Below are 72,089 nucleotides of genomic sequence, written 5' to 3'. Positions count from 1 at the left end.
CTGGTATCACTGGGTGAGAAAAAGTAGCTTCTTCTTCTGGAGGGAATGTGGAAGCTATTTCTTTGCCTCTCGCCGTGACCCAAACAGTGCCATTTTTAATGACCGCTACCTGTCCTTGGGCTCGGAGCTGTTTGACTAGAGCTTCGTTTCTAGCTAGCTCTCGTTCTTGTATTTTAAAAGTGAAATCGCCAATGCTCATGACAGGTTTCCTTGTTTCTTTAGGAGCAGCAATCCACATATCGATGTATTTGCTGTATAGTTCTTCATAACGTTTCTCGGGTTTTGAGATAACGTTTATTTGGTTGAAAGCCGGTTCAGTTCTCCTTTCCATATCGGACTGGGTAGGAGAAAGTGATCCTTCTTCGTAATGAACGTCAGGGATAGGATGAGTGAAGTCTACCAACGCTCGCATTGATTCAGACCTTTTAAAAGATCTATTTGTAGTGTTTACCGACCTTGTATCTGAAGATGTACTCGGGCGGCTACTCATAACTTCTCTAATTCTGGGGTATCTTGCCTCAGAATTAAATTTTATTTTGACATTTCCATCTTGAAATTCGGTAATTGATGTCTCCGTACTAACTCTTCTAACGGGAGCTGATACTCCTTGGAGTCTCCATATAGTGTTTCTGGAGATATCGTCCCATCGAAGCGTCTTCGGAATGGTCATCGAAGATTTTTCGATATTAACTTCCATTAGCATGGTGTAGCCTTTTGGAGAAACACCAAGAGCTTTTGGAGAAAGGTTGGTATGCATCAATTTGTAATAGATGCCATAAGAAACGGCAAATGGGAGAGATCCGTCCTTTAGCTCTTATCCTTTAGAATGAACATCTAGACATAGCACGTCCATAATATTCTTATCTTGAAGAGAGACGGTAAGACCTGGTTTGCAGTTGAAGTATACTGGTCCTTGTACCAGATTTTATTCGACAATCCCTAGCAAAGAGGGAGTAAAGTTGAGATGCATCTTATCTCGTAGGGCGAGATAAACTGGGACATCTAAGCCTTCTCTGAAGAGTGGTTTCAAGGCAACTTGGACACATCCAATATGGAGGTATTTGAACTTGTTTCTGACCTTGAAGAGGGTTTCTTCAGGGAGAAGGGTGATTTCGGTGAATTCATCCTTCATAGCAACGTTTTCCTCGGTGATGATGATAACATCTTGCTGGGAAAAATTGAAGGTATTTATCTTGTATACCTGGTTTGGATCTATCTTGGGAATAGACCAATTTTTGAGATGGTCTTCAACCTTTGCCAGATGGGCTTCGGCTGAATTATGCTCGGCTAAGATTTTTGAAAAATCATGTTCTGATTTTCGTTTGCTAGAGGAAGAGGAAGCTGTATCAACGATCGGTTGTGAGTGGGGGGAGATTTTCGAGGGGAGTTTGGAAAGCATAAGAAAGGGAAAGGGAGAGTCTGAAGATATTTAGGAGATGGAAATAAAATCTTACTAAGCTCATATTCTCTTATGTTGATAATAATCTATCTCTTAATTAAATCGAATTCTTCGATCAATCGATCTATATTCAATCATCTTCATATCTCCTAACTAGAAATTCTCAATCATGAAGGTTAACCACGCCTTTATCATGATTTCTGAGAATAGATAGCTAGAATATATCAAAAGATCGAACAAGAGAGATACCCGAATCAGATTTATTTATGAAGTCATTTGCCTCTATTTAATTTATAATACTTTTTAAGTGGCATAAATGATAATAATGTTGTTTTCACTACAACAAAATTGGCATGTAATGTCAATTCTCAACGGACATCATACATATTAGATGTCGGTTCTAGGTGTCATCGTACCGTACAATGTCATTCACAAAACAATGTCGGTTATGAAGTGACATCAAATTAAACAACACTGTAAGTGTTTGAATGATGTCATTGTAGCCTATGATGTCAGATGGTCTACAATGTCAATTTCAAAAAGACATTGATTGTCCATATAATGTCAGTTCATAATTGACATTATTGGTCCTTTGAAACGGACCTTTTGTTTGTTCTTCATCAATTGATGCTTATTTTATAATATTTGATATTTTTTTTATGTTGATGATATTTTGGCATATTGATGGTGTCTTAATTGTTGACTTTTTTTAAATAATTAATTGTTGATGTTTATTTCATTTGGTTTTGATAAGTTTATTCCTTGGATACTACTTTGATTAATTTATCCTTTTATGTATGTGATTTATAATCTTTTTTTTTTAATTGAGTATGTTCGGAGAACTTGCTTCAAAACGTTCAAATTGAATAAAGCTGAAATTGCAAAAACTCTCATGAACACCTCCGTTAAGTTTGACAATGATGAAAGTGGTAAATGTGTTGATGTTAAAGCTTATTGAGATATGCTTGGAACTTTATCCACATACGCAATTGTGTATCTATTTAGGAAAGTAAAATTTATTTTAGAATTTATGAGTTGATGTCTATTGATTTTCTTGTTTAATTTTTTTAGCAGGCATCTTGATAGGGAGAGTTTTATAAAAAGCATGCGCTAAATGTCTTTTTCTCCTTTATTCTGTGAATTGTTAAACTGCTTTAAAAAGGGTTTCATGTGAATATTTATTTTTATTTTTTATTTCTTTTTGATTGATTCTAAAGGGAGGTTATAAGAAAAATTAATGAATTTGTGAGACATTAATTTTTTAATGAATTTCAAGTATAAACTTTATGTTGATATGTTAGATTTTATGTTATTATAACATAATGTCTAGGCATTTTTCGTTAATAGGTTGTCCTCCTAAAAAAGGAGAGATTGTTGACTTTTTTTACCCGAATTAATTAATTTTAACTAATATTTTGATGATAACAAACTTAATATTGTTATTTAATAATATTGATATTTGTTGATCATTTAAAAATGGAAGGGGCAGAGGACTTGTTAACAAAAGAAAAGGTATTGATTACAATGCCACTTGACCGTTTGGTTTAATATTAAAATAATAAAAATGGATATATCATTTCTAGCCATTGGAGAGAAAGAAGAGAATTATATTTATATTTATATTATTATTATAATATTTATTTTTAATTAAATATGAACCTTTAATTTATATTTCTCATGAATCCAACGGTCCAAATTGATTAGGATTCCAAATCAAGTTTAAACAATTTTCTTTCTCTATTTAAACACTTCTTCAAAAGTACACAACAATTTTCTCCTATTTTCTCTCCAATTCCTTCCTAGTTAATCTCTCTTCGAAGGTTCAATTTTTTGTTTAATTTATTGAGGGAGATTTTTTTGAGAGATATTGTGCTTCAATTTTATTTTTCCTAGCCATTTGATGACTTTATTTTGTAAGATTTTTTCTTACAAATTTGTGAGCGAAAATTTGTAAATTCACTATTTTTAAAGAGTTTGGAAGTTCCTTCATCAAATTCCAAATCATTTGTAAGGTTGTGCTTGAGGCCATAAAAAGAGCGTTAAATGTATTTATTGTTTAATTGTGTTAAAATTATTTATTTGTAAAAAGTTTACTTATTTGTTTAAATTGGATCCACTGGGTTAAAAAGTTTATAAATTTTCATTAAACTCTATTCACCTCTTTAGGGTTGCCATAGCTCATGGCGCCTATCTTAAGCCATATATGGCTTTGTCTAACTTGCAGACATAAACGAGAGAATTTAAAAGCTTTGAAACCAGGTGGTCGTTGCATATAAACATCTTCGTCCAATTTGTCATTCAATATGACATTATGGAAGTCTAATTGCCAAACTACCCAGCCAAACGAGACAACCATTGTGAGAACTACACGTATTGTGGACATTTTTACAACAAAGCTAAATGTCTCGAAGAAATTAATCCCACGGCTTTGGTGAAACCGTTTGGGTAAGACCAGAGACTTATAATCCTATATTCTATTTGGATCACGTTTTATGCAGAACACCAATTTAATACTAACAACATGCAAACAAAGAGAGAGAGGCACCAAATACCATGTTTTGCTTAGCAAGAGAGTAGAGAACTCAATATCCATGACTTGTTTTCCACTTTGGCATATCTAAGGCGTGCTTGATCTGCGTGGGTTCCATTGTTACCCAATCAGTTGTTGTCTAGGAAATCGACGCCTTTGCCTTCAATACGATAACTTTTCAAAATAGTTAATTATTTCCCTATTTAACCTATTGTTTTTTTTGGAAGAAATAAAGAGTTATGATTAAATAAGCTAGATAAATTAAATCCTTATTCATAGATAAACGACGCAAAAAATCCAAACCCGGAAAGGAGAAGGGCCGGTGGTGGGCATTTGGAAAAGTCAGACCAATCGAGTGTCCTCATTAAAGCGACTCAAGAGAAGAAGAATGAAACGAAGTTAGAAGTCCGGAGGCAGAGAAAATAGTCGAGTCTATTAGGTTCAACGATCGAGGAAAGCAAAACAGAATTAGGATTTGGTTGAAAAGGAAGTAATGTTATGGATACCATTATTGATCACCATAGATGAAGAAGAATCTTTCAAAATCACTTCGCGCTAGTGCGGCCTTCATGCATTTCGAAATATGCGGGAGTTGTAACTACTTATTTCACCCTCATCATTGGGCCGACCCGACCAAGCCCGATCAGAAGAAGCAAAGGCCCGAGCTCGACCCAGGCCTAAGCCCTACGAGCCTCAAGCATTGTTTTGATCGGGCTTGGACCAGTTCAACCACTAAAATCTAGGCTCATGGCCCAATCATAGATCTAAATCAATGGGTCAAAGTTGGATAGGGTTTGGATTGGCCCTTGGATCGGACTCGAATTAGCCCATATAATAAATTATTTGTATTTATTCAAACCATGTTATTGAGTTTTAGAATTTGTGTTTTTTATTTTATGCTTTTGTACTCTTTTTTTTACTTTTGAAAAAATTATCAATAAATTTTGTTATGTCATATTTTTAAAATTTAATTTATTTTGATTTTTAAATAAATAAATTGTATTAGTATATTAATATAAAAAAAATTAGGGTAATTGTAGTGGGTAGCAAAAATAATTGATGTCTTTCAAAAAATATCATCATCTTTTCAAATTTTCAAAGATAGCAAAATATTTGAATTTTTATTTTTGGAATTTATTCCGATTTTACCCTTATGATATCTGAATACATCCAATGTATATTTGTATCTGATATATCCAATGTATATCTGTATCTGATATACATTCTATCTATATCTGATATACATTCGATATACCTCTGATATACTTCAGATATATATCTGATGTACTACTGATATACATTATCTGATGTACCTATGATATACATTGTATGTATTATATCTGTAATACGTACCTCAAATTTATGATATACTAAATATATTTGCAATTGATATACTAAATATAAGATATATTAGTTGTTTAAATTCTAGTTTATCATTGGAATTGGAATTTGTTGGTTGATATACTAATATCACCAATAATATTAATTACTATATCACTACTATTTATTCTATAATAATATTAATTAGATACTAAATATAAGGGATATAAACGGTTTAATTTTATAAAGTATATCAGATTTTTAACTTTTTTTTTTGACGTGCATGATCCACATAAACCTTTTATACAATAACTTTATATTTCGATTTCATTTTTGCACCATTGTTTTCATATGAAAAAATAGTGGATATAATAGTATTATATCAACACACTTGTATTATAGTTATATTAGTGGATATCATGGTTATATCAGAGGTAGATCAATGGTAAATTAGAAACATATTTATCATATATCAAATATATAGTAGTGTTATATTAGTGGTAAATCATATAATCATAAGTTATATTAGTAGATATCACAGTTCTATCAGTAGTATATCATTTGTATATGAATGGTAAATTAGAGACATATCAAGTATATCACAGATATATAAATGTTGTATCGTCGTGGTAAATCAATGGTTATGATACATATATCAATGGTAAACTGTGTTAGAAGTTAAGTAGATATCATAGTTATATAACAAGTAAATCAATTGTATATCATTATTATATCAATAGTATATCAGAGGTATATATCATTAGTCAGATATATTGTCAATATATTACAGATGTATATCAGATATATTATAGGGTAAAATTGTAATTTTAAAATTGGACCTCCGTTTTTTGTTGGAAAAAAAATGCTATATTTGAAAAAATTAAATGTAGTTGCTATTTTGCTTATTTGACTAAATATTTTTGCCATATTTGCAACTGCCCCAAAAAATTTATATATATATATATATACACGCACACATACATATACATATATACATATACATTTATACATATACATATATAGATACATATAGAGTTGTACATCGGGAGGTCGAGTCGGTTATTGGGCAAAAATCGACGCCAACCGACCGACCATATCACGTGTAACCGATTGACTAGAATGTCGGTTTGGTTGATCGGCTTTCGCCAAACCGACATTTTTTTATTTCCTTGAAGGGTGGGTGGGTGGAGATCGGAGCAGAAGGTGGAGATAGGAGTTGGGTCGTGCCGGAGATAGGGGTTGGGTCGCGCTGGAAAGTGAAGGGACTGAGGGAGAGAGTGTCGGCGATGAGGGTTAAGAACAGAAAAATGGCGTCAGGCCGTTGGCCATGGCGATGAGGATCGGGCTTTGGGCCATCCCATCTAAATACAACCCAATTTAAAAAACAAGAGAAATTGCTTTTCGTGGGTCAGATTAGAAACTATATTAAACAAAGGGATTAGTAAAATCATAGACTATTTAAAGACTATAATTACATAAAAGGATTGAATAGTATAAAATTTAAACTTTTGAAACAACCCTATTTAAGATGGTACCCATCACCCAATTTACTAATACATCCTTTTGTTGTTTTCTGTCCATTCCTTCGTCTTCGGCCGCCTCTACGTTCCTTCATCTCTGGTCGTCGAAATCATTTTGAGATAGACATGAAGACTTGAACTTGTAATATGGATGTCAATACCCAATGCTTTTGCCACTATGCCAAACATTAAGATGTGTTATTAAGGATCTTTTTAAAGTACGAAAACTTTATTTAAAAAAAAAAATATTAATGAAAATTAAAAAAAAAACTTTTTACTTTACGGATTTGAAATTCGTTTTTTTAAAAAAAGAATCTCCTATTTAAAATCAAATTTGTTTTAAAACAAATCTTATCCACTTTTTCGAAAACTTAAATAACAAATCTTTACTTACTTTTTAAAAAAATTATTTAAAACGTAAAGTAAAATCTTAAAAAAAAATCATACTGGAAAGAAGAAAACAAATCTTACTATTTTAAATAAAAATTTAAATTTTCAAAATCTTTTATTTTCTTTCCTTTAAAAAAAACTTTGTTTTTTTAATAAAAAAATTTTATTAAAAAAAAAACTCTCTTTCCAAAACAACGTTTGTTTAAAGCTAAGAGCTCCTTTTTTTCTATTTCCGAACTCACCTTATCATCTAGGCAGCTTTAAACAAAGGTTCCCAGAATGTTGCGGGTCAATGAGGTCTATATCCGAACGGGTTCGCCGAAATTAATTTGCACCACTACCGGAGTTGATCGTGGTCGAAGATCGCCGGTGTAGGTGAAGAAGAAGAGAAGATAATGGTAAAAAAAAAAAAAAAAAGAAGGAAGATTTGATTTTTTCTCCTCTCTGTCTGGGGTTTCTCTTGTTCCCTCTCCCTTCCCTCTACTTGCTTGCTCTCTCCTAAATACCCACTCAACCCACTTAAAGTAACCTTTGACGAGAAACATAACCAATTTGAAAAAATCAAATAAAAAAAAACCAACTCATTTAAAATTAAATACTTTTCCTTTTTAATATATATTTGTTTTAATAAATCAAATTCTTTTCTTTTTAATGCATATTTGTTTTAATAAATCAAACTCTTTTCTTTTTAATACATAATCTACTTTAATACTGAATTCAATTAAAACATTACATTAAAACTTTATGATAAAGTAAACTTAGGATAATTTAAACCAAAACAATTAAAATACCACTAATAAAGTAATAATAAAAAATAAAAATAAATAGATAAATAACAAAAATTCAGTCGGACCAAATACGGTATCTACAGCTTGCCCCCCTTTGTGTATCCTTGCATAATTAAAAGGGTAGACAAAGGCAAAAGACAAAGTATTGGGAAGGCGAGATTTTAAGAAGGCTAGAATGACGAACCTTGCTTGACAGGCTTGACCACGATCTTTGATCGGGTTTGATTTAACCAACAGAAAACTAAAAGGCAACGGACCTGGCTTGACACAAGCTTCGACCACGATCTATCGGGTTCGATTTAACCAACAGAAAACTAAAAGGCAACGAACCTGGCTTGACACAAGCTTCGACCACGATCTTTGATCGAGTTCGATTTAACCAACAGAAAACTAAAAGGCAATGGACCTGGCTTGACACAGGCTTCGACCGTGATCTATCGGGTTCGATTTAACCAACAGAAAACTAAAAGGCAACGGACCTGGCTTGACACAGACTTCGACCGCGATCTATCAGGTTCGATTTAACCAACATAAAACTAAACAAGCTTGCTTGAGCAAGAATGAACCGTCATGAAATTCTCTACCATAGGGCTTTGAGACTTCTTCAATTAAAATGCATGAAATGATGCATGAAATGTGAGTTTGACACATGATAATAAAAGGGAAATTTTTCTTGGATGCCAAAATAGAGTGAAATCACTTGCTTTCATAAAAACTTGGGATTGTTCAGATAGCCCGATCACCGCATTTCGCTTTCCTTCAAAAATTGTTTTAACTGGATCGAGAGTACCTAGAACAAATGAGGCGACAACTTTGCCCCTGATAACTTTGTAATGTCATATTTACCCCAATGTTCCAGAGAACAAATGTCCCTATTTTAAGCCTTCCTGTGCCCTTATGTTTGATTTCGAGTAGCACATAGCCTTGGAGACGTGAATATAAAAGCTACCATCTTTCGTATATAGAAAAAGACGAATGAAGACCAGACTTTATAAATGAGATTCAAACTATGACAAGGGACACACGTCTCAAACATGTGGTTCAAATTTATAGGCTATAATAGAAAATGAATACACAAAATGCCTTTCAAGTGAAATACTGAAATCAATGTGAAATTTTTGAGATACACGAGAAATTATGCATAATACTTTCGAACATGATCTGAATTGACTGGATTTAAAAACTCGCTGCCATCCATGTTAGCCAGAACTAGTGCTCCTCCAAAGAAAGCCTTTTCATCAAAAATAGTCCTTCATAATTCGGGGTCCATTTGTGACACAACCCGTCCCAGAACACCTACTGATTCAAGAACAGACCGCGCTGGCCATGAACCCCACTAGGTGCATAGTCTATAGCCGGAAAACTTTTAGACTTTTAAACCAACTTTTAACATCACTTGTATTCTTAAATTTCTTCTAGATACACTATTCATGATGTAACTACAAATGATATGCAATTTCTTAACGACTCTGGGTGGCAAAAGCTGGTCCATTCTCTCTTTGAAACTCAGATACAACCTGGGGGGAAAACAAAGGGTAAAGAGTGAGTTGTAAAGCTCAGTGAGTGGAAAATTAATACAAAAAAAATAATATTGTAAAACTTCTTTCATAAACAACTGAAGTTTCGAAGTTCTGCAAAACAAACCTTATAAAACCGTTTTAATAAATATTCTCATTAAATCTCATAAAACTTGAGAAACTAAAACTCATAAAGATTTTCTCATAATAAACGTGTAACAACACGCATTCTCTAAATAAATTTGTAAATCGTTCTCCTGAAACATTAAACAGAACTAGGAAAACACTTTCTAATATCATATAAAACATTTTCCTTCAACCAATAAATAGGTTCAGAAAACTCAACACCACACATGTATCCACATTCTATTCTGATCTATTAGCGTAGAGTAATCTCAATACGCATAGCAGAATAATTCTATTTCTGGTCTACTGGCATAGAGTAATCTCAATATACACAGCAGAATAATTCTCTCAACACGTGGAGTAAAATGGTCCCAAAGACCTTCTATGTCTGGGTATACTATAGAAACACATTCACATAGCATTCGGGTAATCACATGGATACAATAACATGGTGGTTTGAAAACTCCTTTCTCAATCTCATAAACTGTTCTAAAATTCTTCTTTTCTTCTTTCTAAGAACTTTCTTTCTTTCTCAAACCATTTCTGAAATATTTCTTTCTAGAGCATTTCATCAAATTCTAATATCATTTTCTGAAATCCCTTTCTAAATAACACTTCATAAACTTTAAACACTTCTTTAAACTCATAAAACATTTCTAAATTCTCATAAACATTTCTAAATTCTCGAACAAACACATTTTCTTTCATTCTTAAATCGTATATAATATATACTTTCTTGAAATTCTATCATAATACATTTCTAAAAACATTTCTAGAATAAACCACTCACAAATTTCAATAATAATATCCAAAACGTTTCATAAAGTAACCAGTCACAAATTCCATTATTAAACATCCAAAATGTTTAATAAATATAACCACTCACAAATTCTATTATTAAACATCCAAAACATTTAATAAAATATAACCACTCGCAAATCCTTTAAGGGAGTCGTACGCTGTTCCAATTTCCGCTTGACCTGAAATATCGATTTAATACCAAATTATTTCACTTAATTCCAATTTCAACATAACTTAATTCAAACTTTAATCACAATAACTTCAAAATAATCCAATTACCCAAATTCCCCCATTCTCTATTTTCATTAAAAACTCACTACTTTTTCTTCTTACAAGTGGGTCCCACCAAACCCATTAAATTTCTCTTTCTCCCCCTCAATTTCTAGCCCAATTTTCCAACATTTTCTTTTTCTTTTATTTAATTTAAAATCATTATCTCTCTCATCTACTATTCATCATCTTCTTCCTCTTCTTCTTCTTCTCTCTTCTCCAACCAAACCCACGGATTCTTCTTCTTTCTTCCTAAATTCTCAAATTTCCTTCCTTTCTTTTTATTTTCTGCAATTTCTTCTAGTCCACACATTTTCCATTAATTTGTACCCAAAGATCAAAGATTACCACTTAATTTCTCTCTATTTCTCTAACCTTCTTCTCCATCTTCAAACACTCTCATCTTTGTCCATTTTTGTTACCCATTTACAATCATTAATTTCTCAAAATAAACCTAAAGAAAACCCACAAAGCAGAATTTTATCCTCTTCAAACGATTAGGAGAGTTGCAAATACACAACTTCAAAGAGAAGAAGACCCACAAAGACGCTTCAACATCTAATTCCTTCCTTGTTTATTTCCCGAAACTTCCTTAATCACAAACTTAGAATACTTACCAAATTTGAAACCCAAGTCTTAGCTCTCAAGCACATGATTTTTCCTCCTCTCCCCAACCTTCAAAACCATGAGAAAGCAAACCATTTTTTTTCCTTCGTTTTGCTTTTCCTTCTTTCGTTCCCTTCCTTCTCTGTTTCCTTTTCTTTTTCTTTTTCGTTCTTTCTCTCTGTACTCCTTTCTTTTCTTCGTTCTTTCTTCTTTTCTTTTCTTTTCTTTTCTTTTTTTTTTAAAACACATGTCACACACATCCTAACTCACACCACACACACGTGTCACCTAAAAACCAACCCAACTTTCTTTTCTTTTCTTTTTTCTCTTTTTTTTGCCAAAAGACCAAAAGACCCCTAATTTTTTTTAACTCCAACCGGTCCTTACAAAATATTACCTCCTTTTTTAGAATTTCATCCTCAAAATTCAGCCACAACTACCAAGAAACTGAACACTTATGATCCCACTTTTTGAGACGATCTCTTATATTACTTGGTTTCTTCTCACAACTTAATTCATTGGAGTAATCTTATTCTGTAACACCTTTTTTTTCATCTAAAATTTATACCAGCTCTTCCTCAAAACTCATATTGATCCATTTTAACGGTTCTTAATTGCAACTCAAGAATTTCCAACTAGTCCGACGTTTACTCAAGCACACAAACACATGGAACACATCACAAATTCTGAAAAACTTTTCTAGCACAACATTTTATATTCCACCAATCCAACATGCTCAAGAATTTCTTATAGACCTATAAACCTTGAGTTGTGTTTTTCCCTTTTCTACCCAAACGCAATACATCCTTCCATGGTGACTATCGAGTAAAACTTTCTCACTATCATAACTCCGATATTTTCCTAACACTTAACAAAATACACCTTATCGATCCTTTGCCAATTACAGCTTTTTTTTTTTTTTACTAATCTTACTTTTCCCCTTCAAACTACACAAGTTCTTAATCTCATTAACTTTCTTTCTTCAAATTTACCCCAACATATCAAAGTGAACATTTACGGGTCTACCAATAACGTCCCTTCAATGCTTGATACCTCTCATGCATTTCTGATGCTTATCAACATAATTTTTTTTTTTTGTTGATCTTATACGAATCTCAACTTTCCGTAGTTATTTTAACCTTCTTCCGAGTAACTGCACCAGCTCAGGCTTTAACAACTTTTTTTTCTACACATTCCTTACAACAAATTGATATCCAATATTTCTCTCATTATACTGACCTCTACATAATATGTTTCAATATCTTGTATACTTTTGTGCTCTTTACTAAAACTTCACCATTTAACACTATATAATCTGCTCACTGACCACTTCTACTTCTTTCTTTATCTTAATTAACATTGCATACCCAAGTTGAGCTTCTACAATTCCATTTTTGAAAACAGACCTTATATGGAACTGGGTCAATAAAACTCTATAACCAATAACTTTTACTTCTGCATTCCTATGTTTTAACTTACTCAGCAAGGATAAACTAACTGCAGTAGGTAAAATTTTTGAACAATGTACTTCCTGCTTAGATAACCAATTACAACAATTGCTTTTTCTGGACGTATATATAACCCTTATTAATTAACTTTTGTAGCTCTATTCGCAATTCTCTTACCTTCGTGGAAGCCATAACAATAAAACTGACAAGACCCATTTACCTTTCTTTCTTGAACTCTAATCTAACAAACCGAAGTTCAACATAAATGGTGCCATCTTATATTGAAATGATAACTCTTATTATATACCAACTCCCTGAGAGACAAATAAGTTTCCTGACTACCTTTGAACCGCCAAACTTAAGCTCGTAACATATTCTCAGAGTTCGGATCACTTTCTCTGACTATCCATCTGTCAGAAGATGAAATGTTGTACTAAAATGTAATTCAATACCTAATACTTTGCTGCAGATTAGGTTCGAACTTAGAAGTAAATCTGGTGTCCTTGTTTGAAACAATAGGCATTGAAGTATCATTCAACTGAATATTCCATCGACATATATCTTAGCTAACTTATCAAGAGTATATGTGATCTTTATGGGCAACATCGAGAAATCATTGTCAACATATCAACCATCACTCAGGTATCATAAAGACCACCTTGAGTACGGAAAAGTCCAAGTAGGCAATCCATAATATTATGCTCACCTTTTCATTATACAACCAATAGTGTAGCTAACAGTTTTGCAACTTTCCGACATCCTGACTTCACTTGTTGACAAATCAAATATCTAGATACAGATTCTGCTATTTCCCTCTTCATACTTGGCCACCAGTAACGTTTTTCTAATGCTCAACACATCTTTGTATATTTCTAACAAAAACTCCACCATTTTTCATTGAATAGTTCGCTCATGAGTCACCTCTTACTTCTTCTATCTTATTCATTATCATATCGTCAAACTAAATCTCTATAATTCTATCAATCAATCTAGACCAAAACCAAAATTGAGCTAATAACATATTCCTAACATCGTCCATCACTTCTTTGGCATTTACTTTTAACCCTTAAACTTGCCTAATAAGGGGAAAAAAATATTTACTTTAGGTGAAGAAACTTTTGAGCAACCTCAACTTCATGCTTAACGCAACAATTACAACATTAGCTTTCTCGGTATGATGCTCAATAGAGCAATCTTAATCCCTTAATAACTTAAACCACCTTCCCATTCGCAAGTTCCAACTCTTTCTGATCAAGATAACCTTGTGACTCTTGTGATCTATTTAAGCGTGACACTTCTCGCCAAATAAGCAGTATCACCCAACTTTCAACACTAATATTACCACAGCTAACTATAGCTCACGAGTTGGATATACATTTATGTTTCCTCAACTGCCTCGACACATGAGTTATCATTTTCCCATTCTGCATTAGAACACCCCTTAAGAACTTTATGAGAAGCATCACTGTATATATCAATTTCACTTAGGTATGGGTAGTGATATCGTATATAGGCAAAAACTAATCTATTTTTTAACTCATGAAAACTCCACTAAAACTTTGTTCCATTCATATGTAAACTTTGAATTCTTTCTTGGTTAGATTGATTAAAGGAAATGCTATCTTTGAAAAATCCCTCAATAATCGATTATAAAATTTTGCTAGACCAATAAAGCCACAAACCTTTGTATCTGTAGTAAGTTGTTTCCATCTCACTACCGCCCCGATCTCCTGTGGTTCAACTTTTATACTTTTGATAGAAGTTACATGACCCCAAAAACATCACATAATCAAGCCATAATACGCCCTTGCTAAATTTGGCATACAACTTCCTTTCGCGTAACGCCCGTAACATAAATCTAAGAGGTTTTACATACTCGCTCGCTCTGGTTGCCATACAATGCTATTATTTCATAAACAAACAATTAAGACTGATCCCAGTATGGATGAAATATTATGTTCATAAGCGATCCATAAATACCGTTGGTGTGCTCATTTGACCCATCCAACATAACCAAAAACTCATAATGCCCATGACGTGTTCTAACACAGTTTCCAACGCACATGTTTCTCTTTCCTTAAGTTGATATCACTTTTTTTTTCTTTAGAGTACTGAGGCACCCTTAAGTTGTTTCCACAAATCATCCATAAAACACAATGAATATATGTTATGTATCTTTACATTATTCAACTGTATGCAATCGATACACAGCCTCACAGTACCATCTTTCTTTTTCTCAATGACACCTGTGTGTCCCACAACGTCAACTAATTCTTGCAATTTCATCCTCAGTTCTCTTAAATCTAAGATTGACAGTAAAATTGTTCTTACTCAATTTCTATTTCACCCCATGATCTTTTAGAACATATGATCTTACTAACTTCTTCTTTTCTCCTTATGCTCTGCCTTGCGGTAGTATCTTGAGTTTCAATTTCCTTAAACATATGCATTCTGCCACCTCAATGCATGACTTTCTATAATATAATGCATATCAAACATTCTTTAAATGAACTATAATCCATGCACTTCTCATCTAATGCAGGACCTTTATTCTCTGATACCAAACTAACACAACTGGTCCCAGAACACCTACTGGTTCAAGAACAGACCGCGCCGGCCATGGACCCCACTAGGTGCAGAGTCTATAGCCGGAAAACTTTTAGACTTTTAAACCAACTTTTAACATCACTTCTATTCTTAAATTTCTTCTAGATACACTATTCATGATGTAACTACAAATGATATGCAATTTCTTAACGACTCTGGGTGGCAAAAGCTGGTCCATTCTCTCTTCGAAACTGAGATACAACCTGGGAGGAAAACAAAGGGTAAAGAGTGAGCTGAAAAGCTCATACAAAAAAAAAATAATATTGTAAAACTTCTTTCATAAACAACTGAAGTTTCGAAGTTCTGCAAAACAAACCTTATACAACCGTTCTAATAAATATTCTCATTAAATCTCATAAAACTTGAGAAACTAAAACTCATAAAGACTTTCTCATAATAAACGTGTAACAGCACACATTCTCTAAATAAATTTGTAAATCGTTCTCCTGAAACATTAAATAGAACTAGGAAAACACTTTTTAATATCATATAAAACATTTTCCTTCAACCAATAAATAGGTTCAGAAAACTTAACACCACACATGTATCCACATTCTATTCTGGTCTACTAGCATAGAGTAATCTCAATATACACAGCAGAATAATTATATTTCTGGTCTACTGGCATAGAGTAATAATGTATCCCGGTCGCTATAGAGAATGTGGTGGCCATGGGACATATAGGTTTATTAACTGTGTGGTCACAATCGATATGTACCTTTGTATTCGTTGCACGAACTTGATTTTCTAGCTCTATCAATCCGGTATATCCTCACACGCCTAATCTATTTGTATATTGCCAAACAGTAAACCAATTAGTTAAATCATACTTATTTATTTTACATATATTTAAATTGATGTACCTGGAAGGAAAAACCGGAACATGCAGGTCTGCTAGTGGATGCTCACGACCCTGTACATGAGCCTGTAATTGACCAGCTTGGTCTGGTCTCATTTTTCTGCGAACTTAAGCAATCAACGAAAAGTATTATATATTGACAAAACAAATACTCAACAGAAAGCAATTTGATGCATAATTTATCCAACATATATTTAAATCGACATACTTGGAGGAATACTTATTTGCTATAGTACTCCTCATCAACATTGTCTATACTATTATCAGTTGACGTGTCCCCATCGTCTGATTCGTCATTTATAAAATCATCCACATTGCTCGCATCTATGCTTCTATTTGGACTGTTATCGACCCTCAACGACAATAGGATCAACATCATCTAGACGCAATGAACTATCTTGAGTGGATTTATCTATTTCAATCTTAGGTCCTACTTCTAACAACGAAATTTGATCATTTTCAATGTCTTTTTGTTCTGGAATATTCCATACACGTTTATTTAAAATATGTTGCACAACTTTCCAATTATTACCAATTTTGGGGTCATCCAAATAAAACACTTGTTGAGCTTGTCCAGTGAGAATTAACGAGTCATCGGCACACCAATACTTAGACGTATTAATCGACTTAAAACCTAAGTTAACTCTAATTCTATTCTTCTTAGAGTCCGTGTCAAACCATTTGCACTTAAAAAGTATGACACGTCTCCCCTTAGCATAATCTAACTCCCAAACATCACTCAAGACGCCATAAAAATTCATGTCATCCCCTTCTCCTCCACATACCATGACCCCACTATTTTGTTGTTGTTTGACGACTATCGGATTCTATATTATGAAAGCATAGTCTGTTTACAATACAACTACTATATGAACGTGCAGTTAGTGAGGGCCCTAACACAAGTGAATAAAGATCATCATCTAATTCGCCTTGTTCCCGTAATGTCAAAACCTGTAATAGATCATAACAAAATACTTAACGATTTCGTTTTGCCTTCATTTACATTCAAACCCTAAAAATCAAGATTACCTTTTTTTTAACCAATCAGGAAATTGTGTACAGTGTCGTTCATATAGGGCAGAAACATTGTCTCTTGGAATTCGAATTGAGCTCAAATATTGACTACAATTCCAAAAAAGGAGAAAACCAACATTAGTGTTATATGTACTAAGTGTGAAAATAAAGTGAACGTAGCATAAGCCGAACTTACTCGCGATACGACTCTATCTCTGCACAGTTGTTCAGTACATACCAGGTTCTCTCAATGACAGATAATGTTTTCGAAGTTGATGCCCCTAGAGGATGTGCACTTAGCCTGAACACGTCAAAATGTCCACAATTTTTATAAATGACAATGGTATCATCGTTCCGTTCATCTCTATTGAATCTCATTTCAATTCCACTCAGATATAATGAGCAGAAAGTCAACGATTCATTCATGACGAATGAGTTGACTATCGAACCTTTAGAACGAGCTCTGTTATTCTTTTGTGCATATTGTTTTAAGGTTCGGAGACTTCACTCGATAGGGTACATCCAACTGTAACTAACTGGTTCCACAATTTTTGTTTCGTATGGTAAGTGAACTGCAAGATGTACCATAACATCAAAAAATGCTGGTGGGAATATTCTCTCCAACTTACATAGTATGATTATCATGTCAGATTGCAATCGATCAAATCACTGATGCGTACTGTCTTTGCACATATATCACGAAAGAAGTTACATAGCTCAACGATAGTCGTACCCACAAACTTTGGTACGTATGCTCGAATGACAATCAGTAAGAGTTGTTGTAGCAAAACATGACAGTCGTGAGTTTTCAACCCACATAGTCTCTCATACTCTAGCTCACACATCTCGATATATTTGACACAAATCCATCTGGAAACTTAGCTGATTCAGAATTTGCAAAACTTCACCCTCTCAGAAGTATTCAATGTATACGTAGCATGTGGTTTTACAACTTTATCCCCTCTTTTTGTAAGTGTAAATCTTTTCGAATTTTTAAATCTTCTAAATCCAAACGTGCATTGATCGTGTCTTTTATTTTTCCGTCAATATTTAATAAAGTTCCTACTAGATTGTCACATATGTTCTTCTTGATATGCATCACATCCAACTTATGTCTTAACATAAGTTTCGACCAATAGGGAAGTTCGAAGAATATACTTTTTTTCGTCCAATTTAAATCTCGCTTTCTTTTACTCTTTTGTTTGGTTGGATTCTTACCAAAATATGGAAAATTCAGTATATTTACTTGTTGAAGAATCGCATCTCCACCCATTGACACGGTTGGGGGGGGGGGGGGAGGGAGGGAGGGGGCATCATTCTAACTTTCCATCATGCAGTCTACTCTCACGCCAACTATGATTTTGAGGAAGATAACTTCGATGTCCCATGAAACAAATTTTGTTTCTTATTCGAAAAGATGAATTGTCCTCTTTACAGATGGAACATACTTGGTATCCCTTCGTACTCCATCCGGACAAGTCACCATATGCTGGAAAGTCATTAATAGTCCATAAAACAGCTGCGTGTAGTTGAAAGTACTCACCACTTGCACAATCGTAAGTACGAATCCCAGTCTCCCATAACTCTTTCAACTTTTCAATTAATGACTATAAGTAAACGTCGATATCTTTTCCAGGTGGCTTTGACCCAGGAATAAGCAATGACATTAATAAATTACTTTCCTTCATGCACTTCCAAGGAGGCAGGTTGTATGGAATAAGTACCAGTCGCCACATGCTATACGAATCGTTCATATTCCCAAACGGATTAAACCCATTTGAAGCTAGTCCCAAACGAACATTTCGTGGGTCTGAAGCAAATCGAGGAAATGTGCTATCTAGATGCTTTCACCTCAAAGCGTCAGCGGGATGTCGTAAGACACTCTCTGTCTCAACCGTTTTTCTTTATGCCACCTTATTTCAGAAGCGAAATGTTTTGAAGAAAAGAACCATTTCAATCTTGGTATCAACGGAAAATTTCGTAACACTTTTTGGGGGACTTGTGAAACTTTCCCATCACTGTTTTTATAACGAGGTTCACCACATACTGGACAACTTTGACATTCAGAATATTCTTTCTTGAATAATATACCGTCATACTTGCAGGCATGTATGGACTGATATGAAAGTCATAAATCACGCAGTCTTCTTTTAGCCTCGTATGATGTACTAGGTATAGATGCAGCTATCGTGAATGCTTCGTTTAACAATTCAAGTAACATATCAAACGATTTATTACTCCAATTATTAATGACCTTGATATGCATAAGCTTAACTAAAAATTTCAATGATGAAAATTTTGTACAACTTGGGTACAATTGACTACGCGCTTCATTGAACAACTGCTCGAAATTGTTAGACGTGTCTCTTCCATGTTCATTTGGGGGCGTCCCAAAACAAATTTGTTCACCTACATTTTCTACTACCATGGGGCACTATAAATCATTTAGAAGTCCAGACATATCACCATCCTCATTGTTCATAACATTGTGTTCGCTACTTAATTCATTGTGCGAAGGAGTTTCACGTCTTGTTATAACAACTTGAAGGAATTGGTTCTTCTCCATGGTATATCCATTGAGTATATGAATGTGATATTCCATTTATAAACAAGTGTCTTTCTACTCCATCAATTGAAAGTCACTTTACATTCATACAATATCTACATGGATATCTTGTTTTTCCCATATTGTTGACGTGAAGTTTTGCCAATTCTATGAAATATTTTACTCCTTGAATATACTCGGGCGAGAATCTATCCCTAACCTTAAGCCAATCCTTATTCATTCTCAATGATAATACTATTTAAAAACCTTCCAATTCAGTATAAATGATCAATGTTGAATCCTAAAAGAATCAGACAAAAGATTCGGTTCAATTTGTCATCAACCTAAGGATATTTTGGAAATATAAATATCTAAAATTTGTTTTCAGAGTGAGACGAGGATGACAGGGGTGTGGTCATTATTGTCGATTATGAGTGTTGTAGTTAAAAGTAAGAGAGTTTGAAAGTATTATTGACGACTTAGATATATTCCTAAGATATAGCCACTAAAAAATAACTAAAATATACTTAGAGAGGTCGTCTAAAAAGCTAGACCAATATTGCTCACAACCAAAATAACGAATTCATAATTCATTATAAATCACAAAGAACACATATAAATAAAACAATCATGCACACAAACATCGACTAATTTAAGTACTTAGCTTCGACTAATTTAAGTATAAATAAAACAATCATACTTACAAAGCCAATAAATTAAATCAAACAAACAACATTTCAACATCTCACAACCAAAAAAAACTATGTCAAAATAAAACAATTAACAACTTTCATATTTTCTCAAATAACGCATTTCACAATTTCTCGCATAGCTCATATAAAACATCAACTACTATACAAAACATAACTCAAGCATGTGTTCAAGATTACAAAACATCAACTTCACAATTTCTCCAATAACTAATATAAAACATCACATTTTCTAAAATAACTTTCACAATTTCTCAAATAGCATTCACAATTTCCCAAATCGAATTCACAATTTCTCAAATAACTCAAGCTTGTGTTCAAGATTAAAAAAACAAAATAATATACATAAATATAACATTTTAAAAATAATCAAAATAACCTAAATAAATATAATATTATATAAAAAAACATAAATAAAGTAAACATAAAAAAAAATTTACCTTAAGCTACGGAGGCGGCGGCGGGCGAGCGCTCTAACCTTTTAATAGATTATGTTTAATATGTTTTTGAATTTTAGAAAGTCTTGATAGATTATTAGATTTCAAGTTTATGACTAATAAGTTTCTAATCTATTAAACATTTTTTAAAAGTTAGATTTATTATGTACAAAACTAAAAGGTTAGTAACCTACATTTTTGTATTAAACATTACATTTAAAATTTTTTCAAATAAGTCGAGGACCCGACACAAAATCTAGTCTCATAAAGTTACTTAGAAAAAGTAAAATCGTTATTAAACTAAGGTTTATCATGTAACTTCAAATTTTAAAATATTTTTATTATTTTAATATATGAGATTAGTAAAACGTCCCACTTATCAAATGTAGGACCGATTTTAAAAAATTAAAATCCTTAACCCAAAAGGTATTAGGGAGAGGGAGGACTATGGATTTTGATTAGACAACACCAAACTAAGATTAATGAAAAAAGCTTTGAATTCAATAAAATAAAAAACAAAGAAAACAAAAAGATATCAAATCTGACAAAAAGTATTCAATAAATTTTATATTTTGTATTAAAGATATTCAATACTTATTTAAATTATTAGTTCTAGCTGTATATAATAAGTTTTTATATTTTAAAAAGTATTTAATAAATTTTATATTTTATATTTTAATAAGTCCAAACTTTAATACAAGTAACACGTGCGATGCACGTGAAATTTATCATTTTATTAAGTATTAGCTAGTAATTTTGCTATTTAAATACAAATTTTCTTTAATCTCCACTCCTCTAAATTTCTTTAGTTGTCTCTCCCTTTTTATATTCTCACCCATCAAATATATAAAATGAAAGACTTAGGTTTTGTATAGGTTACAAAATAATTATCAAGAGCGAGCTTAGCTCAACACTTGTCTTTAGATCATGAGTTCAAATCTCCACCCCACTTATTGTACTAAAAAAAAAAATTTTAAAATGCATATTCTAATGTATATTACATTGATTTGATCTCATCTATAAATAGATTTTCTTATTTAATCAACTAAATTTTTAATAAATAAAGGGATATTTTAAAAAATAATAAAATTAATGATAAGTGCTAATTAAATGTTTCAATCTTGGTCAGAGTGGATGATGAATCTTCAAAATACATATAATCTAAATAGATTAAAAATATATATATATATTAGAGAGATCAATTTGGTGTTAAAATTGGAAAGATAGATCGTCGACTTGAATTAGTGACCCTAACGAGAGAGTAGAGCTTCTGAAGTCATATCTCCTTATCCCAATGCCAAATCGAACAGAAAATACTCCGACACAATCACGTGTTAATTTCATACATAACAATTATAATACAAACTACTGTCAGTGAAGGAGAAATTGACAATACACAGAAAACATCTTCAACAGAAAAGCATTATTAGAGAAAACCTGTAAATTTAAGACTGAAAAATGTGAGGAAATAAAGTTCTATCGGAAATCACACCGTTTTATGGGATCAGGAAATATCATTCCCCACCTGGTTAAAATTGTCTGAATCCCATGATGAGCAGACTTGTTCATAAAATCTATAACAAATCCTAAGTTCATTGATTAAAAAAAAAGCGTCCAATCTGCTCAAAGCCTCCATCTATGCTATGTATCATTGATACCCTAAATTTGAAATACAAATCTGATTATTTTTTCCTTCTTAATGATTCTCCAAACTTGATCTATATTTGCTTGAAATGGTGCCATAAATTCACATGTCAAGCAAAATTATACTTTTAGAATGTTAAAGAAAGCTTCTAAATAGTATAGAAACTGGTCTTGTTAAGACTTTCTTACCGATGTCTAGGATAAATAAAAGTAAATTGTATAACTAAAAGAAAACTAATCTCTGACTCTGAGTGAGGTAATGTTGGAAGTGAAATTCTAAAGGCAAACTCAAATCTTACCCGACTTGGCATATTTCCAATAACCCGATAGTCAGATCTATCCTAACCTAACAACTCAGTTTTCAACAAATATTCTTTCCCTGATATACAATTCGACGATAATTACCTCTCCATTCACCGCCAACAAATCTCCTTCTGAAAACAAATAGGAAGTAGAAAGAAGGAAATTCAACAATGATTAATTCATTTAGTTTCTTCCTGGAATAAAAAAAAATGCTCGAATTCGAAGAGATCAACGCACCTGAGAGCAAGAAGAATACCTCTTCATCCACCGCCAACAAATCTCCTTCTGAAAACCAATAGGAAATAGAAAGAAGGAAATTTAACAATGATTAATTCATTCAGTTTCTTCCTGGAATAAAAAAATGCTCGAATTTGAAGAGATCAACGCACCTGAGAGCAAGAAGAATACCTCTCTATTCACCGCCAACAAATCTCCTTCTGAAAACAAATAGGAAGTAGAAAGAAGGAAATTCAATAATGATTAATTCATTCAGTTTCTTCCTGGAATAAAAACATGCTCGAATTCGTAGAGATCAACGCACCTGAGAGCAAGAAGAATAATAGAAGCAGAAAGGAGAGATGCCGCTTTCGCCATGATAATCCTGCCTGTTTTCTGCTACGATCAGACCTGAAATTGAAGGGAGAGTGAAATATCTATAATAACGTAGGATCTGTTAATCATTGAAAGCAGAGGTTGGAGGAAGATTTATAGCATGACGTCGGCTACAAATTCAAGTAGAAATGCGGAGACGTTACGGTATGAAATCCAAATCTTCTCGGTAGGAAAAAAGATGGGAAAGATTAAATTGAAATTCAATCAGGGAATCGAAAGGGCGTTTCCCACTCAAAGGGCGCTCGCCGTGATTGCGACTCTTTGCACATGAGCTATTAATAACATTTTCTTTATTAATACATAAATGTTAAAAAAAAGGTTGAAGGACAAATTTACCCCTTAAATAACAATGAAATGGTTAAATTAGAAAGGGCAAAATGGGGAGATAAAGTTTCTCCTCTATTGCCCACTTTTATATATACTATAGATATAGATAAGTTTTTATATTTTAAAAAAGTCTGTAATAAATTTTGTATTTTATATTTAATAGGTCGAAGTTTAAAAGTGTCTGACAAATATGACAAATATATTAGAGGGTGTTGGACAGTGATTTTTGTTTTTTATTTTTGGTTTTTGATACTTCTGTTTTCTATTTTTATATTTAATTTTCTTTTAAAATAATATTTATAATATATGTTTGATAACTATTTTTTGTCATTTGTTTTTAAAAAAATATAAAACCAAAAATATTTAATAACCACTTTTTGTTTTTTATTTTTAAAAATTTAGAAAATTGAAAACATATATTAGAGAGAAGATTCTATGTGAAGTAGAGATGACAATGTTGTGGGACGGGAGAGACACTCTCTCATTCTCGTGCTCATGAAAATTTTTAGTCTACCGTCTCCACGTCATGCTTTGATTTGGGAATCAAGATCCTAGTTAAAGGATCCTTATTTGGGATGGGATTTTACGCTGGAAAAATTACAAGTTCTGTAATTATTTGACAACATGATTCAATTACCACTTGGGCAGACATGACGGAGAAAATTTTGACAAAATATCATACAGTAACAACAAATTGATAGTCTCTGATTCGGAATATATTTTGTAATAATTATAATGGAATTAATTGTTAGTTTCCATTTCCTTATGATAAATTTACACTCATAAATGTTATTTTGTAGAAATAATATATCAAGAAGAATCGGGACATCAAATTTATCAAGTAGAGGGAAAAGTCATAGTCCGAGCAAGTTGAAAAAGCCCACAACATAATTTGGAGCTAGAAGACCGAAGCAGGTAGCGTTAGACGCTACCAAAGATTTAAGGAGTTGTTGGGAAGATGTTTGAGCCATGGATTGCGCTTATTTAAGAGACAATGTTAAGCAATATGAAATTCAATTATCCATCCTTGGTAAAAATTCTTTCACCGTACATGAGGTCTTTGGTAAGTCTCTCAATCTTTTCCATCAGAGCCCAATAGTTATATGACACTTGTACCATCTGATAGATACAAATTTATTATATTTATGTATTATTATTTATTTAGTACAACAAATTAAATATGAATGACATATTCAAATTCTTGACTTCTTAGACAGTATGAATTACTGCATAGCTAAGTTAACATTGACATTATTAATTTCACACCTAAGAGCATTATCCTTCCCTAAGCCGTATTATTGTCCCCTCTTGGAGTAGTTATCATAGATCATTTCTATTATACCTTTTTAAATTACTAAATGCCTTTCCCTACCTAATATAGTTATCATACCATTTAACAACTTGGTCATAACACTATTTAAACGATAAAACTATTGGGATTCTATAACACTATTTAAACGATAAAACTATTGGGATTCTAATAGAAAGGTATTGATCGTCATTTTCTGGCATCCCACTGGATTTGATTCTTTTTATATTTTAAAGCTCCTATATCGATCGTCGCTTTAACTTTCGAGCATAAATGGAAATTCAAATTTACGATTATTAAATTCCTTTTTTCTTTGGAGTAAAAAATATAACACGAAAGATTTAAACTCACGACATTCTAATTAGATATAAATGCTTTAACTAGTTAGATTATGCTGTGGGGTGCTATTTTTAGAATTATAAATATCTTTATGGATTAAACAACATTATGGTCGATCAATACGGTGGCAAATGTTGTGCAGAAAGGACAGGGACTGCCCATTCAAGGGGAGCACGTAGTGGAGGCTGGTGAAAGGTTAAAAAAATCTGTATTATTATCTTTTGTGCCCAACTGTGTTACATGAGGACAAACAATCTCTGTTGGAAATTGTGCAACGTTGTCGTTCGGGCCAAATTCAGTCTCCTAAAAGCAAGCCACTAGTTTTAATATTCAATACCAAGTTAAAAGTATTTAATAATTTTTAAATTTTATATTTAATAAGTCTAAAATTTAAAAGAATCTAACCAAATTTATCTAATTGGTCTAAAAAATTTTCAATTTTATGTCTAATAGGTCCCTACTCTTATTGACCTATTAGAGATCAACATTCAATTGTTGATAATAATAGGACTTTGATATTTCAACTTTGTATCTGATAAATCCGTACATTTTGACAATGTGAAATTAAACAATAATTGATTAGACATAATCATTTCGTGTGTGATAAATGTTGATCAACTCTCAAGTTTCTTTTATAATGAGGAAGATGGCTACACATTCCCTAATGGAGAAACCAAATATTTTATCACCTCAATACTTAAGGACCCTGTCACTACAAGAAATCTATGTTTCAGCGACGAAAATAATGCGACGAAAACAATTAGTCCCAAAAAACGCGACGAAAAAAGCTTTTGTCGCTAAACTTAGTGACGAAACTAACTTTAGTCGCATATCTTGCGACGCACATATGCGACGCAAAAAAATTTCGTCGCATATTTATGCGACGCAAAGTAGTTTCGTCGCATACATATGCGACGCAAAATGCGCACAAATATGTGACGCAAAAAGATTTCGTCGCATATTTATGCGACGAAAGTCTACTTTCGTCGTCCAACACGAAATCCCTAATTTCTAATTTCTCATCATCGCGTCTCTTTGTTGTCTCCGTCCTCACCATCGCGTCCCTGCTTTACTCTCTCCACCGTCGGTTGCCGCCCTCCTCCGATTCAGCTTCACCGGTTGCCGCTGCCGCCTTCTTTATTTGGCGTAACGTTCTTCATCATCGACCGGAATCTCATCGGCTTACCCACTCTCACTTGCACCGCCGCTGTCTTCGCCGCCATTGGCGCCGCATAGTCCTCTCCGGCCATTGAAACAACTTCCTCTTCTCCTTCTCAGGTACAATTCCAAACTCCTTTCTTTCTCTGCCTCTCTGTTGCTGTGGCCTCGATATTTGGATGCGAAATTTGGGTGAGGAAGTATGAACCACACAGTGCCTTGTTAGGGTTTTGACATTTAGTTGAATTGAATTGTTCATGTGATTTGTCTTCATACCGTCCATAATTTTGGTAGAATGTGGAAGCGTTTGTGTTGCTCGTAATCTTATCATTGTGGCTCCATCTCAGCCGCGAAGAAGAAGACGAGACGACCCCATTTTAGAAAAAATAAAAAAAGAAAAAAGAAGGGTTAACTCGAGTGTGGAAGATAGAAAGGAAAACCTGAAACTAAATTATATAAAAAATAAAAAAATCCCACTCATTCAGCTCCCAAATATAGTAAAACTAAGAACATAAACTTCGTAAAAACCCACAAAAAAGAAAAAACTCAATGTCATAAAATAAGAACAAGAGATAAAAAGAAGCAGAAGCAGAAGCAGAATAAAAAACAGGGTTTTTTTGGTGTAATTATTTTGAGAAACTGTTGTTAAAAAAGAGAGGAAAAAGAAGAGTGAAAATGTGGGATATTATTATAATTTGGAAAAACAGAGTTGAGTTAGTACAGCACGTGCCCTGCTTTTCCATCTTGCTCTTCATACACCTAATTGAATTTCTTCTTTCTGTGATCTGTGTGTGTGGAAGCAGAAGTTGAAAAGTGTTCTGTGTGTGTAATTATTTTGAGTTAGAAATTTGCAAGTTGTTGTTGGTGTGTGTATGTGTATTTGGTGATTTATAACAAAGTTGAAAAGTGGGTGTGTTTAGATTTGAAGCAACAAATTAAAGGGCTTAGTTGGGAGTGGGACCTCATAGTCATAGGGCTACCCTTCTTTTACAACTTCAAAATTAAATTTTGTTAACAAAAATATTATTTTTATCTACGAAGGAGTACAAATTTTTGTTGTGATTTTTTGATTCAAATCTTTTTGCACTTGTTTAATTATGTTAATGATCATTGTATTCTATGATTTATTAGGAAAATTATGGATAAAACTTGGATAAGAAATCCGAATAGGTTAAGCAAAGAATATAAAGAAGGAATTCGTTTGTTCGTTGAATTGTCTAAGAATCATGTAGACGAGAGAGGGTTTACACGTTGTCCATGTAAGAGATGTCGAAATACTAAATGGAAACGACCGGATGATGTCGAAGGGGATTTGTACAAACATGGAATGTCTCCATTTTATAGTAGATGGATTTTTCATGGAGAAACAGTAGATTTGTCTACTTATATGATGCGTAATGAAAACACCACACAAAATGTAGATCGTGCAAATGAAATTGGTGAAATGTTGAATGATTTGACAAGTGAGGTATATCATGGTCAAGATAACTCAATTGAGATTGGATCAAGTGACAATAGGCAAAGTGGAAGTAATAAGTTTCAATCAATGTTTGAGGAAGTTAACCAAGAACTATACCGTGGATGTACATCATTTTCCTCATTAACATTCTTGGTTAAGTTAATGCATATTAAAGTACTTAATCATTGGAGCAATAAGTCATTTGATATGTTATTGCAACTACTCAAGGAAGCTCTTCCAAATGGTTCTAAAATTCCAGAATCTTCTTATGGTGCAAAAAAGATGTTGCGTGATTTAGGTTTAGGATATGAAAGTATACATGCTTGCAAGAATGACTGTATGCTATTTTAGAAAGAAAATGCACAAGTAGACAGATGTCCGCAATGCAATGAATATCGTTACAAAACAAAAAACAGTAAAGGAAAAAAATTCCACAAAAAATACTGAGACATTTCCCATTAAAGCCGAGATTGGAAAGATTATTTCAGTCAAAACATACGGCAAGAGACATGAGATGGCACAAGGAGAAGAGGAAGAACATAGAAGGAGTTCTAAGACATCCAGCAGATGCAGAGACATGGAAACATTTTGATAAACAATATGCATGGTTTGCAGAAGATCCAAGAAATGTAAGATTAGCATTGGCTACTGATGGATTCAATCCATATGGCATCATGGGTACGACTTACAGCACGTGGCCTGTAATGTTAATTCCATACAACTTGCCACCTTGGAAATGTATGAAAGAAGCATATATCTTCATGTCCTTACTCATACCAGGACCAAAGGCTCCAGGAAAGGATATAGATATTTACTTATAACCATTGATCGATGAATTGAAAGATTTGTGGAGTATCGGCTTTGAGACATATGATGCCTGCAGTGGTCAGAACTTTCGACTCCATGCAGCTTTGATATGGACAATCAATGACTTCCCGGCAAATGGCAATTTGTCGGGATGGAGTACGAAAGGATACAAAGCATGTCCAGTTTGTAACGAAGATATTACATCTGATCCATTGCATAGTAAAATATGTTATATGGGGCATCGTCGATTCTTGCATAAAGATCATCCTTGGCGTAAGAGTAAACAATACAATGGAGAAGCAGAATATAGACCTGCACCACGTTATTTTTCTGGATTTGATGTCCTTCACCAATTAGAATCTATAGATTTTCCACCACTTGGTAAAACTGTAAACCTCTTACAATGGAAAAGAAAGCGATCGCATGATAAAGTAAATTGGGTGAAGAAAAGTATATTTTTTGAGTTACCATATTGGTTTAATCTTAAGATTTGACACAAACTTGATGTTATGCATATCGAGAAAAATATTTGTGATAATGTAATGGGCACGCTGTTAAACATCGAAGGGAAAACGAAGGACACTGATAAAGCACGTAGAGATTTGATGAGGTTGAACATCCGTAAAGAGCTGCATCTTCAACAGGTCAGGAACAAATGGGTGAAGCCACATGCGAGCTACACTCTAACAGTAGATGAAAGAAAGAAATTTTGTAGCTTCTTGAAAACGGTAAAATTTCCCGATAGTTTTGCATCAAACATATCGAGATGTGTTAGTGGTAAAGATGGCCAGATATATGGACTAAAAAGTCACGACTCACATGTCTTGTTGCAAAGACTTTTACCAGTGGGGGTTCGACCCTTTTTGCCCAAAGATGTGAGGTCTGCAATTTCAGAATTGTCAGATTTCTTCAAAGATTTAAATAGCGAAAACTTTAAAAGTTGAGACTTTGAGTAAGCTACAAGAAGCAATCGTATTGATTTTATGTAAGTTCGAGAGAATATTCCCTCAATCCTTTTTTGATATCATGGTTCATCTAGCTGTCCACTTACCAGAAGAAGCTAAACTTGTTGGACCTGTCGGTTATAGCTGGATGTATCCAATAGAGAGGTACGATATGTTTAGCATTTTGCTATCTAGTTTTTAATATATTTATTTATATGGTCACAATAATTCTTATTCATAGGAGATTGATGACATTGAAACAATATGTAAGTAATAAAGCGCGACCTGAAAGATCGATAGCAGAAGCATTCATTGCGAATGAATCGTTAACATTTTGTTCGATGTACATGAATGGAATTGAAACAAAGTTCAATAGGCCAGTTCGGAATAATGATCTGCGAGATTTGAATAACTCTAATGGATGTTTGTCTGTGTTTTCACAAAATGCACGTCCAATTGGTGGTTCAAAAATGAAACAATTATCGCATACTGAGTTACAAAAGCTCATTGGTATGTCTTAAGTAATTGCGAAGCAGTTGATGAATACAGACGGTATGATCTTTTATACATTTACACAATTATTCTTACTTAAAAAATCTATTAATTGTTCAAATCATTGGGTAGAGAGCACGAAATGGAGCTTCAACATGGAAATAGTGGTAATCTCACCAGACTTCACGAGATCTTATTCCCATAATGGTTTAAAAGAAAAGTGAGTTCTCTGGATTACAGTTGAAACCTGATTTGATGAAATTATATTCACCAATTGTTTCTTTAAAAATCTTTCTTCAGATGCAATCTCAAGTTTGTTCAGCATCAAATGAAGTTGTGCATGAGTTGTATACACTAGCATGTGGCCCAGAACGTCGAGTAAACTCGTATCATGGATGTGTTTCTAATGGGGTTCGATTCAACACAATTGAGCGGGATAGTCGTTGTACAACTCAAAATAGTGGAGTGTGTATATTTGGTGGAGATGATAATGAGAGATCCGACTTCTACGGTATTATTACGGAAGTTATTGAATTGAAGTACATTAAAGAGAAACGAGTTCTTCTATTTATGTGTGATTGGTATGACACAAATCCTAAGAAGAATTATGTTCGTAAGGATAATAATTTTATAAGCATAGACACGCGTAACCTAGGGTATAAGGACGACCCATTTATACTTGTTTCTCAAGCACAACAAGTATTTTATGTCGATGATCTCCAGTTAGGTAATGGATGGAAAGTAGCTCAGAGAATTCAACATAGACATTTATGGGATGTGCCTGAAGTAGAAGAGATTGATTTATGCGAAGTCAATATCAATCAATGTGTAGTGGATGAAGTGAATCTCGAAACACAAACATTTCATAGAGCAGATGTAGACCCAAGTGTAATATCCGACAATAATGGTACGTTTGAGATAGTATTAGATTTTGATGAAGCTGAAAACGAAATTGAGGATGAGGATGAAGATGAATATGAAGATACAACATCGTCGGATGAAATCGATGACTTTGATATTGACGAGTACTCCGATATGGTATATTATATTTTTTTGTATGCTTATAATTTATGATTCATACTAATCCTAACAATTTGTTTTGTTTCTTGTTCAATCTTTGCAGTCATAATGTCATCGGACAGTGAAGGTGATGAAATCATTGTCGGACTCACGCGAGGTCGTGTTGAAACTCGTGGTGAGTTCTTAACAAGAGTTGTCGAGCGTGCTGGAAAAATCAAACTCTAATGGACAAAGGAACAAGAGAGACCTGTTGCAATTGGATCAACTTCATTCAATAGTGAAATTGGTTACCTGACCCGCAACATGATCGATGTAAAATACGCAAAAAAGAAAGACATACCGAGGAATGATTTTCACATGATCATTGAAACATTATTGGTAACTATTTTTTCTTATTTTATAATTGTTGTATTTCATTAATCAAATATGATGTTAACTAGTATTATTTGGTACGTTTGCAGAATGATTTTAATATTGATATATCTCAGCACCATGTTTATCAATATATCGTGTATGAGATTGGAACTCGATTTAAAGATTATCGAGCGAGGTTACATCAGTACTATATGAAATTTAAGGATCCAACACGTGCTCGCCAGAAACCCTATCGAGACATTAAACCCGAGGACTGGAATGTTTTATGCGATAGATGGGAATCTCCAGCATGGAAGGTAATTACAATATGATGTTGATTCAAAGTTACCATTTTTATAAATAAAATCTTGAAACTATATATTTATTTTTGTAGGAGAAGTCTGCAAAAAATAAATTAGCGCGTAGTAAATTGAGATTCAACCATCGAGGTGGACCGAAGCCATTTCAGTGTCATCGAGAAGATAAGGTGTGAACATATCATTTATTTGAATTATCCTGGTTCTATATTTCAAGTTCTTATTTTTCTTACTATGATTTAATAATCTCTTGGAATAGAAAAAAGAAGATGGGACATATTTAAGTCCCATTCAAGTATTCTACGAGACACATTATTCCGTGGAAAAAGATTGGATTAACCTGGAAGCCAAAGCTGCTTATGTAAGTATTTGTTTAATGTTTTAGTACATTGATATAGGATATATTTCAAAATTCCTTACGATACCATTGTTTTTTTTAGGAAGAAATGATTACATTACAAGCCTATCATGCTTCTTACGGACCACCACAAACGGACCAAGAAATTATGACGATGGTGCTTGGAAAAAGATCAAATTACATAATAGGAATGAGATATGGACCAAAACCTCCCAAAAGTCAAGCATCATCGCAATACTCAGAGGACTACGTCCAATCATTGGAGTCTCGCCTAGCAAGAACCGAGGAAGCATTAGCGACTCAGTAACAAGAGACTCAACAGCAACTTGAATCTCAACAGCAGGAGACACAACAACAATTAGAGAGAACATTGGCAGCTGAACGACAAGCGACTGAACAATGGCTAGAAAGGCAACGCCAAGAGTTTGAAATGAAACCTGAAGTATGTATGATGTTTTGAATTTATTTATGTTTGAAATCATGATAAAGAGGAGGGTGGGGGGGTGGCTGAGGAGGGAGTATGGTTTAAAGAGTGTTCTCCGTGTTCTATCTTATGATTTATGTATGTCTGAAGTATGTTATGATTAAGTAAGTGCATAAGTTCTTGAATAGTTCTTGATAGATTTTGTGATAGTTGCTTATGTCATTTGTTTTTTATTATTCTCGGGTTTGAATGAGGAAAACATATATATTTTTGTGGTTCAATTTTATGAAATTAGTTGGATTTTTGAGTTTTTGTTCTATATATGTTTATTTGACAAATGAGGTGTGTTTATAAAATTGGTTTAGTATGTTTGTTTAATTTTGTCTATTAGTGTAGGCTTTAATACTTGTACTACAATAATAGTTGATGCAATTCTTTGAACAGGATTGATGCAACGATATATGGTGGAAACATATTTTGTAACCTTGGCTCGATTGGAGGGAAAATGTTATTTCTAAATTTAGGTAGACATTTCGTTGTTTTAATTTTCAGAAATTTCATTCTATATGTACGTACTCTAATTGAATTGTTTTTATTTGCAGAAACTTGTATATGTTTTCAATGACATATATTGTTTAATGAAATTCATATTATTATCTAAGTAATTTAGCAAGTTGAATGTTTTAAATTTAGCGACGAATTTTGATGTCGATTAAACATTTGTGTTTACATTTGCATAATAAGGAGAATTAGAATGAAAGAAGAAGGAAAACTGGGGAAAATATGGTCAGAATGCGACGAAGGCATTTTCGTCGCAGAAGGGCAAATGTGACGCAAATGATTTTCGTCGCATATGCGACGAAAATGGCCTTCGTCGCATATGCGACGAAAATGGTATTCGTCGCAGATGCGACGAAACGTTGAGTTTCGTCGCCAATATGCGACGAACGCGCGTTTTCGTCGCTTTACCTCTTTAGCGACTCAGTTTTAGCGACGAAAATTGCGACGAAAATTTTTTCGTCGCTCATGTTCTTCAGCGACAAAAATTTCTTTTTGGCGACGAAAATTTTTCGTCGCTGAAACCCCTGATTGTTGTAGTGTGTGCCTCTTTAATTCATGTACATGTTGAATTTTAGATTTTATTGAGGTGGTTGGTAGTAGATAATGTATGTCTTTAACTAGTTGAATTATGTTTAAGTTATACTTTGTAGCGAATAGTTTGAAGTAGTTTTGTTATATATATTTTAGTACAAAATAATTTTTAAATAATAAATTACTTTGGTGTTTAATTAGTTTTTATAGTAAAATTTGTCTACTACAAATGTAGATAGGAATCTGGGTTGAAAATAATATGGAGCCAAAAAGTCAGTGTTAAAAAGGGAAATGAGTTACTGGGCGTAGAGAGGTAAGAAACCCAACAGCCTATTTCATCAAGTTTCTTTCCCTACCCATTGTCTTAAAATAAATATACAGAGAACAAGTATAAATCTGGTATCAATTTATCTTCCCTATCTTTTTATTGTTCTTATTGCCTGAGGTTTCGGTTGATTTATCTGAGCTTAGTTTTGATTTTATTTAATTTTATTATAATTGGAAGAAAAACTTGATATGTCATTATTTAACATGTATTGTCTAGAACTCATGATAAAGACGACGATGATGCTTGAGAAATCATGAAATAACCAAATATAATAATAATTGTTATGCAATGGAAACCGAAAGTCGAGGTACAGGTGAAGATCGGAAGGAAGCCACTGGGCTGCGATGGGCTCGGTCCCGACCCGGGGCTCGGTCCCGACCCGTGGCTCGGCCCCGACCCGTGGCACGGCCCACGGCCCTCCACCGGCCCTTCGTCTTCCTTCCACGTTTTCGCCCAGGCTCTCCAACGAAATTAGGGTTAGCTACCTATGGAATGTTCTGGAACAACCTGGCGACTATAAGTAGCGATCCAGCCTTAGAGGTAAAGGCATCTAAAACTAGCTACATTTCACATTATCCTCCTGCTAACTTAGGCATCGGAGCCCGTGTGACTAGTGTCGCACCGGTTTAGCTCATCTGGTTTTGCAAGTACTAGTCCCGGATCAACAAGTTTGGTAGGTGCGAGGAGGAGAACCGGAGGACCGAAATCCACGCATCAACAATTGGCGCCGTCTGTGGGGAAGACTTAAAGCATCCAGTTGAGCAACATGACACCAAAGAGGAGTCCACGACGCTCTGATGATGACTGCTCTGCCAAGAGGAAGCTGAACTTGGGCGACCCCCAGGTTGGAGGACCCGAGGATGGGACCAGCAAGCCAAACCAAGAGCGTCAGGAGGGTTGCCCGAGGTGCAGGCATTAATGACCCCTGAGCCATTCCAAAAGCAGTTCGCGGTCTTGGAAGACAAGGTAGAGGGCATGCTTCAACGCATGACCCAAGTCCTTCGACAATTCGAGCGACAGGAGTCCGACGAAGTGCCCCTTGTCAGAGACCCGAAAAAGGGGAAGGGCCCAGCGGAAAGCGATACCGAGGAGTCAACGAACAGTGTAGGGAGCAAGTTGCGGATAGGTGGAAATACCAGGCGACGAACCCGAATTTTCGACCATCGAAAGACGAAAAAGCAACATAAATCCCCGGCACCAAATGGAGGCAAGAGCGACCATGATGACAGAAACTCTGAACCGATAAGTCTCGACAAAGGCAAACCGGCAGATCGGCCAGAGTCCTCGGAGAAGCGACATAGCCACAAGGAGAAGGGATTCGACCTCGAAGAACTACTGGATCAAGCCAACTCACCATTCACGGAGGAAATCATGAGAGAAAAGGTCCCTCCAAAATTCAAGCTACCCACGGTGAAGCAATTCGACGGGACGACCGACCCAGTGGACCATCTAGATGCTTATCGGGAATGGATGGATATCTACGGAGTGTCGGAAGCAGTCAGGTGCCGGGTATTCTCGACTACTTTAAACGGGTCGGCCAGAATATGGTTTCGACAATTAAAACGAGGGTCGATCTCGACTTTCAAGAGCTTGGCCAGAGCATTCGTGACCCAGTTTGTAGGGGGCGGTATCGGAGCCGACCCGTGGCTTATCTCTTAACCATTAAGCAGAGGATGACAGAGAGTCTACGCGACTATGTAGCCCGGTTCAACGAGGAGAAGCTGCAAGTAGAAGGCCTTACAGACGCTGTATCTCTGCTGGCCTTCATATCTGGTGTCAGGGATGAACATTTGTCATTCTCGTTCGGAAAGAGAACACCGAACACCTTCTCGGAGGCGTTGAGCCGAGCCGAGAGGTACATGAGCGCTGGTGAGTTCTTTTACTCAAAAAGGGAACCTGACGGAAAGCGAACCGACCCAAAGAGGGAGAGGTCGGGAGATAAACCCCAGGGGTCGAGATGAGAGAAGAGGGATCGGAGTAGCCAGAAAGATGCACCCCGAAAATTTGAAAAGTATACCCCGACCACCGTTCCAATCGAGCAAGTGCTGATGAAGATCAAAGACCAAAGGTTGCTTAAATGGCCGGAGAGGATGAAGGCCCCGTCAGCTAAGCGGAGCAAAGGCAGGTATTGTCTTTTCCATAGGGATCACGACCATGCAACTCAAGATTGTCTTGATCTCAAAGAAGAGGTGGAAGGACTAATCCGAAGGGGCTACCTCAAGGAGTATGTAGAGGAACCTAAAGCGACCCAGAACGGCGAAAGCGACAAGTCTCCCGCAAGAGAGATTCGAACTATAATGGGGGGCCCCATAGAAAGAGAATCCGGGAGAAAAAGGAAAGCAGATGTGCGTGAAGCTAGGACGAGTCGCGAGCAAAATGAGGTCTACCACGCGTATACTACAAACCGGCCGGTGACAATTGAATTTTCGGAAGACGAAGCAACTCACCTCCTTCACCCTCATAACGATGCACTTGTTATCACGTTGAAGATAGCAAATGTTAAAGTACATCGAGTCTTGGTGGATGGGGGCAGCTCGGCGGATATCATCTCCTGGACAGCCTATAAAGCTATGGATCTAGGAGAAAAGGTGCTCAAGAGTAGTTCGGCACCACTGGTAGGATTTGGGGGAGAACGGGTCATCCCCGAAGGGAGGATAGAGTTGCCAGTAACATTCGGAAAGTGGGTCGAAGAGTGTCACCAAGATGGTGGACTTTCTGGTCGTTAACTACACATTCTCCTACAACGCAATACTGGGAAGACCGACGATGCATATGCTTAGAGCAATACCATCCACATATCACCAATCCATGATGTTCCCAACACCGGGTGGGGTAGGAGAAATTAAAGGAGAACAACGAGTGTCACGGGAATGCTACTATACCTCAATGAGGGACAACGACAGAACTTCTACTAAGGGGGGCTGTTGACCTTTTATTTCTTCCTTCAAATATGGTTGTTTTCTACTTTTAACAAGATTTCTAATTATAATTCCTTGTGTTCAATAAAGTACCCATTTATTTGATTCTCTGTCAACTGTATCTCTTAAATCCAAAACGAGATACCAAGAGACTTTTTGATAAAATACTTTGTCTCGTCTACAAGCGTACTCTCAAAGGATATCGACAATACAATTGAGAGTAGGGGGCAACAGGTACCGACTACGGCTACTCAAAGACGTAAGCTTGGTAAATCCAATCCTACACGGTGACGGTAAAACCAGCTATACAGAGCAGGCCGAGCAGGGCTCGGGGCCGACCACTGCTCGGGTCCGACCACTGTTGGCGTCGACCAAGTGCGAACAGGCACAGATCTACATTAGTCGGCGGTTTTACGAGATAGCCTATGTTTGTTAATAGGTCTTATTTTCGACTAAACACGGCTCGTGGACCGACCACTGCTCGGGTCCGACCATCATGTGCGACAAAGCATGAATCTACTTTAATCGACATGTTTGGAAAGAACAGTTAAACAATCTCAACACGGCCAAACTAGAAGCGGGTCAATTGGCCTAGCACGGTTAAAACATGAGATGGAGTAAAAATACAAAAAGCAACAGCGGGTGTAAAACCATTGGCTATGACCAACGAGTTAGAAACCTACGAAAAGAAAGCAACAAAACTCCATCAGGGTTAGAGCCGTAAGCCAGTAAGTGACTGGTAAGAGGGTTAATTGATGATTCCAAAGAAAAGAATACAAGCAACATAGTGACAAAGCACATAAAAGTCAACCGTAAGAACTACTCGCTCAAGCTACCCTATTACTCGTCGTCGTCGTCATCCATGTCGTCAGGAACGTCATGCTCGGCCCTAAAACGCTCCGGGAGGAAGGAAAAGTCAATGTTAGGGTGTTGAGTAGAAACCTGACGGAGAGACCAGGAAACACCGCACTCCATGGCAGAGTTTTGCAAGTCAACATACTCCTGAGTTTTCTTGAATTCCCTGGCCAAGAACTCAGAATTAGAGAGTCGAGCGTTGGCCTCGTCAAGTCTCCTCTGCAGGTTAGCTAGCTCGTCTCGAGATTTTCTCTTCTCTGCTTCCAACTCACGTTGGGTACCCTCCAGAAGGCTGGTGGCCTGGTTGAAGGAAGAAATGGCCTGTTCCAGCTCCTCCCGAGGGCATAGTGGCAGTGGAGGTGGTTCATTTCGTCAGCAATTCGACCGAGAATACCACCAGACGGTTGAAAGTCTGCCAAGGATAAGATTTAACGTTAGGGGAGAATGCTATGGCAAGTACTGGAGGTTACCAAACACTCACCTGGTGGAGATCGCTAAGGCAGGTGTTGATGCTGTGCTGAGGATTTGACAGACCAAAGTCTGACCCACTTGATGAGTCGCCGAGGCCTTGCCAGAGACTAAATGCTCTTTCCAGGTAAGCTGTCCCGTCAGCATCAGAATTATATGGGCCAGAGAAAGGGAAAATTGGGACTTGAGAGGAGCTTCCTGGGTGACCTCGAGGGGAAGACGGGGTAGCTGTCCCATGAAGTCGAGTAGAGCGCCTCGGGGCTGTCGGAGGCATGGAAGATCGAGCGTGTTGTGAAGGGAGTCCCTCCTCGGTCAAATCAGTTACCTCGATATCCGAAGCCCGACTGGAACTGGCCCCCAAACCCCGGGTATTCCGGCGACGCTGTCTTTCATACAAGGAAGCACTCCGTCTCGACATGTCTACAAACAAAGATAAAGGTAAAAAGCGACGTTCATGCAAAGTGAAGAGAGGATTTCGACAAGGACCTGGAGGGTTACGCGGAAGGGCCAAGCCAAAATCCACTAGTTTTTGCTCCGTAACCAAATCTGGGCCCCAACGCTCGATATCCAGTAGCTGGATAATGGTGTGATAGAAAGTGGTTGCCTCGGCGGTGAGCTCATAGTTGCGGGAAACTGCCAACAAAAAGGAATATCAGAATTGACGTTTGCGAAAGTCCCGGCGGAGTTCGGAAGCTACTTACCCAACTCCCTATACTCGGTCGGGACAGGAAAATACAACCCTCTCTCATCATGGGCCAACCAGTCACCGCCAACAAAGAACCATTCATTTTTCCAATGCTTCACTGAGAAGGGACCCATAACCAGAATTTGGTTCCGGGAACTAACATAAAAATGAAAGTTATCCTCGGGGCTGTGTTTGAGATAATAAAGCGACATAAAATCCGCGGCGGTTAGAGGCTGCTCGCCCCCGAGGTGCGACCACAAAATAAAGCAGCTAATCAAAGTAGACCACCCGTTCGGGACGATTTGGGAAGGAGCTATTTGATTAAAAGCTAAAAAGTTTTGAAGGAAAAGAGGCAATGGTAGGCGAACTCCAAATTGGAACATCGCAGCATAAAATACTACTTCACCGGGATAAGAACCGTCAATACTCTCTCCCGGGTTCGGAAGACGAAGGCTAACCGAATCCAGGATACGGTATTTCGAAGGCAAGCGGCGCAGGTCCTTCGCCGTAAGAGTGGAGTTATCCATCCAAAATGGACGATAAGACTGGGACTCTGACGAAGGATGCGATGATGACCCATCATCCGAGGAAGTCCACTCGAAATCAAGGCCGGCCATATAAAAAGAAAATACGACAAAGAACAGGGCAGAGAAATGAATACCTTGTTGGGAGGTTGGCAAGAATTGATGAGGATAGAGGGGTTTAAATAGCCCTCAACTCATAGCACAGTTCTCGGTCCAGAGGTCTTTACCCAGCGGGCCAAAGGGTGCTCGGCACAAGGCCCAACACTCTTGTGACTACTCGGCTCGGTACCCAACACCCTTGTGACTACTTGGCACGGTACCCAACACACTTGTGACATCTCGGCTCGGCGCCCAACACCTCGAGATCTCAAAGCATGGGTCTACTGTAGATGTGACAGTTGCATGACAGGCTGCATCGGGTCTTGCAAGGAAAAGGAAAATTGACATACACTTTCACTTTCTCGTGTCCCGTGAAGATAAGATCACTCACTGAGACAAGGGTGCCATGAGCCCCGCAATGATTCGACAATTCATTCGACTCGGGCCCATATGACAAGATAGATCACTACAAAAGCTGTACTCCCAATGAGATCGAAAGCATCACATTGAGAGCAGGGGGCAACTGTTATGCAATGGAAACCGAAAGTCGAGGTACAGGTGAAGATCGGAAGGAAGCCACTGGGCTGCGATGGGCTCGGTCCCGACCCGAGGCTCGGTCCCGACCCGTGGCACGGCCCACGGCCCTCCACCGGCCCTTCGTCTTCCTTCCACGTTTTCGCCCAGGCCCGCCAACGAAATTAGGGTTAGCTACCTATGGAATGTTCTGGAACAACCTGGCGACTATAAGTAGCGATCCAGCCTTAGAGGTAAGGGCATCTAAAACTAGCTACATTTCACATTATCCTCCTGCTAACTTAGGCATCGGAGCCCGTGTGACTAGTGTCGCACTGGTTTAGCTCATCTGGTTTTGCAGGTACTAGTCCCGGATCAACAAGTTTGGTAGGTGCGAGGAGGAGAACCGGAGGACCGAAATCCACGCATCAACAATAATAATAAAGAATATTGAAATTAGTAAAAGGTGGATAAGAAAATTGCTAAAAATCACTATGGAAAGAAGACTTCGATACCTGAAAAATGACTTGTATGTAGGGAGGAAGGTGTTTCCATCACGAAGTCACTCGCATTTACAAATCAATGCACGTATGCAGACCAACCTTTTTAGAACATGATGGTGTTTGTTTTCTGTCCGTAGATTGAGCCCTCTGTTATTGTTTTAAAAATATATTTAGATGATGATTCAATTATAATAAAACGTTTTTTTGAATACCCTAACCACTTTCCCTGTATGCTATAGAAACATGGACTCGTTGCATCAAAATATCGATGTTTTATATTATTTAGATTTTGTAAATTTTTGTTTTCAAATACACCATAATTAGAATTATTATAGGACAAAAAGTTTGTTTTTTATGGTTGCTATGTTAAAAATAATTGGATAATTTAGGTGAGTAGCTAAAATTGGACAGCTGTTTTAAAATAATGGCCAATAGTATCACATTTGCACAAATAGCTAAACTACTTTTTAGTCGATTTAAAATTTTGATTGCTTTCCAATTTTACCTCTAAATATATTTTTGTCCCTTCTAATTTGAAACCACCTAACATACGTTAGATTTGAATCAACCTCTCATCTTCCCGTATTTAAGGGATATAATTGATTTGATTTTATATCTTCACAATTTAAATTTTAGTCTCAAAGTAATAGCTCGTTCTTCCAAGCTTTCCCCTCTACAAAAATTTGATTGACAATATTGCTCAAGGTGGATGTTGTCTCATTCTTCCAAGCTCTTCACTACAACGATGGATTAAGTCTCATCCATTCAAGCTCTCCACTCGGCAATAGTGAATTATGTACTAATCGCATTTTTATATGATGGTAGTTGAGACCAAAACAAATTACTCAGACCATGACTTTTATGGTGTTTGAGATCAATGATGTGAAAGTATAGAAATCTATTTTAGTATCAGTAGCTTTCTACACACTAGGCCTCATCATGATTGCAAAAGCTCCATGATATCTACTACCCTTGAATTGTGCATGAAATAGGGTTAATCTAATTCAATTTTTTTTTTTTTACTTGTCTGTCTCTCCCTTCCATTATTGTTAGAGTTTGCAACTTAGTTCCCTGAAGTTATTTTCCTTCTCTTTTCCCCTAAAGTTGTTTGTTATAGGCCATAGTTGTGATCACAAATTATTTGCAAGGACCAAGTTAGTTGTGGAAGACATTGTAGGTATTTCCTTTGTAAAAGATACCAACATTTATCTAGAAATGGAATGCGACATTAGTGCAGACCATTGTAGATATTGATATTGACCCCCAAAATGCAGACCACGGTAGATACCGACATTGACCCCAGAAATAGAAGTGCGACACCAGTGCATACTATTATAGATACTGACATTTACCCAATAAATGGAAGTGTGACTCCAGTGCAGATCACAACTCCCCAGTAGTTATATGTGTATCTACTAATATATACAGTGTGCATATATTACTAAACTAATTACCGTTTGACAAGACGACTTGACGTGACAAGCTATGTTTGATTTGATTTGATTTGATTTCAAAGTTATATGGACTCATTAAATACATTTATCCCTCCCACCTAAAAATTTTAAATTATAGATTTTAGATTTTAACTTAGAGATTTATAAATTTTAAACTTTAGTCAAATTTTGAATAACTTTTTATTTATCCACTTTTAAAATATACTTTCAGTTTTTAAATTAGATTTAGTGGTTTAAATTTGATTATTTAGAGTTGATTCCTACAATTAGGGTGGGTTGTTTTTGCAAGTTGTTGTATCAGATAAACTCCGTAAAATTAACCACATATAGTTATAGTGGTATATTTATCTAAAATAATATTTAAAATTCTAAAAAAAATCATTTAGCTATTTATATAATATTCAATATGTTTGACCATTTTTTAAAACGTAATATTTATTTTGGTAATTCCTGCAATCACCCCCCAAAATTTAGAATGGAATCCTATATTTACCTTTTGTTTCTAGATTTATTCATATTTGTTGGTTTATTAGTTAGAATACGAACAATGTGCAAATATTTTTGAGAGGTTAGGTATAGATACCAATTGATGCAAATATTTAAACTAACCTATAATATTATTTGACATTAAAGGAAATCTAAATGCAAATATGGGTGTGGTAATTAGTGTTAGGGTTGACTTTTTACTGCAGAAATGTGTGTCAGTAGCCCTGTTAGACCACGATTTTGAAACCTTTCCCATCATTATTTGCAAAAAAAATACATATTCTTAAAGTAGGACAAGCATAGAACATTGTTGGATAAATTGAAATATATGATACTTTAGGAAGAAAATTAGAAAAACATGGTTAAAGTTCGAAGAAAATAAGAGGAATTAGCCCTACATTTTGCATGCATAAAATCATCCTAGAAGAAGGAACCACCAATTCTATCGAGAGCTAAAAGAGGCTCAACCCAAAATGAAAGAGGTGGTCAAGAAGAAAATAATAAAATGGTTAGACATCGGGGTGATCTATCCCATTACAGATAGCAGCTGGGTTAGCCCGGTTCAATGCATTCCCAAGAAGAATGGTATGACGGTGATTACTAACGATGATAACGAGTTGATCCCGATGAGAACGGTGACTGGTTGGAGAGTGTGCATGAACTACCGTCGCCTAAACAAGGTAACTCGAAAAGACCATTTTCCACTTCTCTTTATTGACCAAATGCTTGATCGTCTTACAAGGAAGGAGTGCTATTGCTTTCTTAACGAGTATTCTAGTTACAACCAGATTACAATAGCTTCGGAGGACCAAGAAAAGACCACTTTCACGTGTCCCTACGGGGCATTTGCATTCCGAAGGATGTCGTTCGGTTTTGTAACTCTCCCGCCACCTTCCAAAGATGTATGACCGCTATTTTTTTGACATGGTAGAGAGCACGGTAGAGATATTTATGGATGATTTTTCTGTGTTTGGTGAGTCGTTTGAAGTTTGTTTGGAAAATTTAGAGAATGTTTTAAAAATGTGTGAAGAGACTAAACTTGTGCTTAATTGGGAGAAGTGCAATTTTATGGTACGTGAAGATATGGTCTTAGGTCACAAAATTTCAGGAAAAGGAATTGAGGTCGATGGGGCTAAGATAGACTTGATTGCCAAATTACCCCCTCATACTACTGTAAAAGGTGTTAAAAGTTTCTTAGGACACATGGGTTTCTACCACCGTTTTATAAAGATTTCGCTAAAATTTCTAAACCTTTGTGTCAGTTGTTGGAAGTGGATCGACCCTTTGTTTTTTGTGAAAATTGTTTGCAAGCATTTGAGACACTTAAAGATACACTTAGCTCAGCACCCATCATAATTGAACCAGATTGGAACTTGCCATTTGAACTAATGTGTGATGCAAGTGATTTTGTTGTGAGTTCGATATTAGGTCAGCGAAAAGGTAAAGTTCTTCATCCTATTTATTATGCGAGTAAAACTTTGAATGTGAATAGGAAGGACTGAGCTATTAAACTTAATGATGCATCGTGGGCTTATAGAACTGCTTATAAAACTCGATTATGCATGTCCCCTTCTCGCATTGTTTTTGGTAGAGCATATCATCTTTTGCTAGAATTAGAGCATAGAGCATTTTAGGCTACGCGAAAACTAAATTTTGACTACTCTGTTGCAGGTGAAGCAAAGTTGCCACAATTACATGAGTTAGATGAGTTTCGTCAGTTTTCTTATGAGAACGCTAAGATGTATAAAGAACAAACCAAAAAGTGGCACGATAAGAAAATAATTGATAAAAATTTGGAACTCGGAGACTTATTATTATTGTTCAATTCTAGATTAAGGTTGTTTCCACGTAAACATAAGTCTAGATGGTCGGGCCCCTTTGTAGTTGAACGTGTGTATCCACATGAAGCTGTGGATTTAAAGGATTCGAAAGGTAATATTTTTAAGGTAAATGGGCATCGAGTTAAAAATACTTTGATTAGTATATTGATAGAGGCAAAACCTCTGTACTACAGAAAGATCCATGAAAGAAAATAGTGAGAACAGTCCATCAGTCGGTGTTAAAGGCGTTTTTATGTAAAATATTTTGTCTTCTTTTTACGAAATTTTTACATTTTATTTAAGGCTTTTTTGTGTAGATTCCAAATCTAATTTTTGTTTTTGTATTTGAATTTTGTAGGATTAAGATCCGACCCTTGTCAAGATTGCGGCAGGCACAATTGAAGAGAAAAATAGGGATTTTCGAAATTTAATTAGGTTTTTCGTGGGCTTGATTTGGGTTATGTTTAAATGAGCTTTGGACTATTTTTAAATCATAAGAGGCCTTATAATGAAACCCTAAGGTGTTTTTAAAATGTTTTAAAACATAAAACAAAAGCCCTAAGTCCAGTACACCCCTCATATGCCCGGAAAAAAGGTATTTCTCGATTCTAATGATCCATGGGTGGTGGAAAGTTTAAAAAAGTTTGAGAGATTACCCCCTAATCTAGTAAAACATAAGTAATGCAAATTATGAAAAAATGACTTTAGAACCTCATGTTGCTAGGGTTAATGAAGGAGGCCATAGTGAAAAGAAATTAGAAAAATTTAGCAAGGTCTACCTGAGGAAAAATCAATTCGTGAGTGATAAAGGTGTTGAATTAGATGAAGAATTGCTAGGCTTAATGAGAGAGTTGATGTTGAAAATAAGAAGAAACAAATAACGGATAAAGAGAATGAGGGCATTTGTGCTAGGATAGCGGAACTAAACGAAAAATGGCAAAGTTTTATGGAAAACTCGAGGAGAATGAGTGAGGAAATTCAATTTGAATTAAACAGTATGAGTAAACACCGTATGTTGAATTCCTCTCAAGAAACCCCGTTTCCGAATCTTTAGAATTATCTATCCCTCCCCCTTTTTCCGCTACTGTTGCTATGAATGTTGAAGGTCAAGAACAGGTTAGTGGAGAGTCTGAACATGACACCGAACCCTTGAAACATTCAGATTCGGCCACGGTCGAAATACACTGTCAAATTGCGTCTGACGCAATTTTAGAGGATACTTCGTCGACCACTCTACAAGGTATTTCCTCTCCCACTTTTCCAGATCCTATCTTGACTTTAGCTTTTGATGACTTAGAACACGAACGAACAACATAAAAAATTACCGAAATCTTGGTGGCGTTGAATGAAGCAAGGGGAGAAGATCATTTGGAGGATGATGGAAACAGTGGAAAAGCATAAGAAAGATGGAATGTTAATGGAGAGGATGAGGATCTTGAAGAATTACCCCAAAAAGTGCATGAAGATGAGTATGAGGAAGACGAAGAAAATGACGATATCTCTCAATATGATGTAAGAATACGAACTCCGGTGCACGAGTCACAACAAGATGAAGAGGAATCCCCTGTACAAGAGCAAGAAGGAGCATCCTGTCCCGTGGTTGTCCCTAATGAGGCCGTAGAATCATCTTCCTCTTCTTCAAAAGGAAATATCCCTTATTTATCAAGTTTGAATGTTTCTTACCCGAACTTCGTTGCTATTACAGAGACATTAGAGGAAGAAGTGTGCTTCACCAAAGTGGTGAAGAAAACAAGAAAGAAGAAAACTTCGGCCCAAATTGCGCCTGGCGTAATTTCGAGGCCAAGAACTCGAACTGTTGTAGCACGTTTGGCTGCACAAAAATAAGCTGAGGCTGGACCATCTAAAAAAGCCAAGAACTCTAGGGAGCTAAGAGGGGCAGAAGAGTCATTTGAGGAGGTCAACGAAGACGAGCCCGCTTCCACCGATCAAACACCATCCAAGGCAAAAACGGTGAGGTTGGAGTGAAAAAGTCTGACTTCACAACACGTGAGATCTTAGTTGAGAATGGATTTGATGAAGCTCAAGAGCCCATGCAAGAATATGTCAATAGACGGCTTGTGGAGAATGGTTGGGAGACGCTGTTTGCCCCAACTACACGTGTATCCGAGGCTTTGGTGAAGAAATTTTATGTTGCCATCAACCCAAACCGAGAAGATGTAGTGAGAGTACGGGGTAAAGTGGTAAAGTTCTCACCTCCCATTATTAACACTCACTATGGTTTGTTGGATGTCTTTAATGCCACAGGTAATGAGATTTTTGTGCATCCGATAGACGAGTAAGTGGATGAGGCACGTTGACTCATTTGTAGACCACACAAGACTTGGACCATCTCAACAACGAGGAAGCTTTCCCTAAAGCCCCTTGACATCAATGAACAAGCAATGATTTGGACGTATGTGGTAAAGAATAGGTTGATCCCTACTTCTCACGATTCCTCCATTAAGCATAATAGGGCGATGATGGTGTACATCCTGATGAAGGGCATTGAGTTCAATTTTGGCGAACTCATAAGAAATGAGATTCAGAGTTCCTTGGAGAAAATGGTAGGTCCACTTGTTTTTCCTGGATTAATAATTGAGTTATGCTTGCAGGCGGGAGTGGTAACGCCCAAGAAGCCGGTCACGTCCCTAAGGAGAGTTCGGGGATATTTGATCATTCAGCAGGAAGATTTTCCTATTACCGCTGTGGATCCCGAGACCCGATGAGTGACTAGGGAACAATATGACGAGCTAAGGCACAAGTACGAGCTTCTCTTGACTACTCAACATGCCACATGTGACTTCTTCAAGACGATATACAATGATTATACACCTTCGATCCCCAATGAGCTTGCGGTTGACTTACCATCTTCTTCCCGTCTTCCTACCGATTTTACCAGCGATGAATCTTTAGATGATGATTAGGGGAGTATTTCCCTCTTTGATACTTGGATCTTGATTTTGTATGTTAGGTTTGTAGGTTGTTTTTATTCTTCTAGTTTGCATGATAGGATGTTTAGCTTAGTCTTAGTTCTAGTTAGTTGTTGGGATGTTGTGCTGTTAGGAATGATTACATAAGTTGCATTTCAGCATATGATTAAGTTCAAGCTTGCATGCTTCCTTGTTCTAGCTACTAGTTTGTCCTAAGCTTCTTCAATACATCTTTTCTAAACTCTCAGTATATTCTTCTTTTTAATGAAATGCTTTCCTTTCTTCTTTGTTTTTGGTATCATGTCGATGAGGATAGTTAAGGGCATGAATAGGTTCGATTTCCTAGTTTTATGATCGAGACATAAGTCATTTTCCACTTTTTGTTTTGGTTATAAAACTGTGTTCTGCTTCTTTTTGTTTTGACACCTAAACTTTTTCATTGCTTTGGAGGTCCTTGTCATTTTTGTGCCAAAATTTTGCATCTCTTAAAATTTTTTTCCCTGGTGAGGACACTGTTTCCCTTAAGTTTGGGGGGGACGGTGTGTCTTTTTGGTTTTAAGAAAAAAAAATGCTTTTTACGTTTCGAAAAAGAGTCATAAAGAAAATGCAAGCAATAAAAGAGTCTTATGTAGTAAAAAAAAAAAAAAAAAAATCTTAGTTAAGGGAATTTTTCAAAAAAAAAGAGTATGAAAAAAGAGTCAAAAAGAAGAAAAAAACAAGTCAAAAAAAGAGTTTTGAGAGAAAATAAGAGTGGGGAAAAGAAAAGAAAAATAAAAGTGAGAGAAAGAAAAGAGTGGTAAGAAACATGAGTGGCAAGAAAATGCACTTACTTTTTTACGAGTCCCCACTATAGACATTCATTTTCTTTAAATGGGTGGCATTAGCATCTTGGAGGTTAGTAACCTACATATTAAGGTGACTTCGTGAAAACCATTGTCGACATCATTTTATGTCGGGTTGCTATCTAAAAAGTTTCTATGAGTGGCTGTGGTTTGAAACCGATGTTAGTGTGTGGAAAACCTCATGGGCTAGTAGCCGGTCCACGTGTCTTCTTGATGTAAAACCTTTTGAATCAAAACTGAAGTGTGCACATTCCTTGGTTTTGTAAAAAAGTTGTGTTCTACAAAAGAAGAGGATTAAGAATCATTTTTATTTTCAAAACAAATGATGGTTTATGATATATTGGCTTGAGATTAAAGTTATGATGTTTAACTTGTGGAGTCCTTCCTAAGACATATTTGATTCATTTATTTAGAATCTTTGGATTGTTGCTCATTCATCTTTCTAGTATGTTGATTGTTATGGATTTGTTGTTGTTGTTTTTGCTTGAAGACAAGCAAATGGCTAAGTTTGGGGTGTGTTAGGATTTTAACTTTTTACTGCAAAAATGTGTGTCGGTAGCTCTGTTTGACCACGATTTTGAACCCTTTCCCATCATTATTTGCCAAAAAAGATTATATATTCTTAAAATAGGACATGCATAGAACATTTCTGGATAAAATTCAATATAGGGTACTTTAGGAAAAAAAAATTAGAAAAACATGGTCAAAGTTCAAAGAAAATAACAGTTTTCTGGTTTTGCAGGAAATTGCACTTGGCGCAATTTAGGAGCCTTTTTTTTTCCAAATTTACCAAAACGTGCGTTTTGATTAATGAAGGGCAAGGAGGACATTTTCTATGTGTTTGAATCAAGCTACAACCATAAGTCCAAGTCAAAATAGGATTGTTAGGTGAATCTCAACCCATTTCTACCTAAAAAGATGAGGAGTTGAACCAACCCAATGACCTATAAAAGGGAACCTCTCCCTCAGCTTCAAATCATCTATTCCAAGCTCGTTTTCAGCTTCGTTTACTACCTACTTCGCTGTAGTTTTCATTCATGTGTTTTAGATTATGTTTTAGTTGTTATTTTCTTAGTATTTTCATACTTTTGCCTACCGTATTGCTTTTAATTCAAGTTTTACCTTTTATTCTTCATTTATTCTATTCTTTTAAAGTTCTTAAGCGAGTTTACACTCCCCTCACGCTCGAAAGAGAAGAGGGTCCAGCTAGAATCCCTTGTATGGCTTATTTATTCGTTTTAATTCAATGAAAAATACTTCCTTTAGGTTTCCGTGCATTTTCTTTCATTTAATCATATTCTAAATTAGTTATCAACCTCTTTGTGGAATGCCTTAATCAAAATGATTTGATTTTCAACACGCTCGAGATTTTGCCCAGAATTGTACCTGGCAGTTTTTTGGGTTGGTTTCTAAAAACTTCTCTTTACGTCTTCTTTTCATTTGGCCAGTGGGAACTTGATTTATACACTAAAGCCTAACTCTGAGAATGGTGAGTTAAGTAAAATAATAGGAAACCAATATGAGATGTGACTTAGACATAAACGCATAAAACATGGTGCTAGACATAGGCCCTCTAACCCATAATGCAAATGAGTTGATAAATATACTCTAGGATTGTAATCACACATAGAAATATGATTGTAGGTTACCCTAGCCTCTACAGCAACCAAAAGCGGTAGTAAAAAGAGTAGAACTCAAGTTTTCCAAGAAAAGCCAAAATTGCACCTAGCGCATTTTCCCAACATTGTGTATTTCCCATGTTTCATCAAAAATAAGGTAGGAAACAAAGAGGTTGAGTTTTATTAAATTGCTTGATAGTTAAAACCCCAAACAACAGTATTTCATCACTATTTTCTTCATAAAACACAATTGCATATTTGAACCGTTCACTTCTTAAAAACTGTTTTGAAAGCAACAAGTCCCTGAGGATTCGACCTTGAATTACTCCCAAGTATTACTTGTGACCGTGTGCGCTTGCACGAGTCTCTAATCTTTTTAAAGGTAGAGAAAGTCTCAACAATTAGGCATATATATACCTTGGTGAAAAATGTGTAAATAATCATAGGTAAATCTTGGGTCGATGTCGATATTGTTTGATTGCCTTCTCGTATTTTAGAGATATTTTAAAAATAAAAAATAGATGTGGGACCGACCACATGAATGTGTCGTTTAGAACCAAACCTGAGGAGAATATCTAATTAAGTCCAACTACTTTCTATATTTAAATAGATTAAAATCTAAATAAAATCAGTAGATATGGTCAAGGTTAGAGGAGGAACATCTCGACGATCAAGTCAAAAGAAAAAAAGTTGGTCTTATAACATCAAGACGTTCAAAGGAATCTTGCACAATCACGTTAGAAATGGGACGACAGGTTTTGATAATTTTTCAATTAGTATATACATATATATATGTATTGACCTTCTAATTTTGATAATTTTCAATTAGTATATACATATATTGATCTTCTAATTTTGATAATTGAGTTGCATTATGATACATGCATCTATTGACATTCTTATTTTATAATTCTTCAATTGATATATACATATATTGACTTTCTAATTTTGATATATACATGTATTGACTGTCGAGATCAACATAATTTTGATAATTGAGATACATTTTGGTATATATATGTATTGACCTCTTGATACAAATATTCAATCTCTTAATGTAAAACGATCAGCAGGTAGGATCAAAACGTGTCTTTATATATATGTATTGACCTTCTAATTTTAAGGGTTTATAATTGGGCTACTCATCTCATCCCCAATTGGTTTTGAGATGGAACACCATGAATATTGATATGGTATCAGAGTTCAACAAGCTCAAACGAGCATTCGATCCAAAAATGAGATCCGGTCAAGATCGATGAACCAAAAGAACAATGATCTTGAGTGGGCATGTTAAGGATCCCATATAGAAAAGATAAATAACCTAACAAGGATTGATAATATAAGTGGGCTACTCATCTCATCGCCAATTGATTTTGAAATAGAATCCCATGAATATTGATAACGGCTGCATTTTCTAACTTCCGTAAGCGATATTGTCCCTTTATGTAGTAGTTATCATGTACCATTTCTATAGTACATTTTTTAAAGTAGTACATGCCCTTTTCCTACCTAATATAGTTATCATGTACCATTTAATAACTTGGTGAGAATGCTATGTAATAATAGATCTTCGAAGCAATCTGACTTATTTTTCTCTAGGCCTTAAACGATAAAACTATTTGACATTTTAATAGAAACGTATGCTATTTATTATTCTATATATAATCAATTGTCATTTTTTATCATCCCACAACATTGACTCTCATTATATTTCAAAACTCCCACGTCGATTGTCACTTTAATTTTGAGCATGGATGAAAATTCAAACTTACTATTATTAAATTATTTTTTTTTCTTCTTATAAGAAAGATCGAACAATAGTTTATAATAATTTAAGTGGGCTACTCCTATTTTTACCAATTGATGAAACTCATGAATATTAATATAGTATTAGAGTAAAAAATACTCAAACATATATATCCGGTCCAAAATTTGATCTGGCCAAGATCGACGAGCCAAAAGAACCACGATCTTGAGGGACGTTTTAAGGATCCCATATTGAACAAATAAAAGGACATAACAAAGGTTTATAATATAAGTTTGCTACTGTTCTCTTAACCAATTTATTTTGATATGAAACTCAAAAATATTAATAAAGGATTCACGACCTTCTAATCTAACATAAATTGTTTATTATTAGAACTATAAATATCTTTATCGATTAAACCGATAGTGGATCAAGGAAATGCTGTGCAGCAAGGACAAACAATCTCTATTATTCACCTGCTCATTCAGGAGAGCATCTAGTGGAGGCAGATGAAATATTTTAAAAACCTCTATTATTCTGTTTGTTTGCCCAATTATTCTGTTTGTTTGGGCAAATGACTATTTTTTTTCTTTTTTCCAGAAAAACAAATGACTACCTAAAAGCTGCCCACTAGTTGTAATATTCAATCCTTATTTAAATTAGTAGTTCTAGTTGTATATAATAAGTTTTATATTTTAAAAGGTATTTAATAAATTTTATAGTTTATATTTAATAAGCCCAATCTTTAGTACCTGAATATAATAAGTTTTTATATGTTAAAAAAGTATTTAATAAATTTTATATTTCATATTTAATAGGTCCAAAGTTTAAAAGTGTCTAACAAATTAGAGGCGTTCAATAACGATTTTTGTTTTTAATTTTTTGTTTTTGGTAATTCTATTTTATGTTTTTATTTTTAGTTTTCTTAAATAATAATAATAATAATATTATTATTATTATTATTATTATTATTATTATTATGTTTGATAACAATTTGTTGTCTTTTGTTTTTAAAAAATTGAAAACCAAACATGTTTGACAACCATTTTTTGTTTTTTGTTTTTTGTTTTTAAAAATTTAGAAAATTGAAAACATATATTAGAGAGAGAAAATTCTATGTAAAGTAGAGATGACAACATTGTGGGACGAGATTGAAGATGCACTGTCACATTCTCGTGCTCCTGAAAATTTTTAGTCTACCATCTCCACCCGTGCTTCGGTTCGGAAATCAAGATCTTAGTTAAACAATCCTTGTTTGGGATGCGGTTATTCACGGGAAAAATTACAAGTTCTATAATTATTTTTAACTATTTTTAGAAATTAAAAAATGAAAATAATGTAATAAATATATATTAGTTATTTTTATAATTAATATTTACTAGTATAAATAATTAAATTTAATATTTTATTCATGAGTAAATATGTTAATTATTTAAAAAATGGAATCCGGACGAAATTGGGACATGCGTTTCCTACTTTTGGAGCAAGAACTTGACCTTGCAGAAATTTTTGTCATCCCTAATTTTATAAATAAACTTTTAAAGAGAAATTTTAGTGAGATAAAGAGAAAGATTTAGAAAACAAAAATTATTGAAAGAAAAGTTAAAGACAAAGAGAAATATTTTAGAGGAAAAAAAAGTAAAGTTGGGAGGAGAAGATATGTTAAAAGAAAAAAAAAGAAATTAAATTATACTGAGAAAAAAATGTAGAGATAAAAACGAGATTCGAAATATAATTTTTAGAAAAATAAATAAATAAAAAGTGTAAGAAAAATTATAGTGAAAGAAAATTTGAAATAGTAAATAAAATATAATTTCTAGAGAGAAAATATATTAATAAGAGACATAAAAGTTATAAAAGACGAAATTTTAAAGAGAGAAAAGTTCAAGAAAATATTAAATTTTTAGAGAAATAAATGAGAATGATTGTTAACACAAACAACAAAAATAAAAATACATAAAGATTAAAATTTTGGAGAGGGAAAAATAATAATAAAATATACAAATTTTAGAGAGAGAAAAATAAATTTTTTTAGACAAAGAAATTTCGATAGAAAATGATTTTAGAGTTGAGAAAGAAATTTGTTAGAGATAAATATGTCAAACAAAAAAAATTGAGTATTAGAAGAAAAAATTAGATTTTGAAAAGCATAAATCTGTTAGAAGATTTTTCTTTCTGATTTACATAGAATTTCAAAATCGTTTTTTAAAAACAAAAAACACAAAATTGAATTGGTTATGAAACACGTTTTTCAGAAACTAAAAACAGAAAATGAAATGGTTATAAACAGACACTTAATTTCAATTTTATGGCTAATTGATCCTTAATATTATGATCTATTAGATAAAATGTTGAATGGTTGATATAATAAGATTTCGACATATAAATATTGTGCGTAATAAGTCTGTAATTTTAGAAAACGTCAAATTAATTCATAATTTATTAGGTACAAAATTGAGAAGTGCAGTACTCATTAAACACTTTTAAATTGAAACTATCTCCCGAGTACTTTGGAAAAATCTTATCAATTCCATTGCCATTTAAGCTCTACATATCCAAAGTTTTCTTTAACAAAACAAGGTCACAGTGGAATTAAAACTGTCTGTTGATCCATTATTCCTTAATATCTCAGAAAAAAGAATGTCATTTGAAGTTGTCTCAGATCTTATAGCACCAAATAATGCCTCTTCCAATGATTGTGTTCTTCGTGGATCTGCAAACTTTCAACAGTCTTTGGGGAGATTATTGTTTTCTTTTTCCATATTTTGATTTTTGGTTGTATATCATGATAAAGCATCTTGTTTCATATTTCTTTTTTCATTTATCATTGAGAGAACAAAAATGTGTACTGGGTCATAGTTATTTTTCTTCAACTTCAATAAGAAAAATAGAAATATGTTTTATATAAATATTTATATTTTTTTTATATGCCTTGTGAAAGCCTTGAAACATGAAACATAATAAAAGAAACAAGATGAACTCGAAGAGCCCGTTTGGTAATATTCCTGCTTCTTGTTATTTGTTTCTAATTTTCTTAAGAAATGAAACATTTTGCTACTAACTATGTTTCTTGTTTCTCTTTTTTAGAATGTTTACAAACAACCAAAACAAGTTTTTTCCTTTTTGTTCCCATATCCAATTTGTTCCAAAATATAAATAAAATGAACGTTTTATTATACTTGAATTCATGGATGTTGGGACCATGCAATTCATTTTTCTTTATTAAACGTGAAGAAACAAAAACAATAAACAAGAACGTACCAAATGGGCTCGAAATTTTTTTATTTGTAATTTATATTCAACCTCTAAGCCTACTACATTAATATTTTGGAAAACTAGGACGACATGGTGAGGAAACAACTTGAAGAACAGAAAGAAAAAGTGAGAAGAATGCTTGAAGTTGCTGAAAAGTGTTCAGAAAAATTAAGTTTGATTGATTCAATCCACTGCCTAGGTTTATCTTACCACTTTGAAGGAGAAATTAATGAAATTCTAGAGTACATGCAAAATAATCCCTGCAATCTTGATGATGAGGATCTTTACATTGTTGCTCTTAAATTTCGATTGCTTAGACAACAAGGTTACTCTAATTCATGTGGTAAGTCGTTCCTCGAGCAATTTTTTTCCCCAAGACTTACTCTTCTATATAAGAAAATTGAGAGATTTGATTTATTCAGTAACAGTAAATTATATGTTTGATTTCTAATAGGTTATTGAACTTTATAAGAAAGTCTAATAAGACCTTATACTTTCAATATTATATCTAATAGATCTTTAATTTATTGATACTTTTAAAGTTTGGGAACCTATTGGTTGCAAAATTGAACGACCAATATTTAAAGTCTGGAGACTTAATTATTAGATACTTTTTAAAAGTTCAATGACATGTTAAATACAATACTTGAAGTTTTAGGAGCTTATTTTTAAAACTTTAATGACCTATCAAACACAAATTTGAAAGCTTAATTAATTAGGAACCTTGATACAATCTTCAAAGTTAGGACCAAGCTTATAATTTAACCTTGGGTAAATTTCAAACAGAAATATTCAACCGTTTACCAATGAAATTGGAGATTTCAAAGAATCAATGGTGAAAGATGAATGTGGAATATTAAGTTTGTATCAAACATCACCTGGGAATGAATGGAGAAAATACATTGGATAAAGCATTGGCTTTCACAGCTACTCACCTTCAAGCAATGGCCATGGATTCTAGCTCTCCATTTGCAGTAGAAGCCAAATATGCTTTGAAGTGGCCAATCTATAAATCTTTGCCAAGGTTCACCACTAGGCACCTCTCTGTCCATTGAAGAATAATGTTTTGCTCTGTTTTGCAAAGTTGGATTTCAATGCTCTACAAAAACTTTACCAGTGAACTGGCTGAAGTTTCAAGGTGAAGTTTTTTCATTAATGTTATTCCTAGATTTTAGAGTTTTTATTTCTTTGTGAAAATTTTTGTTATAAACAATTTTATCAAACTTAATCCTAAATTTGAATAATTAATGCAAATATGTTCTATTACTTTGAATTTAGATTATCTTACAAATTTGTGGCTAGGTGTTAAAAGATCACACTTTGAAAATAAAAGAGACCTTAATTACTAAGATTTATAATAGTTATGGACTACTTATTGTTAATTATAAATATTTATATGGTATCAGAATCTAACAAATTTAAATGAGCATCTGGTCCAAAAATAGGATCTGACTAAGATTGGTGAACCCAAAATAAGAACCATCTTAAGAGGCGTGTTAAATATCTATATTAAGAATCCCAAATTTAATATTAGATAAAATCATAAATATTTATATTAGGTATGATTATGTTCTTTTCTAGGTTGAATGAGATTCTTTGATAAACAATTAACAAGACGACTATTTGATTTTTGAAGTTCTAATTATGGGTATAAATATATATAGGTGGTTGAACGATCAGAAGTTGATGGAACATTGCACGAAATAGAGTTGTGGAGTGCTACTTTTGGACATTGGGAGTATTCTATGAACCAAAATACTCTTATGCAAGAAGTATATTGGTCAAAATTACTCTTTTCACATCCTTTCTTGATGATATGTATGATGTATATGCTAACTTCAACTATTCACCAATGCAATTGAAAGGTTTGGCTCTTCAACTTTTTGTTAATTTGTTTTATAGTGTTTGAAAATATAGCTAATAATCAAATTCACCTTAAAATATTGATTTTGGATTAGTTAATGAGTTTAAAGATTGTTAACTTTTTTTTAGTCTATATGGTCCATGGTCAACTCAACAATATCATTAGTAAAAAAAGAATCGCATTTAGTATAGTGATGTAATCTCATAACGGAACGTGATAGGTTGAGTTTAAATTATTATAATGTCATATATTTGAACCAAACACATATTGAGTATTTTAAAAATATGAAAAAAATAAAAGTTTATCCAAATTGATTAGTTCGTAATATCCTGGTGTTTTAGTGGTTAAAAGTTCTTTTGTGGGCGAGCTCCAATAACTTGAACTCGATTTTAGGTGGGACATTAATGCCATTGACAAGCTTCCAAATTACATGAAATTTCTTTATGAAGCCATACTTGAAGTTTATGGAGAGGTGGAACAAGACATTGGAAAGGGTAAGAATATTACGTCATTTGGATTGGATTGTGCAAAAGAAGCAGTGAGTCAAACTGTTTTTGTAAATATATATTGTTTTATGTTGATGCGATTTTCCTGCTAGAACGACTTACTTGAACTCGTGCCTAGTGGTCAACCTCGATAGCTCGGTAGAAAACCGCATCGACCTTTCTTATTAATTATCCATATGAGAAGAAATACTTCCTTTTCTAAATTGTTTTATGAGTTTTTGGACACAGATGCTACTTCATTCCTTGGCATGGGAGACGATGTTGCTTCCAAAGAGGTTCTTCAATGGGCCAAGAGTGATCCTATTCTTCTTAGTGCATTAGGAGACGTTGGTAGGCTCATGAATGACATAGTTTCCCACAAGGTACACAAGCAAGATAAAAATTTGTAAAGTAATGGTTAATCTCTTTTGATTCTTTGATAACATTTTTTTTCTACGTTATGTAATTTCAAAAAGGTTAAATTACCAAATCTAGCCCTCATACTTCTAAAATTTTCAATTTATTTTTTATAGTTTTAAAAGTTTTAATTTGGTCCCTGTGTTTGGTATCAATATTAATGGGTTAATTGGCAATGAGAAGTAGTCTATGTCTATTATAAACCTTTTTGTAAGATCTTTTATCTGTGGGATCCTTAACATGCCCCCTCAAGATGGTGCTCTTTTGGGTTCACTAATCTTGGCCGGATCCCATTTTTGGACCGGATGCTCATTTGAGATTTTGGCCTCTAATACCATATCAATATTCTTGAGTTTCTATCTAATAACCAATTGGCAATGAGAGAAGTGGCCTATGTCTATTATAAACCAAAAGGTCCCTTATTTGTGAGATCCATAACATTTAGTTCTATCTCACAAACCATTCATGTAATTACCATGGGATTTTTAACATGCCCCATAAGATTGTGGCTATTTTGACTCATTGTAAGGTCCTTTAATCCTTTCAACGAGGGATCCTAAATAATAGAGAGAGAATTGAAACTAGCTGGTTTAAATCACACGGACGAAATGTGTAATTTAACAAAAATGTTATCTTTATTTATTAGTATTTGTTCAAAAATACATTTCAAATTTGAGTTATTTGTCATGCCTTATGTTAGTTAAAAATTTTCAGAGCTGTGTGACAAATGAGACAACCACAATGAGGCTCATAAATACCCTTGCCAACATGTACGAAAAATCCTCGATAAATAATTAGATGTATCTTGCAACTAAATTTTTTAATTTGAAAGTGGCTGAAGATACCTCTATTATTGCTCATTTAAATGAGTTTGATACGTTGATTAACAAACTGATAGCTGTTAAGTTAAAATTGATTGATGAAGCTTATGCTATTTTGTTATTAAGATCTTTGCTTGATGGTTGGGAACTAATGAGAGCTAGTATTTCAAATTTTTATGGGAAAGAAAAATTAAAATTTGAAGATATTGTTAGAGATGCAGATCCTATAGAAGAAATCTGCAGGAAGGACTCTGGTATCGTTTTACTTCTGGTCCAAAATTGAACGTGGACAGAGGAGGAAATGATAATAGGGGTTATGGAAATCGAGGCAAGTTTTGTTAATAATCCCACATTGAAAAGAGAGTGGACCTAACAAGGGTTTATAATAGACATGGGTTACTCCTCTCATTGCCAATTGGTTTTGAGATGAAACCCCTTGAATATTAATATGGTATCAGAGGGACCTAACACAATAGAAACAATAGTAAATTTGAGTGAAGAGGGACTGCAAGGCCCCAAAGAAACCGGTGCAAATGTTGCCAAGCAGATACATGATGCATGGTTGATGGACTTATGTGCGTCTTTCATACTACAGGACAACGTGACATTATTCAAAATTTATATTGCATGAAATCATGTCGAAAGGTCTATCATTTCCTGTCGAAAGGTGATTTTTGTAAGGATGTGAAATATTATTTGGTCAAGGAAACTAGAAAGTTACAAAAGGTGTCATAGTAACTGCTTAAGGAAACAAGTCGAGAACTTTGTATGTTAACAACAATGACAAAGACATGTGGCCATTGTAGATCATTCGAGCTAGACTCAATTATGGCTCAACAAGTTGGGACATATAAGTGAAAAAATGTATGAAAATTATGTTGTGAAAAAAATGCAGCCTACACTTAAAAGGATTAGATAAAATAATCTAAAACTTCTAAGTAAGAAGAACGATAAATAGATTAGGGAAAAGAAAATTAAACGCCAGATTTATACTAGTTCACCCAATGTGGGTTACGTCCAGTTCTCTGCTACCATTGCAGGTTCTACTAAAATGTCAGGAAGAATTTCCCAAGAGTTTACAAGCCCCTTACAATGATTTCTCTCAGTTTTCCCTTACACAGAAAATGCTCACGAATCACTCTACAAGCCTTTCAAACTCTCGAACCGATACACAAGTATTTAGCTCTCAAACTCTCTCTTCTTGGAGAATTTCTCACGACTCTCTATTTGTGCATACCAATCAAATGGCCTATCTATCTCTATTTATAATAGATGGTATGACAAAAACTAAAAGGGAATGGGAAAATAAAAAAGCCCAAACTAAATAGGATAACGAAAAATTTAAATGAACATTTTCCTTATAGGAAAAAGATTTTCTCCTTGGTTTGGCTCCATAATCCCAACAATCTCCTACTTGGAGACAAAGTAAGCAATATGTCTCATCTGCAACGATAGCGACTCCTCTCTAGTCGTGGAGAATTCCAACTGAAGTTGCACACAACTTCAGTTTATCAATAGGAACGACCTTGGTAAACATGTCCGCTGGATTCTAACAACTCGAAATCTTTTCAAGCAACAACATTCCATCTTCCAAAGCTGATCTGATAAAATGGTATATTATCTGTATGTGTTTCGTTCTCGAATGAAACACTGGATTCTTTGCTAAATGAATAGCGCTCTGATTGTCACAATGCAAATTCCCTTTTCCCAATCTCAAGCCAAGTTCTTCCAAGAAAGACTGAAGCCATATCATTTCTTTGCTTGCTACAGTAACTGCAATGTACTCAGATTCTGTAGCAGAAAGTGCTACTATCTTCCGCAGTTTGGAGACCCAGCTAATCGCAGTATTACCCAATGTAAAAACATACCCGGTAGTACTCTTTCTGCCATCTGTATCCCCTGTCATATCTGCATTTACATATCCCAGCAGTTTAAAATCTGATCTTTTAAAGTGCAAAGCATAATCAGTCGTCTTCCTCAAGTATATGAATATCTACTTCACAACCTCCCAATGTTGCTTTCTTGGGTTACTCATATACCTGCTGACAACTCCAACTGCATGTGCAATATCGAGTCTTGTACAAACCATGTCATACATCAAGCTTCCTATAGCTGAAGCATATGGCACTCTATCCATATGATCTCTTTCCTGCTCAGTAGTTGGTGAGTGCTCTTTAGATAATTTAAAATGACTAGCTAAAGGAGTATTCACAGGTTTTGCATTTCCCATGTTAAACTTGTTCAATACTTTATTAACATACTCTTTCTAGGACAGTGTCAAAATACCATTTTTTTCTCTCTATCCTCATCCCTAGGATTTGTTTGGCAGCTTTCAAATCTTTCATGTCAAATTCTTTAGATAATTTAGCCTTTATCTTCAGAATTTCCTCTTTGTTTGGTCCTGCTATCAACATGTCATCAACATATAGCAATAAAATGATGAATGAGTTACCCTGAGTTCTTATGTAATAGCAATGATCTGCCTGACACCTCTGAAATCCACTGCTACACATAAAAACTGTCAAACTTCTTATACTGTTATGTGGGATCCTGTTTGAGACCATATAGGCTTCTCTGAAGTTTGCATACCATTTTCTCTTGCCTCTGTACTGTAAATCTCTATGGTTGCACCATGTAAATTTCTTCCTCCAAATCACCATGAAGAAAAGCTGTTTTTACATCCATTTGTTCCAGGAACAAATCTTCTTCTACCACTGTCGATAGAACAGTCCTAATGGTAGTTAGTTTAACTACCGAGGAGAAAATCTCATTAAAGTCAATACCTTCCTTTTGTTGAAAGTCTTTGACTACAAGTCTTGCTTTGTACCCTTTACTACCGTCGGGCTCCTGTTTGATTCTATATACCCATTTATTCTGCAAAGCTTTCTTACCTCTTAGTAACTCGGCAAGTTGTCATGTCTGATTGATCATTAGAGAATTCGTTTCATCTTTCATGGCTAACTCCCACTTAATAGAGTCTTTCAGCTGAATCGCCTCTTCATAACATTTAGGTTCACCTCTGTCAGTCAGTAAAATGTAATTCAATGTAGGGGAATACCTCTGCTAGATCTTCTAACTGTTGGTGGTGGTGTTCTCTGAACCTGATTAGTTTCCACAACTGGTTCATCAGATTCCTCAACTTCTTCATCAGATCCCACAGTTGTTTCTTCAGGAGTAATTGTATTCTAATCTTCAATCTCTGTTGTTTTAGTCTCAACCTCAAGAGGACTTATATATTAAGTATTCTCTATGCTTCCATCTAACTCTGTCTTTCCTGAATCAACTTTATTTCTGTCTTTGTATAAGACTTTCTCATTGAAGATCACGTTCTTGCTTCTGATAATCTTCTTGTTTTGGCCATCCCAAAATCTGTAACCTATCTCAGCTCCACCATACCCAAAAAAACATTTCTTGGATTTGGCATCCAATTTCCTCCTGTCTGTAGCATCAATGTGAAGGTAAGATACACAACCAAAAACCTTTAGATGGGAAAGGTTTATCGGTTTACTAGTCCAGACTTCTTTAGGCAATTTGAAGTCTAGTGAAGTGGTCGGGCTCCTATTGATCAGATAGGTTGCACAATTGATTGCCTCTGCCCAAAACATCTTAAGCAATTCTGCATGTATTTTCATGCTCCTAGCACGCTCATTCAGCGTCCTGTTCATTCTCTCTGTCACACCGTTCTGCTGTGGTGTCTCTGGAAGAGTCATTACCATCACAATTCCACTGCCTTCACAATATTTCCTGAATTCCCTACTAACGTACTCACCACCATTATCTTACCTCAAGCTTTTAATTTTCAGGTCTGTCTCATTCTCTACCATAGCCTTCCATGTTTTAAAAACAGAAAAAACATCAGACTTATGTTTAATAAAATAAGTCCATACCTTCCTACTTGAGTCGTCTATGAAAGTTACATAGTATCTGAACCTCCAATAGAAGAGACTTCAGAAGGCCCCCACACATCGGTGTGAACCAACTCCAATTTTGTAGACTTTGGTGTTGAACCTGTATTTGAGAAACTGACACGACTCTGTTTCCCAAATATGCATCCTTCACATAACTTGTGTTCCACTCCCTTAATTCCTTCTAGCTTCTCTGTAAGTGAATAATTTTCATACTTTTTTCACTCATATGTCCCAGCCTACTATGCCATAATTGGGTCTGGCTCGAATGATCTACAACAGCTATCATATCTTTGTTGTTGTCGTTGACATACAAAGTTCCTAACTTTCTTCCTCGAGCGATCACCATGGAACCCTTTGTAACTTTCCAGTTTCCTTGACCGAAGGATATTTCACATCCTTCATTATCCAGTTGCCCCACGGAAATCAGGTTCTTCATCATATTCTGAACGTGACGTACCTTGCGAATCTTCCAAACTGAACCGTTCGCCATTTTTAAATTAACGTCACCAATCCCAATAATGTCCAAAGGCTCTCCATTAGCAAGATACACATTTCCATGATTTCCTGCAACATAATTCTCAAGAATGTCACGTTGTCTTGTAGTGTGAAAGACGCACCTGAATCCACCACCCATGTGTTATGAGTGCCCTCAACTGCAAGAACTAGAGCATCATGTATTTCTTCAGCAACAACATTTGCACCAGCTTCTTTCCCCTCAGCTTTCTTTGGGGCTTTGCAGTTCCTCCTCAGATGTCCTGTTTTACCACAATTCCAACATTCTAGTCTGCTGTTTCTAGACTTGCTTCTCTTGTTTCTTCACTTTCCACGTTTTCCGTGGTCTCTGTTATTATTTTTTCCTCTGTTCACATTCAATGTTGTACCAGAAGTAGATGCAATACCAGAAATCCTTTCTGCGAATCTCCTCTCCAAGAATTTGAAATAGCTGCCTTCATAAGCTCCCAACTGTCAGGTAAGGATCTCAACAACAATATAGCATTTAATTCATCCGTAAATGTTAAATCCACATCAACCAGTTTGTTAATCAACGTATCAAATTCATTTATATGGGCAGCCACAGATGTACCTTCATCCATCCTCAAATTAAAAAATTTAGTTGCGCGATACACTTTATTATTTACCGAGGGCTTCTCATATATGTTGGACAATGCATTAATCAGCCTCATTCTTGTAGTTTCTTAGCTACGCTGCTCTGTACATTTTTTGTTAATGTTAGGCGAATCGTACCCAACACCTTCCTGTCCAACTTTTTCCATTTGGCTTCTACCATGTCATCCGACTTCTTGTCTAATGGCAATTCCAATTCCTTGGAATGTAGATAATCTACTATCTGATCCTTCCAGTACAAAAAATCAGTTCCGTAAAAAATAACCAATTGATCTTCTCCAGTCATCGTTCTTCAACCTTGGGCTCTGATACCAATTGTTGTGAAAAAAAAATGCAGCCTACACTTAAAAGGATTACATAAAATAATCTAAAACTTCTAAGTAACAAGAACAATAAATAGATTAGGGAAAAGAAAATTAAACGCCAGATTTATATTAGTTCACCCAATGTGGGCTACGTCCAGTTCTCTGCTACCGTTGCAGGTTCTACTAAAATGTCAGGAAGAATCTCCCAAGAGTTTACAAGCCCCTTACAATGATTTCTCTCAGTTTTCTCACACAACAGAAAACGCTCACGAATCACTTTACAAGCCTTTCAAACTCTCGAACCGATACACAAGTATTTAGCTCTCAAACTCTCTCTTCTTGGAGAATTTCTCACGACTCTCTATTTGTGCATACCAATCAAATGGCCTATCTATCTCTATTTATAATAGATGGTATGACAAAAACTAAAAGGGAATAGGAAAATAAAAAAGCCCAAACTAAATAGGATAACGAAAAATTTAAATGAACCTTTTCCTTATAGGAAAAAGATTTTCTCCTTGGTTTGGCTCCATAATCCCAACAAATTATTCACTCTCTTGGAAAGTTATAGGAACTTAAGGCATTTGACCACAAGATGTGTGAAGGTTGTGTGTTTTGGAAGCAACAGCATATCAGTTTCTCAAAGACAGAAGCAGCATCAAAGCGTACAAAGTTGAAGCTGGTTCACACTGATACGTGGGGCATTTTGAAGTTTCTTCTTATGGAAGTTCCAGATATATGTGACTTTCATAGATGACTCAAGCAAGAAGGTATGGAATTTATTTTCTCAAACATAAGTCTGATGTATTTCCTATTTTCCAAAATTGGAAGACTATGGATGAGAATGAGACAGGTTTGAAAATTAAAAGATTGAGGTTAGAAAATGATGGTGAGTATGTTGATGGGAAATTTAAGAAATATTTCTAGGCGGAATTTTAATCGCCAATTTTGGACTTTAGGCGACAAAATTCAAGTTCGTTGCTGAAAGTACCACTTTTCAACGACAAAATAAGTGTTCGTCGCCGAAAGTTGGCACCTTCTGAGACAAAAACCATTTTTGTTGCCGTAAGCTAACATCTTTGGCCACGAAACTAGAGTTCGTCGCTAAAAGTACCACCTTTTGGCGACGAATATAGTTTTCATTGCAGAAGGTGCCAACTTTTAGCGACGAACACTTATTTTGTCGCTGAAAGGTGGTACTTTCAGTGACAAACTCGAATTTCGTTGCCAAAAGTCGCCTTCAGCGATGAATTTGCATTTCGTCATCATAGATCTCGTCGTCGAAACTTGAAATTCTTGTAGTGAATACTGTGCAAACAATGGAATTATGATGGTAAAGGCTATTTCAGGACACCACAGTAGAATGGTGTGGGCGAGAGAATGAACAGGACGCTGAATGTGTTGAGTGTGTTGTCCTAAACTCGTAGTTTGTATTTATGTAAAAACAAATGCATATTCAATAAAGTTTTATTCAATCATTTTTTTGTTGAATTCATAGCATTGCATTGTCCAAAATCTAATAAACTAAACATCCAATGTTATTATCATGTAACCAGGACAGTATATCTATTGGATATATATTTGATACACCCTGATATACAAGTGGATAATGTTCTGTGAATAACCTAAAGGGTCTATAGTATATGGATATGGCTGGGTACCTTATCCTGGCAATACTATGGATACGGCCCACTCTATAAATGTTACAGACGACTCGATCCAGGTCATTTGTGTACAGACATGCGAGTGGGGGTATCCTATAAAATGAGTTTGTATAATACCGGACCGCGAAATATCCAATCTTTAGATGTAACACCGTTAACTAACAGATTGCTATTTCTTAGGATGACCAGGCAACTCATTCTCAATCTTGAGTGAGTTATGGACTCCTGCCCGTGAGGGCTCGTCCTTTAATATGTATGGGTGAGAGTGGCCCAAGTCGCCGACTCAATATTCCTACCATTTTGGGGACGAGACAGAGTGGGGAGCTAGGAACATAACTTCACAAGATGGAATTCACTCCTCCCCGACTTTAGGGAGTAGATGAGTGTTATCTTCAAATGCTGACTCCTGGACTTGAACAAGGGGCCCCACCCTCTCATTGGCCCGAGAGAGACTTCTGGTTATTGGTCGGACCATAACCGGGTTGTTCATTAGAAGAGCAGTGGTATTTAAGGAGTAAGATGTAACTCAAAGGTAAAACGGTAATTTGGCCAAGCTTGAGTTACGAGCACTCGTGAAGGATTGACTTGCCATTAATGGCCGTATATCCGTCGACACAAAAATATTCTACAGTGAGAAGAGTGCAGCTGTGGGTCTTTAGTGGAATGACCCGTAGTTAACGAATGTTGATTAACTCGGTCAATGAGTTTGACCGATTAATCTCGCATCGTTGGAACTTCTGATTTGTAGGTCTATTAGGTCCCCTTGCTAGCTCATAACGGGTAAAACAAGGATCAAGTGTTTGGAAAAATTTGAAATGTTCAAATTGCTATAGGGATTATATGTATAGTGATACATTATAATATATAGTTAATTCTAATTGAGACTATATACTATGAGAGAAATTATTTGAATGAGATTCAAATAAAATTAATATGAATATGATTCATATTAAAACTATAGGTTAAAAATAATGTGCATTAGATGTACATTACAACTATAGGTTATACGAGGGAAATGCTATAGAATATGATTCTATTTTTGTGATAAATAATTAATTGTTAATTATTTATTTGATTTATACATATACATATTCATATATGTATATATATATATTAATTATTAATATGAACACTCCTCTGCTTAATTGTAGGGGAGTGGGGGACAGTTATGACGTGGGGAGTTAACCCCACGTTATATTTTGGTTATTGCAGAACTGTTCTGCAAGATATCAAGCCCAACAAAGGAATTCTCTAAAAAAAAATGTCAATTCTCCCTCACGTTTCAAACCGACGCTCCCACAAGTGTGTTCTCGATATCCAGAGGATAGCACGGAAGATCGGTGGTGGTGTTCGGGTGATTAAGTGAAGAACAGTTCTTCAAAGGTAAGGAAAACGTTTTTTTCCCTGTATTTCATTCTTTAGAACTATGTGGTTTTGTTCTTCAAAATTCAAGAACTCGATCTGTTTTCCGCTGCGGGATTCACATCCCATCAGAATGAGCATGCAAGGAGCATGAGATTACATGCAAAATTGCCTAAGATGTTCTGAGCAGAGGCAATCAACACAGTGACCTATCTGATCAATAGGAGCTCTACCACATAACTAGACTTCAAATTGCCTGAAAAAGTCTGGAGCGGTAAACAGGTAAACCTTTCTCATTTAAAGGTTTTTTACTGTGTATCTTACCTTTGCATTGATGCTACAAACATGAATAAACTAGATACTAGATACAATAAGTGTTATTTTCTTTGTTATGACAGATTTGAGATTCGCTGCAGGTTTTGGGATGACTAAAACAGGAAAATTAGCAAAAACAAGAACATATTTTCAATGAGGATGTTATGTACATGTACAGAGCAAATAACGAATCAGGAAAGTAAGAGGCAAATGGAAGTACAGAAGAGACGACTTAATATGTTAGTCTTCCTAGAGTTGAGACCCAACAACAAGAATTGAAGATCCGAGTACAACTACTCTTGAGAAACCAATTGTGGAATATGAGGAACATGTTGTGGAACCTAATGGACAAGTTGTGGAAACTGAAGAAGTTCAGAGAACACAACCTACAGTGGTTAGAAGATCTACTGGAACTATCAGACTACTGCAGAGGTATTCCTATACTTTGACTTATATATTACTTACTAATAGAGATGAACCTAAATGTTATGAAAAAGGCTGTTCAACTGGAAGATTATGTCAAGTGGGAGTTAACCATGAAGGATGAGATGAATTCTCTTATAACGAAACAAACATGGCAACTTATTGTATTACCAAGAGGTAAGAAATCTTTTCAAAATAAATTGGTGTATAGAATCAAAGATGAGCCCGATGGCAGCAAAAGATATAAAGCAAAGTTTGTTGTCAAAGGCTTTCAACAAAAGGAAGGTAATAGTTTTAATGAAATTTTTTTTCTAGTAGTTAAACTAACTACCATTAGAACTTTATTATCAATAGTTGCAGAAGAAGATTTGTTTTTGGAACAAATGAATGTAAAAACTGTCTTTCTTCATGGTGATTTAGAGGAAGAAATTTACATGGAGCAAGCACACGGATTTACAGTACATGGGCACGAGAGAGAATAGTTTGCAAACTTCAGAGAAGTCTATATGGTCTCAAACAAGCTCTCAAACAGTGGTACAAGAAGTCTGACAGTTTTATGTGCAATAATGAATTTCATAAGTTTCAGGCAGATCATTGTTGCTACATAAGAACTCAGAGTAACTCTTCTATCCTTTTAGTCTCATAATTCATTGTCTTCCTCTTCTTCTTCTTCGTTTCAAAATACTATTTTGGTCCCTATACTTTTAACTGTTGTTCATTTTAGTTTATATACTTTTAAAATGTTCTTTTTAGTCCCCATACTTTTAACTGGACCATTTTGGTATTTTTGAAAAAAATTAAAACAAATGAAATTCTAAACATAATGAAAACTTTTTAATATAAAATTATTGTTAGACTTCAATAAATATATTGAATGTAATGTTGTGTTGAAATTATGATGGAAAAAATTAGATTAAAAATAAAATTAAAGGACCAACATGGTCACTTTGTAAAAGTACAGATATCAAAATAAATATTTTGAAAGTATAGGGACTAAAATGAACTAAAGTTAAAAGTTCAGGGACTAAAATGAAAATTTTGAAATATACAGGAACCAAAATGAACTAAAGATTAAAGTATAGAGACAAAAATAAACGGTATTTTAACTTAAGGTATTTATTTTAATGAGAACCAAATAATGACAATTTTTAATGTATGACATATTAACAGATTTACCTTAGGCACCTATAAATAGTGTTATGGGTAAAACCCGAGCAGGACACGCGTCTGCTCCTCTACGGGTGGGGGACCACTGACAGTCACCTTCCCAAGGCGGATATCGTTGAGTAGCACACATGTTCGCTCAACAGCGAGCGGTGGACCACATGCGTTACACCCCGTACGAGGTTGTAGCTGGGAATTGCACGCTGTCGATACGATAGGCAAATTCCATAGCCCCAGGCGACATGCCCCAAGCCGCAAGTGGCGGTGCCACTCTGCACTTGTTGGAAGCACGTTCCCTTCTGTCCGGCCATACAACGAGCGACATTCCTGCCACCTCTAACCGTCGTCCTTCCTGGTCGGCCCCCGAGGCTATAAAAGGAGGGACTTTTATCTTCACCGGGTAAGTGAAAAACCTGTTACTAACACCTCTGGTGTCTTATTCCTATTTCTATTCCAATTACTGACTTAATCGTTGGAGTGTTTTAGGAGCGACACCGCACCGACGTCGAGTTCTTTGGTTTCAGGCCCACTGGATCCCAAGCCAGACTACCTGTCTGTGTACAATGTGGCCCACTACCAAAATTAGCCGTCAACAGTTGGCGCCGTCTGTGGGAATGACATTTTCAAGCCAAAAAATGAAAACTAGTTCTTCGCATTAAGACATCATCGGGATGACCTCCGACAAGGAGTTGTCCTACGAAAACATCGTTGACAAGAAGCGTCAGCGTGACAAGATCGTTGTCGAACTTGCTCCGGCTCCCCCTACACTGAAAAAGGCAAGGGGGACTCGAGACATTGTCAACACGCTTCGCTTAGTGGGACATCTCGGCAAAAAGAAGGTGGGGAATCCCCACCGGAAGAGTTATGGATTCCGTAACAAGATGAGGGCGGCCCATGCCCAGATGACTTCCCAGGTGGGGAGGTTGATCGAGATCATCCTGGGTGACCATACCCGTGAAACCATCCCCCTTCCAAACGAAAGCGTGGTCGAACGAATTACCAAAGGAGAACCCTGGGTCCCAGCGCATGGGGGATTTAGAAACGACGACCCCCAGGTGTCTCTAGGACTTCCCAAAGGCTTTAGAGACCTCCGAGATAAGCTCAACAGAAGCCGCTCCGGATATGGTTAATGAGTTTAATAAGTTAATCTTGTATCGTTGGAACTTCTGATCTATAGGTCCATTAGGTCCCCTTGCTAGCTCATAAATGATAGTTGAGAACATTTAGTCTTGAAAAGAATTTGAATTGTTCAAATTTGTTAAAGATAATTAAAGTTAATTGTATGAGATGCAATTAATATAGTGTATGTTGATACATTATAATATAAAGTCAATTTTAAATTGGATTCAAAATTATGAGAGATGGATATTAGAATTCGATTCTAATATGGTTGATTAATTTAAGTTTAATTTAATTAAATATCTTCCTCCCTTATAAAAAGAGGAGGCTCACCCTTTTTTCTTTTAGTTCCCCGGCGGTTGAATGAGTTTCGGAAACTCTAGCAAGAAACCGGTCTCTCAATCTCTCGATCTTTAAAACGGTTTCCACAAACTGAGCGGGATTCGATCCTTTTAATTCAAAGACTTGTGGAGCAAGCTGGACGTCTGTTAAACTCCCTTTAGCTTGAGGAAGAATGAGTTCAAAGTATTGATCAAGGTGATATTTTTGAAATCCAATGACCGTTGGTTATAACTAAGGCGTTACAACTATTAACTTCCGTAAGGGATATTGTCCCTTTATGTAGTAGTTATCATATACAATTAATATTCACGGGTTTCCATCTCAAAATCAATTGGCAAATGAGATGAGTAGCTCATGTCTATTATAAACTCTTGTTAGGTCCTTTATCTTTTCAATGTGGGATCCTTAACATATACCATTTCTATAGTACATTTTTAAAGTACTACATGCCCTTTTCCTACCTAATATAGTTGTCATGTACCATTTAATAACTTGGTGAGAACGCTATTTAATAATACATCTTCGAAGCAATCCGACTTATTTTTCTCTAGCCCTTAAACAATAAAACTATTGAGATTCTAATAGAAAAGTATGTTATCTATTGTTCTAGATATAATCAATTCGTCATTTTTTAGCATCGTCCCACGATATTGACTCTTGTTATATTTCTAAACACCCACGTCGATTGTCGCTTTAACTTTTGAGCATGGTGAAAATTCAAACTTACTATTATTATTATTTTTCTTCTTCTTAGTACAACATGTGAAGGTAGAAGATGTTAAGGAATATCCCACATTGAAAAGATAAGGGAGACTTAACAAGGGTTGATAATAATCTAAGTGGTCTACTCCTCTCTTTGCCAATTGAGATGGAACTCATGAATATTAATATGATATTATAGCAAAAAGCGCTCAAACGGATATCCACTCCCACGACCTTGATGGACATGTTAAGGATCCCACATTGAAACAAATAAGAGTATCTAACAAGGGTTTATACTATAAGTGGGCTACTCTTCTCTTAACCAATTGATTTTGATATGAAACCTACAAATATTAATAGAAGATTCACGACCTTCTAATCACTATATGTACTTTTAACTCGTTGAATCATACTCAAGTTGACTGTTATTAGAATTAGAATTATCTTTTTTTATTAAACAAATAGTCGATCAATATGGCGACAAATGTTGGGCAGAAATGATATATATCAGCTGTCTATTCAGGAGAGCATCTAGTGGGGGCAAGTGAGAGATTTTAGAAATCTCTCTTAGAAATGATATATATCACCTGCCCATTCAGGACAAACAATCTCTGTTGGAAATTGTGCAACGTTGTCGTTTGGGCCAAATGAAATGGTCGACAACTACCTAAAAGCTGCCCACTAGTTGTAATATTCAATACTTAATAGATATAATATGTTTTTATATTTTAAAAAGTATTTAATAAATTTTATATTTTATATTTAATAATTCCAAACTTTACTACCTGTATATAATAAGTTTTTAATAAATTTTATATTTTATAGTTTAATAATTCCAAAATTTAAACGTTGCTAACAAATCTCTTAGAGGCGCCTGTTTGAAAACAAAACCTATTTGATAACTATTTTTTGTTTTTTTTTAAATTTATAAAATTTGAAATATATATTAGAGACAAAATTCTAAGTAGGGTAGGGATGACAATAGTGTAGGACGAGAGTGAAGATGCACCCTACTATTCTTGTGCTCGTGAAATTCTTTAGTCCACCATCTCCACCTCATTCTTCAATTTGGGAATTAAGATCTAGACTAAAGAATCTTTATTTGAGATAGTGATATTCGCTCGAAAAATTACCGGTTTTGTAATAAATTTTAATTATTTTTAGATATTAAAAAATAAAAA

The 72,089-nt window shown here is 35.1% G+C and overlaps 1 protein-coding gene and 2 pseudogenes across 2 annotated transcripts; all 3 read left to right on the top strand.

Annotated features, from left to right (window-relative positions):
• The first annotated feature begins 25,979 nt into the window (after window positions 1-25,979).
• Window positions 25,980-32,142, top strand: LOC148208730 (uncharacterized; annotated as a pseudogene). The gene is made up of 7 exons (XR_015788522.1): window positions 25,980-29,954; window positions 30,031-30,299; window positions 30,414-30,448; window positions 30,582-31,319; window positions 31,405-31,679; window positions 31,763-31,972; window positions 32,050-32,142. The product of XR_015788522.1 is annotated as an uncharacterized LOC148208730 (transcript).
• A 4,080-nt stretch (window positions 32,143-36,222) lies between these two features.
• LOC148208729 (uncharacterized) lies at window positions 36,223-36,900 on the top strand. Its single transcript, XM_088119170.1, has one exon. The coding sequence runs from the start codon at window positions 36,223-36,225 to the stop codon at window positions 36,898-36,900; it is 678 nt and encodes a 225-aa protein (XP_087975296.1).
• Window positions 36,901-54,277: 17,377 nt separating this feature from the next.
• On the top strand, window positions 54,278-57,651 carry LOC111013358 ((-)-germacrene D synthase-like; annotated as a pseudogene).
• Window positions 57,652-72,089: the final 14,438 nt, after the last annotated feature.

This window comes from Momordica charantia, assembly GCF_013281855.1.
Source record: "Momordica charantia cultivar OHB3-1 chromosome 10 unlocalized genomic scaffold, Mcharantia_2.0 BLBB01000010.1, whole genome shotgun sequence".
In the NCBI taxonomy this organism is placed as follows: domain Eukaryota; kingdom Viridiplantae; phylum Streptophyta; class Magnoliopsida; order Cucurbitales; family Cucurbitaceae; genus Momordica; species Momordica charantia.
Note: the sequence above shows the minus strand (reverse complement) of the source record. Positions and strands in the feature narration are given on the sequence as shown.

Bases quoted from the DNA above. Each gene is read 5' to 3' on its own strand.
- LOC148208729 (XM_088119170.1), top strand. From the start codon at position 36,223: ATGAAGATCAAAGACCAAAGGTTGCTTAAATGGCCGGAGAGGATGAAG.